The sequence below is a fragment of the Salminus brasiliensis genome, chromosome 14, assembly GCF_030463535.1.
Source record: "Salminus brasiliensis chromosome 14, fSalBra1.hap2, whole genome shotgun sequence".
Lineage (NCBI taxonomy): Eukaryota > Metazoa > Chordata > Actinopteri > Characiformes > Bryconidae > Salminus > Salminus brasiliensis.
Window position 1 is genome coordinate 23,135,702 of NC_132891.1, and position 72,089 is coordinate 23,207,790.

Consider the following 72,089-nt stretch of genomic DNA (forward strand, 5'->3'; position numbering starts at 1 on the left):
GACAAACAAAGAAAGTCAATACATGTATAGAAACTGAATGATGACCTACCTGTTACACACTTGCAGACAGATTAATAGCGAGCCACACACAGTTGCAGATGCACAGACCCTTGAAGGACAGATCCTCCATCAGGAAGGGAGGGAGGCGGTCATGCTGTCCGTAAAACCTGTAAGACAAACAAAGAAAGTCAATACATGTATAGAAACTGAATGATGACCTACCTGTTACACACTTGCAGAAAGATTAATAGCGAGCCACAAACAGTTGCAATGGACAGACCGTTGTTGTCTGTGTACAACATCAGGAAGGTTGGAGCCGTTGGTTCTAAAAGCCACTAAGACAACAAAAAGGCAATACATGTATAGACACTGAATGATCACTTACCTGTTACAGAGTTGCAGAATGATGGTCAGCGAACCACAGACAGTTACAGATGAGAATATTTGTTAGAAGGATACACCTTCAGGGAGAACAAGAGGTTGATGAACTTCTTAAAAACCTGTAACACAAAAAATAAAGTCAATACATGTATAGAAAGTGAATGATAACCTACCTGTTACACACTTGCAGACAGACAGTAGCGACTCACACACAGTTGCAGATGCACAGACCCTTGAAGGACAGATCCACCAATAGGAAGGGAGGGAGGCGGTCATGCTGTCCGAAAAACCTGTAAGGCAAACAAAGAAAGTCAATACATGTATAGAAACTGAATGATGACCTACCTGTTACACACTTGCAGACAGATCAATAGCGAGCCACACACAGTTGCAATGGACAGCCCTTGTTGACTGTATGGACCATCAGGAAGGGGAGGGCCACTGGTCCTGAAAGTCTGAAAGACAACAAAAAGGCAATACATGTATAGAAACTGAATGATCACCTACCTGTTACACACTTGCAGACAGATTGATAGCGAGCCACACACAGTTGCAATGGACAGACACTTGTTGGCTGAATGCACCATCAGGAAGGGGGGAGCCTTTGGTCTTAAAAGCCTGAAAGACAACAAAAAGGCAATACATGTATAGAAACTGAATGATCACCTACCTGTTACACACTTGCAGACAGATTGATAGCGAGCCACACACAGTTGCAATGGACAGACACTTTTTGACTGTATGCACCATCAGGAAGGTGGGAGCCATTGGTCCTGAAAGCCTGTAAGACAACAAAAAGGCAATACATGTATAGACACTGAATGATCACTTACCTGTTACAGAGTTGCAGAATGATGGACAGCGAATGCACCATCAGGAAGGGGGGAGCCTTTGGTCTTAAAAGTCTGAAAGACAACAAAAAGGCAATACATGTATAGAAACTGAATGATCACCTACCTGTTACACACTTGCAGACAGATTAATAGCGAACCACAAACAGTTGCAGATGCATAGACCCTCGAAGGACAGATCCTCCATCAGGAAGGGAGGGAGGCGGTCATGCTGTCCGTAAAACTTGTAAGACAAACAAAGAAAGTCAATACATGTATAGAAACTGAATGATGACCTACCTGTTACACAATTGCAAACAGATTAATAGCGAGCAACACACAGCTGCAGATGCACAGACCCTTGAAGGACAAATCCTCCATCAGGAAGGGAGGGAGGCGGTCATGCTGTCCGTAAAACCTGTAAGACAAACAAAGAAAGTCAATACATGTATAGAAACTGAATGATGACCTACCTGTTACACACTTGCAGACAGATTAATAGCAAGCCACAAATAGTTGCAATGGACAGACCGTTGTTGTCTGTGTGCAACATGAGGAAGGTGGGAGCCGTTGGTTCTGAAAGCCTGTAAGACAACAAAAAGGCAATACATGTATAGACACTGAATGATCACTTACCTGTTACAGAGTTGCAGAATGATGGTTAGCGAACCACAGACAGTTACAGATGAGAATATTTGTTAGAAGGATACACCTTCAGGGAGAAGAAGAGGTTAATGGAGTTCTTGAGAACCTGTAACACAAAAAAGAAAGTCAATACATGTATAGAAACTGAATGCTCACCAATCTGTTACACACTTGCAGACAGATAGTAGCGACTCATACATAGATGAAGATGCACAGAACCTTGAAGGACAGATCCAACATCAGGAACGGAGGGAGGCAGTCATGCTGTCTGAAAAACCTGTAAGACAAACAAAGAAAGTCAATACATGCATAGAAACTGAATGATGACCTACCTGTTACACACTTGCAGACAGATTAATAGCAAGCCACAAACAGTTGCAATGGACAGACCGTTGTTGTCTGTGTGCATCATCAGGAAGGTGGGAGCCGTTGGTTCTGAAAGCCTGTAAGACAACAAAAAGGCAATACATGTATAGACACTGAACGATCACTTACCTGTTACAGAGTTGCAGAATGATGAACATCAAACCTCACACAGATACAGATTAAAATATTTGGAGGATACACCTTCAGGGAGAAGAAGAGGTTGATGAACTTCTTGAGAATCTGTAACACAAAAAAGAAAGTCAAGACATGTATAGAAACTTATTGATCACCAACCTGTTACACACTTGCAGACAGATTAATAGCGAGCCACACACAGTTGCAGATGCACAGACCTTTGAAGGACAGATCCTCCATCAGGAAGGGAGGGAGGCGATCATGCTGTCCATAAAACCTGTAAGACAAACAAAGAAAGTCAATACATGTATAGAAACTGAATGATGACCTACCTGTTACACACTTGCAGACAGATTAATAGCGAGCCACACACAGTTGCAATGGACAGTCCCTTGTTGGCTGTATGCAACATCAGGAAGTGGGGAGCCATTGGTCCTGAAAGCCTGTAAAACAACAAAAAGGCAATACATGTATAGACACTGAATGATCACTTACCTGTTACAGAGATGCAGAATGATGGACAGCGAACCACACACAGTTACAGATGAAAATATCTGCAAGAAGGACACAACTTCAGGGAGAACAAGAGGTTGATGAACTTCTTGAGAATCTGTAACACAAAAAAGAAAGTCAATACATGTTTAGAAACTTAATGATCCCCTACCTGTTACACACTTGCAGACAGATAGTAGCGACTCACACACAATTGCAGATGCACAGACCCTAGAAGGACAGATCCACCATCAGGAAGGGAGGGAGGCGGTCATGCTTTCCGAAAAACCTGTAAGACAAACAAAGAAAGTCAATACATGTATAGAAACTGAATAATGACCTACCTGTTACACACTTGCAGACAGATTAATAGCGAGCCACACACAGTTGCAATGGACAGACCCTTGTTGACTGTATGGACCATCAGGAAGGGGAGGGCCATTGGTCCTGAAAGCCTGTAAGACATCAAAAAGGCAATATATGTATAGACACTGAATGATCACTTACCTGTTACAGAGTTGCAGAATGATGGACAGCGAACCACACACAGTTACAGATAAAAATATTTGTTAGAAGGATACAACTTCAGGGAGAACAAGAGGTTGATGAACTTCTTGAGAACGTGTAACAAAAAAAAAGTCAATACATGTATAGAAACTGAATGATGACCTACCTGTTACACACTTGCAGACAGATTAATAGCGAGCCACACACAGTTGCAGATGCACAGACCCTTGAAGGACAGATCCTCCATCAGAAAGGGAGGGAGGCGGTCATGCTGTCCGTAAAACCTGTAAGACAAACAAAGAAAGTCAATACATGTATAGGAACTGAATGATGACCTACCTGTTACACACTTGCAGACAGATTAATAGCGAGCAACACACAGTTGCAGATGCACAGACCCTTGAAGGACAAATCCTCCATCAGGAAGGGAGGGAGGCGGTCATGCTGTCCGTAAAACCTGTAAGACAAACAAAGAAAGTCAATACATGTATAGAAACTGAATGATGACCTACCTGTTACACACTTGCAGACAGATTAATAGCAAGCCACAAACAGTTGCAATGGACAGACCGTTGTCTTCTGTGTGCAACATGAGGAAGGTGGGAGCCGTTGGTTCTGAAAGCCTGTAAGACAACAAAAAGGCAATACATGTATAGACACTGAATGATCACTTACCTGTTACAGAGTTGCAGAATGATGGTTAGCGAACCACAGACAGTTACAGATGAGAATATTTGTTAGAAGGATACACCTTCAGGGAGAAGAAGGTTGATGGACTTCTTGAGAACCTGTAACAGAAAAAAGAAAGTCAATACATGTATAGAAACTGAATGATCACCAACCTGTTACACACTTGCAGACAGATAGTAGCAACTCACACACAGTTGCAGATGCACAGACTCTTGAAGGACAGATCCTCCATCAGGAAGGGAGGGAGGCGGTCATGCTGTCCGTAAAACCTGTAAGACAAACAAAGAAAGTCAATACATGTATAGAAACTGAATGATGACCTACCTGTTACACACTTGCAGACAGATTAATAGCGAACCACAAACAGTTGCAGATGCACAGACCCTCGAAGGACAGATCCTCCATCAGGAAGGGAGGGAGGCGGTCATGCTGTCCAAAAAACCTGTAAGACAAACAAAGAAAGTCAATACATGTATAGAAACTGAATGATGACCTACCTGTTACACACTTGCAGACAGATTAATAGCAAGCCACAAACAGTTGCAATGGACAGACCGTTGTTGTCTGTGTGCAACATCAGGAAGGTGGGAGCCGTTGGTTCTGAAAGCCTGTAAGACAACAAAAAGGCAATACATGTATAGACACTGAACGATCACTTACCTGTTACAGAGTTGCAGAATGATGAACATCAAACCTCACACAGTTACAGATTAAAATATTTGGAGGATACACCTTCAGGGAGAAGAAGAGGTTGATGAACTTCTTGAGAATCTGTAACACAAAAAAGAAAGTCAATACATGTATAGAAACTGAATGATGACCTACCTGTTACACACTTGCAGACAGATTAATAGCAAGCCACAAATAGTTGCAATGGACAGACCGTTGTTGTCTGTGTGCAACATGAGGAAGGTGGGAGCCGTTGGTTCTGAAAGCCTGTAAGACAACAAAAAGGCAATACATGTATAGACACTGAATGATCACTTACCTGTTACAGAGTTGCAGAATGATGGTTAGCGAACCACAGACAGTTACAGATGAGGATATTTGTTAGAAGGATACACCTTCAGGGAGAAGAAGAGGTTAATGGAGTTCTTGAGAACCTGTAACACAAAAAAGAAAGTCAATACATGTATAGAAACTGAATGCTCACCAATCTGTTACACACTTGCAGACAGATAGTAGCGACTCATACATAGATGAAGATGCACAGAACCTTGAAGGACAGATCCAACATCAGGAACGGAGGGAGGCAGTCATGCTGTCTGACAAACCTGTAAGACAAACAAAGAAAGTCAATACATGCATAGAAACTGAATGATGACCTACCTGTTACACACTTGCAGACAGATTAATAGCAAGCCACAAACAGTTGCAATGGACAGACCGTTGTTGTCTGTGTGCATCATCAGGAAGGTGGGAGCCGTTGGTTCTGAAAGCCTGTAAGACAACAAAAAGGCAATACATGTATAGACACTGAACGATCACTTACCTGTTACAGAGTTGCAGAATGTTGAACATCAAACCTCACACAGATACAGATTAAAATATTTGGAGGATACACCTTCAGGGAGAAGAAGAGGTTGATGAACTTCTTGAGAATCTGTAACACAAAAAAGAAAGTCAAGACATGTATAGAAACTTATTGATCACCAACCTGTTACACACTTACAGACAGATTAATAGCGAGCCACACACAGTTGCAGATGCACAGACCCTTGAAGGACAGATCCTCCATCAGGAAGGGAGGGAGGCGATCATGCTGTCCATAAAACCTGTAAGACAAACAAAGAAAGTCAATACATGTATAGAAACTGAATGATGACCTACCTGTTACACACTTGCAGACAGATTAATAGCGAGCCACACACAGTTGCAGATGCACAGACCCTTGAAGGACAGATCCTCCATCAGGAAGGGAGGGAGGCGGTAATGCTGTCCGTACAACCTGTAAAACAAACAAAGAAAGTCAATACATGTATAGAAACTGAATGATGACCTACCTGTTACACACTTGCAGACAGATTAATAGCGAGCCACACACAGTTGCAATGGACAGTCCCTTGTTGGCTGTATGCAACATCAGGAAGTGGGGAGCCATTGGTCCTGAAAGCCTGTAAAACAACAAAAAGGCAATACATGTATAGACACTGAATGATCACTTACCTGTTACAGAGATGCAGAATGATGGACAGCGAACCACACACAGTTACAGATGAAAATATCTGCAAGAAGGACACAACTTCAGGGAGAACAAGAGGTTGATGAACTTCTTGAGAATCTGTAACACAAAAAAGAAAGTCAATACATGTTTAGAAACTTAATGATCCCCTACCTGTTACACACTTGCAGACAGATAGTAGCGACTCACACACAATTGCAGATGCACAGACCCTAGAAGGACAGATCCACCATCAGGAAGGGAGGGAGGCGGTCATGCTGTCTGAAAAACCTGTAAGACAAACAAAGAAAGTCAATACATGTATAGAAACTGAATAATGACCTACCTGTTACACACTTGCAGACAGATTAATAGCGAGCCACATACAGTTGCAATGGACAGACCCTTGTTGACTGTATGGACCATCAGGAAGGGGAGGGCCACTGGTCCTGAAAGCCTGTAAGACATCAAAAAGGCAATATATGTATAGACACTGAATGATCACTTACCTGTTACAGAGTTGCAGAATGATGGACAGCGAACCACACACAGTTACAGATAAAAATATTTGTTAGAAGGATACAACTTCAGGGAGAACAAGAGGTTGATGAACTTCTTGAGAACGTGTAACAAAAAAAAAGTCAATACATGTATAGAAACTGAATGATGACCTACCTGTTACACACTTGCAGACAGATTAATAGCGAGCCACACACAGTTGCAGATGCACAGACCCTTGAAGGACAGATCCTCCATCAGGAAGGGAGGGAGGCAGTCATGCTGTCCGTAAAACCTGTAAGACAAACAAAGAAAGTCAATACATGTATAGAAACTGAATGATGACCTACCTGTTACACACTTGCAGACAGATTAATAGCGAGCAACACACAGTTGCAGATGCACAGACCCTTGAAGGACAAATCCTCCATCAGGAAGGGAGGGAGGCGGTCATGCTGTCCGTAAAACCTGTAAGACAAACAAAGAAAGTCAATACATGTATAGAAACTGAATGATGACCTACCTGTTACACACTTGCAGACAGATTAATAGCAAGCCACAAACAGTTGCAATGGACAGACCGTTGTCTTCTGTGTGCAACATGAGGAAGGTGGGAGCCGTTGGTTCTGAAAGCCTGTAAGACAACAAAAAGGCAATACATGTATAGACACTGAATGATCACTTACCTGTTACAGAGTTGCAGAATGATGGTTAGCGAACCACAGACAGTTACAGATGAGAATATTTGTTAGAAGGATACACCTTCAGGGAGAAGAAGGTTGATGGACTTCTTGAGAACCTGTAACAGAAAAAAGAAAGTCAATACATGTATAGAAACTGAATGATCACCAACCTGTTACACACTTGCAGACAGATTAATAGCGAGCCACACACAGTTGCAATGGACAGAACCTTGTTGACTGTATGGACCATCAGGAAGGGGGGAGCCATTGGTCCTGAAAGTCTGTAAGACATCAAAAAGGCAATATATGTATAGACACTGAATGATCACTTACCTGTTGCAGAGTTGCAGAATGATGGACAGCGAACCACACACAGTTGCAGATGAAAATATTTGTTAGAAGGATACACCTTCAGGGAGAAGAAGACGTTAATGGACTTCTTGAGAACCTGTAACACAAAAAAGAAAGTCAATACATGTATAGAAACTGAATGCTCACCAACCTGTTACACACTTGCAGACAGATAGTAGCGACTCACACATAGTTGAAGATGCACAGACCCTTGAAGGACAGATCCAACATCAGGAACGGAGGGAGGCAGTCATGCTGTCTGAAAAACCTGTAAGACAAACAAAGAATGTCAATACATGTACAGAAACTGAATGATGACTTATGTTACACACTTGCAGACAGATAGTAGCGAGTCACACACAGTTGAAATGGACAGTCCCTTGTTGGCTGTATGCAACATCAGGAAGTGGGGAGCCATTGGTCCTGAAAGCCTGTAAGACAACAAAAAGGCAATACATGTATAGACACTGAATGATCACTTACCTGTTAAAGAGTTGCAGAATGATGGACAGCGAACCACACACAGTTACAGATGAAAATATCTGTAAGAAGGACACAACTTCAGGGAGAACAAGAGGTTGATAAACTTCTTGAGAATGTGTAACATAAAAAAGAAAGTCAATACATGTATAGAAACTGAATGATGACCTACCTGTTACACACTTGCAGACAGATTAATAGCGAGCCACACACAGTTGCAGCTGCACAGACCCTTGAAGGACAGATCCTCCATCAGGAAGGGAGGGAGGCGGTCATGCTGTCCGTAAAACCTGTAAGACAAACAAAGAAAGTCAATACATGTATAGAAACTGAATGATGACCTACCTGTTACACACTTGCAGACAGATTAATAGCGAACCACAAACAGTTGCAGATGCAGAGACCCTCGAAAAACAGATCCTCCATCAGGAAGGGAGGGAGGCGGTCATGCTGTCCGAAAAACCTGTAAGACAAACAAAGAAAGTCAATACATGCATAGAAACTGAATGATGACCTACCTGTTACACACTTGCAGACAGATTAATAGCAAGCCACAAACAGTTGCAATGGACAGACCGTTGTTGTCTGTGTGCATCATCAGGAAGGTGGGAGCCGTTGGTTCTGAAAGCCTGTAAGACAACAAAAAGGCAATACATGTATAGACACTGAACGATCACTTACCTGTTACAGAGTTGCAGAATGATGAACATCAAACCTCACACAGATACAGATTAAAATATTTGGAGGATACACCTTCAGGGAGAAGAAGAGGTTGATGAACTTCTTGAGAATCTGTAACACAAAAAAGAAAGTCAAGACATGTATAGAAACTTAATGATCACCAACCTGTTACACACTTGCAGACAGATTAATAGCGAGCCACACACAGTTGCAGATGCACAGACCCTTGAAGGACAGATCCTCCATCAGGAAGGGAGGGAGGCGATCATGCTGTCCATAAAACCTGTAAGACAAACAAAGAAAGTCAATACATGTATAGAAACTGAATGATGACCTACCTGTTACACACTTGCAGACAGATTAATAGCGAGCCACACACAGTTGCAGATGCACAGACCCTTGAAGGACAGATCCTCCATCAGGAAGGGAGGGAGGCGGTAATGCTGTCCGTACAACCTGTAAGACAAACAAAGAAAGTCAATACATGTATAGAAACTGAATGATGACCTACCTGTTACACACTTGCAGACAGATTAATAGCGAGCCACACACAGTTGCAATGGACAGTCCCTTGTTGGCTGTATGCAACATCAGGAAGTGGGGAGCCATTGGTCCTGAAAGCCTGTAAGACAACAAAAAGGCAATACATGTATAGACACTGAATGATCACTTACCTGTTACAGAGATGCAGAATGATGGACAGCGAACCACACACAGTTACAGATGAAAATATCTGCAAGAAGGACACAACTTCAGGGAGAACAAGAGGTTGATGAACTTCTTGAGAATCTGTAACACAAAAAAGAAAGTCAATACATGTTTAGAAACTTCATGATCCCCTACCTGTTACACACTTGCAGACAGATAGTAGCGACTCACACACAATTGCAGATGCACAGACCCTAGAAGGACAGATCCACCATCAGGAAGGGAGGGAGGCGGTCATGCTGTCTGAAAAACCTGTAAGACAAACAAAGAAAGTCAATACATGTATAGAAACTGAATAATGACCTACCTGTTACACACTTGCAGACAGATTAATAGCGAGCCACACACAGTTGCAATGGACAGACCCTTGTTGACTGTATGGACCATCAGGAAGGGGAGGGCCACTGGTCCTGAAAGTCTGTAAGACAACAAAAAGGCAATACATGTATAGACACTGAACAATCACTTACCTGTTACAGAGTTGCAGAATGATGAACATCAAACCTCACACAGTTACAGATTAAAATATTTGTAGGATACACCTTCAGGGAGAAGAAGAGGTTAATGAACTTCTTGAGAATCTGTAACACAAAAAAGAAAGTCAATACATGTATAGAAACTGAATGATGACCTACCTGTTACACACTTGCAGACAGATTAATAGCGAGCCACACACAGTTGCAGATGCACAGACCCTTGAAGGACAGATCCTCCATCAGGAAGGGAGGGAGGCGATCATGCTGTCCGTAAAACCTGTAAGACAAACAAAGAAAGTCAATACATGTATAGAAACTGAATGATGACCTACCTGTTACACACTTGCAGACAGATTAATATCGAGCCACACACAGTTGCAGATGCACTGACCCTTGAAGGACAGATCCTCCATCAGGAAGGGAGGGAGGCGGTCATGCTGTCCGTAAAACCTGTAAGACAAACAAAGAAAGTCAATACATGTATAGAAACTGAATGATGACTTACCTGTTACACACTTGCAGACAGATTAATAGCGAACCACAAAAAGTTGCAATGGACAGAACCTTGTTGACTGTATGGACCATCAGGAAGGGGGGAGCCATTGGTCCTGAAAGCCTTTAAGACAACAAAAAGGCAATACATGTATAGACACTGAACAATCACTTACGTGTTAAAGAGTTGCAGAATGATGGACAGCAAACCACACACAGTTGCAGATGAAAATATTTGGAGGATACACCTTCAGGGAGAAGAAGAGGTTGATGAACTTCTTGAGAATCTGTAACACAAAAAAGAAAGTCAATACATGTATAGAAACTGAATGATGACCTACCTGTTACACACTTGCAGACAGATTAATAGCAAGCCACAAATAGTTGCAATGGACAGACCGTTGTTGTCTGTGTGCAACATGAGGAAGGTGGGAGCCGTTGGTTCTGAAAGCCTGTAAGACAACAAAAAGGCAATACATGTATAGACACTGAATGATCACTTACCTGTTACAGAGTTGCAGAATGATGGTTAGCGAACCACAGACAGTTACAGATGAGGATATTTGTTAGAAGGATACACCTTCAGGGAGAAGAAGAGGTTAATGGAGTTCTTGAGAACCTGTAACACAAAAAAGAAAGTCAATACATGTATAGAAACTGAATGCTCACCAATCTGTTACACACTTGCAGACAGATAGTAGCGACTCATACATAGATGAAGATGCACAGAACCTTGAAGGACAGATCCAACATCAGGAACGGAGGGAGGCAGTCATGCTGTCTGACAAACCTGTAAGACAAACAAAGAAAGTCAATACATGCATAGAAACTGAATGATGACCTACCTGTTACACACTTGCAGACAGATTAATAGCAAGCCACAAACAGTTGCAATGGACAGACCGTTGTTGTCTGTGTGCATCATCAGGAAGGTGGGAGCCGTTGGTTCTGAAAGCCTGTAAGACAACAAAAAGGCAATACATGTATAGACACTGAACGATCACTTACCTGTTACAGAGTTGCAGAATGAGGAACATCAAACCTCACACAGATACAGATTAAAATATTTGGAGGATACACCTTCAGGGAGAAGAAGAGGTTGATGAACTTCTTGAGAATCTGTAACACAAAAAAGAAAGTCAAGACATGTATAGAAACTTATTGATCACCAACCTGTTACACACTTGCAGACAGATTAATAGCGAGCCACACACAGTTGCAGATGCACAGACCCTTGAAGGACAGATCCTCCATCAGGAAGGGAGGGAGGCGATCATGCTGTCCATAAAACCTGTAAGACAAACAAAGAAAGTCAATACATGTATAGAAACTGAATGATGACCTACCTGTTACACACTTGCAGACAGATTAATAGGAAGCCACAAACAGTTGCAATGGACAGACCGTTGTTGTCTGTGTGCAACATCAGGAAGGTGGGAGCCGTTGGTTCTGAAAGCCTGTAAGACAACAAAAAGGCAATACATGTATAGAATTGAATGATCACTTACCTGTTACAGAGTTGCAGAATGATGGTTAGCGAACCACAGACAGTTACAGATGAGAATATTTGTTAGAAGGATACACCTTCAGGGAGAAGAAGAGGTTGATGGACTTCGTGAGAACCTGTAACAGAAAAAAGAAAGTCAATACATGTATAGAAACTGAATGATCACCAACCTGTTACACACTTGCAAACAGATAGTAGCAACTCACACACAGTTGCAAATGCACAGACTCTTGAAAGACAGATCCTCCATCGGGAAGGGAGGGAGGCGGTCATGCTTTCCGAAAAACCTGTAAGACAAACAAAGAAAGTCAATAAATGTATAGAAACTGAATGATGACCTACCTGTTACACACTTGCAGACAGATTAATAGTGAGCCACACACAGTTGCAATGGACAGAACTTTGTTGACTGTATGGACCATCAGGAAGTGGGGAGCCATTGGTCCTGAAAGCCTGTAAGACATCAAAAAGGCAATATATGTATAGACACTGAATGATCACTTACTTGTTACAGAGTTGCAGAATGATGGACAGCGAACCACACACAGTTACAGATGAAAATATCTGAAAGAAGGACACAACTTCAGGGAGAACAAGAGGTTGTTGAACTTCTTGAGAATGTGTAACACAAAAAAGAAAGTCAATACATGTATAGAAACTGAATGATCACTTACGTGTTACAGAGTTGTAGAATGATGAACATCAAACCTCACACAGTTACAGATTAAAATATTTGGAGGATACACCTTCAGGGAGAAGAAGAGGTTGATGAACTTCTTGAGAATCTGTAACACAAAAAAGAAAGTCAATACATGTATAGAAACTGAATGATCACCAACCTGTTACACACTTGCAGACAGATAGTAGCGACTCACACATAGTTGAAGATGCACAGACCCTTGAAGGACAGATCCAACATCAGGAACGGAGGGAGGCAGTCATGCTGTCTGAAAAACCTGTAAGACAAACAAAGAATGTCAATACATGTACAGAAACTGAATGATGACTTATCTGTTACACACTTGCAGACAGATAGTAGCGAGACACACACAGTTGCAATGGACAAACCCTTGTTGACTGTATGGACCATCAGGAAGGGGAGGGCCACTGGTCCTGAAAGTCTGTAAGACAACAAAAAGGCAATACATGTATAGAAACTGAATGATGACCAACCTGTTACACACTTGCAGACAGATAGTAGCGACTCACACATAGTTGAAGATGCACAGACCCTTGAAGGACAGATCCAACATCAGGAAGGGAGGGAGGCGGTCATGCTGTCCGTAAAACCTGTAAGACAAACAAAGAAAGTCAATACATGTATAGAAACTGAATGATGACCTACCTGTTACACACTTGCAGACAGATTAATAGCGAGCAACACACAGTTGCAGATGCACAGACCCTTGAAGGACAAATCCTCCATCAGGAAGGGAGGGAGGCGGTCATGCTGTCCGTAAAACCTGTAAGACAAACAAAGAAAGTCAATACATGTATAGAAACTGAATGATGACCTACCTGTTACACACTTGCAGACAGATTAATAGCAAGCCACAAACAGTTGCAATGGACAGACCGTTGTCTTCTGTGTGCAACATGAGGAAGGTGGGAGCCGTTGGTTCTGAAAGCCTGTAAGACAACAAAAAGGCAATACATGTATAGACACTGAATGATCACTTACCTGTTACAGAGTTGCAGAATGATGGTTAGCGAACCACAGACAGTTACAGATGAGAATATTTGTTAGAAGGATACACCTTCAGGGAGAAGAAGGTTGATGGACTTCTTGAGAATCTGTAACACAAAAAAGAAAGTCAAGACATGTATAGAAACTTATTGATCACCAACCTGTTACACACTTGCAGACAGATTAATAGCGAGCCACACACAGTTGCAGATGCACAGACCCTTGAAGGACAGATCCTCCATCAGGAAGGGAGGGAGGCGGTAATGCTGTCCGTACAACCTGTAAGACAAACAAAGAAAGTCAATACATGTATAGAAACTGAATGATGACCTACCTGTTACACACTTGCAGACAGATTAATAGCGAGCCACACACAGTTGCAGATGCACAGACCCTTGAAGGACAGATCCTCCATCAGGAAGGGAGGGAGGCGGTAATGCTGTCCGTACAACCTGTAAAACAAACAAAGAAAGTCAATACATGTATAGAAACTGAATGATGACCTACCTGTTACACACTTGCAGACAGATTAATAGCGAGCCACACACAGTTGCAATGGACAGTCCCTTGTTGGCTGTATGCAACATCAGGAAGTGGGGAGCCATTGGTCCTGAAAGCCTGTAAAACAACAAAAAGGCAATACATGTATAGACACTGAATGATCACTTACCTGTTACAGAGATGCAGAATGATGGACAGCGAACCACACACAGTTACAGATGAAAATATCTGTAAGAAGGACACAACTTCAGGGAGAACAAGAGGTTGATAAACTTCTTGAGAATGTGTAACTTAAAAAAGAAAGTCAATACATGTATAGAAACTGAATGATGACCTACCTGTTACACACTTGCAGACAGATTAATAGCGAGCCACACACAGTTGCAGCTGCACAGACCCTTGAAGGACAGATCCTCCATCAGGAAGGGAGGGAGGCGGTCATGCTGTCCGTAAAACCTGTAAGACAAACAAAGAAAGTCAATACATGTATAGAAACTGAATGATGACCTACCTGTTACACACTTGCAGACAGATTAATAGCGAACCACAAACAGTTGCAGAAGCACAGACCCTCGAAAAACAGATCCTCCATCAGGAAGGGAGGGAGGCGGTCATGCTGTCCGAAAAACCTGTAAGACAAACAAAGAAAGTCAATACATGCATAGAAACTGAATGATGACCTACCTGTTACACACTTGCAGACAGATTAATAGCAAGCCACAAACAGTTGCAATGGACAGACCGTTGTTGTCTGTGTGCATCATCAGGAAGGTGGGAGCCGTTGGTTCTGAAAGCCTGTAAGACAACAAAAAGGCAATACATGTATAGACACTGAACGATCACTTACCTGTTACAGAGTTGCAGAATGATGAACATCAAACTTCACACAGATACAGATTAAAATATTTGGAGGATACACCTTCAGGGAGAAGAAGAGGTTGATGAACTTCTTGAGAATCTGTAACACAAAAAAGAAACTCAAGACATGTATAGAAACTTAATGATCACCAACCTGTTACACACTTGCAGACAGATTAATAGCAAGCCACACACAGTTGCAGATGCACAGACCCTTGAAGGACAGATCCTCCATCAGGAAGGGAGGGAGGCGGTCATGCTGTCCGTAAAACCTTTAAGACAAACAAAGAAAGTCAATACATGTATAGAAACTGAATGATGACTTACCTGTTACACACTTGCAGACAGATTAATAGCGAACCACAAACAGTTGCAATGGACAGAACCTTGTTGACTGTATGGACCATCAGGAAGGGGGGAGCCATTGGTCCTGAAAGCCTGTAAGACATCAAAAAGGCAATATATGTATAGACACTGAATGATCACTTACCTGTTACAGAGTTGCAGAATGATGGACAGCGAAGCACACACAGTTACAGATAAAAATATTTGTTAGAAGGATACAACTTCAGGGAGAACAAGTGGTTGATGAACTTCTTGAGAACGTGTAACAAAAAAAAAGTCAATACATGTATAGAAACTGAATGATGACCTACCTGTTACACACTTGCAGACAGATTAATAGCGAGCCACACACATTTGCAGATGCACAGACCCGTGAAGGACAGATCCTCCATCAGGAAGGGAGGGAGGCGGTCATGCTGTCCGTAAAACCTGTAAGACAAACAAAGAAAGTCAATACATGTATAGAAACTGAATGATGACCTACCTGTTACACACTTGCAGACAGATTAATAGTGAGCAACACACAGTTGCAGATGCACAGACCCTTGAAGGACAAATCCTCCATCAGGAAGGGAGGGAGGCGGTCATGCTGTCCGTAAAACCTGTAAGACAAACAAAGAAAGTCAATACATGTATAGAAATTGAATGATGACCTACCTGTTACACACTTGCAGACAGATTAATAGCAAGCCACAAACAGTTGCAATGGACAGACCGTTGTTGTCTGTGTGCAACATGAGGAAGGTGGGAGCCGTTGGTTCTGAAAGCCTGTAAGACAACAAAAAGGCAATACATGTATAGACACTGAATGATCACTTACCTGTTACAGATTTGCAGAATGATGGTTAGCGAACCACAGACAGTTACAGATGAGAATATTTGTTAGAAGGATATACCTTCAGGGAGAAGAAGAGGTTGATGGACTTCTTGAGAACCTGTAACAGAAAAAAGAGAGTCAATACATGTATAGAAACTGAATGATGACCTACCTGTTACACAGTTGCAGACAGATTAATAGTGAGCAACACACAGTTGCAGATGCACAGACCCTTGAAGGACAAATCCTCCATCAGGAAGGGAGGGAGGCGGTCATGATGTCCGTAAAACCTGTAAGACAAACAAAGAAAGTCAATACATGTATAGAAACTGAATGATGACCTACCTGTTACACACTTGCAGACAGATTAATAGCAAGCCACAAACAGTTGCAATGGACAGACCGTTGTTGTCTGTGTGCAACATGAGGAAGGTGGGAGCCGTTGGTTCTGAAAGCCTGTAAGACAACAAAAAGGCAATACATGTATAGACACTGAATGATCACTTACCTGTTACAGATTTGCAGAATGATGGTTAGCGAACCACAGACAGTTACAGATGAGAATATTTGTTAGAAGGATATACCTTCAGGGAGAAGAAGAGGTTGATGGACTTCTTGAGAACCTGTAACAGAAAAAAGAGAGTCAATACATGTATAGAAACTGAATGATCACCAACCTGTTACACACTTGCAGACAGATAGTAGCAACTCACACACAGTTGCAGATGCACAGACTCTTGAAGGACAGATCCTCCATCAGGAAGGGAGGGAGGCGGTCATGCTTTCCGAAAAACCTGTAAGACAAACAAAGAAAGTCAATAAATGTATAGAAACTGAATGCTCACCAACCTGTTACACACTTGCAGACAGATAGTAGCGACTCACACATAGTTGAAGATGCACAGACCCTTGAAGGACAGATCCAACATCAGGAACGGAGGGAGGCAGTCATGCTGTCTGAAAAACCTGTAAGACAAACAAAGAATGTCAACACATGTACAGAAACTGAATGATGACTTATCTGTTACACACTTGCAGACAGATAGTAGCGAGTCACACACAGTTGCAATGGACAGTCCCTTGTTGGCTGTATGCAACATCAGGAAGTGGGGAGCCATTGGTCCTGAAAGCCTGTAAGACAACAAAAAGGCAATACATGTATAGACACTGAATGATCACTTACCTGTTACAGAGTTGCAGAATGATGGACAGCGAACCACACACAGTTACAGATGAAAATATCTGTAAGAAGGACACAACTTCAGGGAGAACAAGAGGTTGATGAACTTCTTGAGAATGTGTATCACAAAAAAGAAAGTCAATATATGTATAGAAACTGAATGATGACCTACCATTTACACACTTGCAGACAGATTAATAGCAAGCCACAAACAGTTGCAATGGACAGACCGTTGTTGTCTGTGTGCAACATCAGGAAGGTGGGAGCCGTTGGTTCTGAAAGCCTGTAAGACAACAAAAAGGCAATACATGTATAGACACTGAATGATCACTTACCTGTTACAGAGTTGCAGATTGATGGACAGCGAACCACACACAGTTACAGATGAAAATATTTGTTAGAAGGATACAACTTCAGGGAGAACAAGAGGTTGATGAACTTCTTGAGAACGTGTAACAAAAAAAAAAGTCAATACATGTATAGAAACTGAATGATGACCTACCTGTTACACACTTGCAGACAGATTAATAGCGAACCACACACAGTTGCAGATGCACAGACCCTTGAAGGACAGATCCTCCATCAGGAAGGGAGGGAGGCGGTCATGCTGTCCGTAAAACCTGTAAGACAAACAAAGAAAGTCAATACATGTATAGAAACTGAATGATGACCTACCTGTTACACAGTTGCAGACAGATTAATAGCGAGCAACACACAGTTGCAGATGCACAGACCATTGAAGGACAAATCCTCCATCAGGAAGGGAGGGAGGCGGTCATGCTGTCCGTAAAACCTGTAAGACAAACAAAGAAAGTCAATACATGTATAGAAACTGAATGATGACCTACCTGTTACACACTTGCAGACAGATTAATAGCAAGCCACAAACAGTTGCAATGGACAGACTGTTGTCTTCTGTGTGCAACATGAGGAAGGTGGGAGACGTTGGTTCTGAAAGCCACTAAGACAACAAAAAGGCAATACATGTATAGACACTGAATGATCACTTACCTGTTACAGAGTTGCAGAATGATGGTTAGCGAACCACAGACAGTTACAGATGAGAATATTTGTTAGAAGGATACACCTTCAGGGAGAAGAAGGTTGATGGACTTCTTGAGAACCTGTAACAGAAAAAAGAAAGTCAATACATGTATAGAAACTGAATGATGACCTACCTGTTACACACTTGCAGACAGATTAATAGCGAGCAACACACAGTTGCAGATGCACAGACCCTTGAAGGACAAATCCTCCATCAGGAAGGGAGGGAGGCGGTCATGCTGTCCGTAAAACCTGTAAGACAAACAAAGAAAGTCAATAAATGTATAGAAACTGAATGATGACCTACCTGTTACACACTTGCAGACAGATTAATAGCGAGCCACACACAGTTGCAATGGACAGAACCTTGTTGACTGTATGGACCATCAGAAAGGGGGGAGCCATTGGTCCTGAAAGCCTGTAAGACATCAAAAAGGCAATATTTGTATAGACACTGAATGATCACTTACCTGTTACAGAGTTGCAGAATGATGGTTAGCGAACCACAGACAGTTACAGATGAGAATATTTGTTAGAAGGATACAACTTCAGGGAGAAGAAGAGGTTGATGGACTTCTTGAGAACCTGTAACAGAAAAAAGAGAGTCAATACATGTATAGAAACTGAATGATCACCAACCTGTTACACACTTGCAGACAGATAGTAGCAACTCACACACAGTTGCAGATGCACAGACTCTTGAAGGACAGATCCTCCATCAGGAAGGGAGGGAGGCCGTCATACTTTCCAAAAAACCTGTAAGACAAACAAAGAAAGTCAATAAATGTATAGAAACTGAATGCTCAGCAACCTGTTACACACTTGCAGACAGATAGTAGCGACTCACACATAGTTGAAGATGCACAGACCCTTGAAGGACAGATCCAACATCAGGAACGGAGGGAGGCAGTCATGCTGTCTGAAAAACCTGTAAGACAAACAAAGAATGTCAACACATGTACAGAAACTGAATGATGACTTATCTGTTACACACTTGCAGACAGATAGTAGCGAGTCACACACAGTTGCAATGGACAGTCCCTTGTTGGCTGTATGCAACATCAGGAAGTGGGGAGCCATTGGTCCTGAAAGCCTGTAAGACAACAAAAAGGCAATACATGTATAGACACTGAATGATCACTTACCTGTTACAGAGTTGCAGAATGATGGACAGCGAACCACACACAGTTACAGATGAAAATATCTGTAAGAAGGACACAACTTCAGGGAGAACAAGAGGTTGATGAACTTCTTGAGAATGTGTATCACAAAAAAGAAAGTCAATATATGTATAGAAACTGAATGATGACCTACCTGTTACACACTTGCAGAAAGATTAATAGCGAACCACAAACAGTTGCAGATGCACAGACCCTCGAAGGACAGATCCTCCATCAGGAAGGGAGGGAGGCGGTCATGCTGTCCGAAAAACCTGTAAGACAAACAAAGAAAGTCAATACATGTATAGAAACTGAATGATGACCTACCTGTTACACACTTGCAGACAGATTAATAGCAAGCCACAAACAGTTGCAATGGACAGACCGTTGTTGTCTGTGTGCAACATCAGGAAGGTGGGAGCCGTTGGTTCTGAAAGCCTGTAAGACAACAAAAAGGCAATACATGTATAGACACTGAATGATCACTTACCTGTTACAGAGTTGCAGATTGATGGACAGCGAACCACACACAGTTACAGATGAAAATATTTGTTAGAAGGATACAACTTCAGGGAGAACAAGAGGTTGATGAACTTCTTGAGAACGTGTAACAAAAAAAAAAGTCAATACATGTATAGAAACTGAATGATGACCTACCTGTTACACACTTGCAGACAGATTAATAGCAAGCCACAAACAGTTGCAATGGACAGACTGTTGTCTTCTGTGTGCAACATGAGGAAGGTGGGAGACGTTGGTTCTGAAGGCCTGTAAGACAACAAAAAGGCAATACATGTATAGACACTGAATGATCACTTACCTGTTACAGAGTTGCAGAATGATGGTTAGCGAACCACAGACAGTTACAGATGAGAATATTTGTTAGAAGGATACACCTTCAGGGAGAAGAAGGTTGATGGACTTCTTGAGAACCTGTAACAGAAAAAAGAAAGTCAATACATGTATAGAAACTGAATGATCACCAACCTGTTACACACTTGCAGACAGATAGTAGCAACTCACACACAGTTGCAGATGCACAGACTCTTGAAGGACAGATCCTCCATCAGGAAGGGAGGGAGGCGGTCATGCTTTCCGAAAAACCTGTAAGACAAACAAAGAAAGTCAATAAATGTATAGAAACTGAATGATGACCTACCTGTTACACACTTGCAGACAGATAGTAGCAACTCACACACAGTTGCAATGGACAGAACCTTGTTGACTGTATGGACCATCAGGAAGGGGGGAGCCATTTTTCCTGAAAGCCTGTAAGACATCAAAAAGTCAATATATGTATAGACACTGAACAATCACTTACCTGTTACAGAGTTGCAGAATGATGAACATCAAACCTCACACAGTTACAGATTAAAATATTTGTAGCATACACCTTCACGGAGAAGAAGAGGTTAATGAACTTCTTGAGAATCTGTAACACAAAAAAGAAAGTCAATACATGTATAGAAACTGAATGATGACCTACCTGTTACACACTTGCAGACAGATTAATAGCGAACCACACACAGTTGCAGATGCACAGACCCTTGAAGGACAGATCCTCCATCAGGAAGGGAGGGAGGCGGTCATGCTGTCCGTAAAACCTGTAAGACAAACAAAGAAAGTCAATACATGTATAGAAACTGAATGATGACCTACCTGTTACACAGTTGCAGACAGATTAATAGCGAGCAACACACAGTTGCAGATGCACAGACCATTGAAGGACAAATCCTCCATCAGGAAGGGAGGGAGGCGGTCATGCTGTCCGTAAAACCTGTAAGACAAACAAAGAAAGTCAATACATGTATAGAAACTGAATGATGACCTACCTGTTACACACTTGCAGACAGATTAATAGCAAGCCACAAACAGTTGCAATGGACAGACTGTTGTCTTCTGTGTGCAACATGAGGAAGGTGGGAGACGTTGGTTCTGAAAGCCACTAAGACAACAAAAAGGCAATACATGTATAGACACTGAATGATCACTTACCTGTTACAGAGTTGCAGAATGATGGTTAGCGAACCACAGACAGTTACAGATGAGAATATTTGTTAGAAGGATACACCTTCAGGGAGAAGAAGGTTGATGGACTTCTTGAGAACCTGTAACAGAAAAAAGAAAGTCAATACATGTATAGAAACTGAATGATGACCTACCTGTTACACACTTGCAGACAGATTAATAGCGAGCAACACACAGTTGCAGATGCACAGACCCTTGAAGGACAAATCCTCCATCAGGAAGGGAGGGAGGCGGTCATGCTGTCCGTAAAACCTGTAAGACAAACAAAGAAAGTCAATAAATGTATAGAAACTGAATGATGACCTACCTGTTACACACTTGCAGACAGATTAATAGCGAGCCACACACAGTTGCAATGGACAGAACCTTGTTGACTGTATGGACCATCAGAAAGGGGGGAGCCATTGGTCCTGAAAGCCTGTAAGACATCAAAAAGGCAATATTTGTATAGACACTGAATGATCACTTACCTGTTACAGAGTTGCAGAATGATGGTTAGCGAACCACAGACAGTTACAGATGAGAATATTTGTTAGAAGGATACAACTTCAGGGAGAAGAAGAGGTTGATGGACTTCTTGAGAACCTGTAACAGAAAAAAGAGAGTCAATACATGTATAGAAACTGAATGATCACCAACCTGTTACACACTTGCAGACAGATAGTAGCAACTCACACACAGTTGCAGATGCACAGACTCTTGAAGGACAGATCCTCCATCAGGAAGGGAGGGAGGCCGTCATGCTTTCCAAAAAACCTGTAAGACAAACAAAGAAAGTCAATAAATGTATAGAAACTGAATGCTCAGCAACCTGTTACACACTTGCAGACAGATAGTAGCGACTCACACATAGTTGAAGATGCACAGACCCTTGAAGGACAGATCCAACATCAGGAACGGAGGGAGGCAGTCATGCTGTCTGAAAAACCTGTAAGACAAACAAAGAATGTCAACACATGTACAGAAACTGAATGATGACTTATCTGTTACACACTTGCAGACAGATAGTAGCGTGTCACACACAGTTGCAATGGACAGTCCCTTGTTGGCTGTATGCAACATCAGGAAGTGGGGAGCCATTGGTCCTGAAAGCCTGTAAGACAACAAAAAGGCAATACATGTATAGACACTGAATGATCACTTACCTGTTACAGAGTTGCAGAATGATGGACAGCGAACCACACACAGTTACAGATGAAAATATCTGTAAGAAGGACACAACTTCAGGGAGAACAAGAGGTTGATGAACTTCTTGAGAATGTGTATCACAAAAAAGAAAGTCAATATATGTATAGAAACTGAATGATGACCTACCTGTTACACACTTGCAGAAAGATTAATAGCGAACCACAAACAGTTGCAGATGCACAGACCCTCGAAGGACAGATCCTCCATCAGGAAGGGAGGGAGGCGGTCATGCTGTCCGAAAAACCTGTAAGACAAACAAAGAAAGTCAATACATGTATAGAAACTGAATGATGACCTACCTGTTACACACTTGCAGACAGATTAATAGCAAGCCACAAACAGTTGCAATGGACAGACCGTTGTTGTCTGTGTGCAACATCAGGAAGGTGGGAGCCGTTGGTTCTGAAAGCCTGTAAGACAACAAAAAGGCAATACATGTATAGACACTGAATGATCACTTACCTGTTACAGAGTTGCAGATTGATGGACAGCGAACCACACACAGTTACAGATGAAAATATTTGTTAGAAGGATACAACTTCAGGGAGAACAAGAGGTTGATGAACTTCTTGAGAACGTGTAACAAAAAAAAAAGTCAATACATGTATAGAAACTGAATGATCACCAACCTGTTACACACTTGCAGACAGATAGTAGCAACTCACACACAGTTGCAGATGCACAGACTCTTGAAGGACAGATCCTCCATCAGGAAGGGAGGGAGGCGGTCATGCTTTCCGAAAAACCTGTAAGACAAACAAAGAAAGTCAATAAATGTATAGAAACTGAATGATGACCTACCTGTTACACACTTGCAGACAGATTAATAGCGAGCCACACACAGTTGCAATGGACAGAACCTTGTTGACTGTATGGACCATCAGGAAGGGGGGAGCCATTGGTCCTGAAAGCCTGTAAGACATCAAAAAGGCAATATGTGTATAGACACTGAATGATCACTTACCTGTTACAGATTTGCAGAATGATGGTTAGCGAACCACAGACAGTTACAGATGAGAATATTTGTTAGAAGGATACACCTTCAGGGAGAAGAAGAGGTTGATGGACTTCTTGAGAACCTGTAACAGAAAAAAGAAAGTCAATACATGTATAGAAACTGAATGATCACCAACCTGTTACACACTTGCAGACAGATAGTAGCAACTCACACACAGTTGCAATGGACAGAACCTTGTTGACTGTATGGACCATCAGGAAGGGGGGAGCCATTTTTCCTGAAAGCCTGTAAGACATCAAAAAGTCAATATATGTATAGACACTGAACAATCACTTACCTGTTACAGAGTTGCAGAATGATGAACATCAAACCTCACACAGTTACAGATTAAAATATTTGTAGCATACACCTTCACGGAGAAGAAGAGGTTAATGAACTTCTTGAGAATCTGTAACACAAAAAAGAAAGTCAATACATGTATAGAAACTGAATGATCACCAACCTGTTACACACTTGCAGACAGATTAATAGCGAGCCACACACAGTTGCAGATGCACAGACCCTTGAAGGACAGATCCTCCATCAGGAAGGGAGGGAGGCGATCATGCTGTCTGTAAAACCTGTAAGACAAACAAAGAAAGTCAATACATGTATAGAAACTGAATGATGACCTACCTGTTACACACTTGCAGACAGATTAATAGCGAGCCACACACAGTTGCAGATGCACAGACCCTTGAAGGACAGATCCTCGATCAGGAAGGGAGGGAGGCGGTCATGCTGTCCGTAAAACCTGTAAGACAAACAAAGAAAGTCAATACATGTATAGAAACTGAATGATGACCTACCTGTTACACATTTGCAGACAGATTAATAACGAACCACAAACAGTTGCAGATGCATAGACCCTCGAAGGACAGATCCTCCATCAAGAAGGGAGGGAGGCGGTCATGCTGTCCGTAAAACCTGTAAGACAAACAAAGAAAGTCAATACATGTATAGAAGCTGAATGATGACCTACCTGTTACACAGTTGCAGACAGATTAATAGTGAGCAACACACAGTTGCAGATGCACAGACCCTTGAAGGACAAATCCTCCATCAGGAAGGGAGGGAGGCGATCATGCTGTCCGTAAAACCTGTAAGACAAACAAAGAAAGTCAATACATGTACACAAACTGAATGATGACCTACCTGTTACAGACTTGCAGACAGATTGATAGCGAGCCACACACAGTTGCAATGGATAGACCCTTGTTGACTGTATGGACCATCAGGAAGGGGGGAGCCACTGGTCCTGAAAGCCTGTAAGACAACAAAAAGGCAATACATGTATAGACACTGAATGATCACTTACCTGTTACAGAGTTGCAGAATGATGGTTAGCGAACCACAGACAGTTACAGATGAGAATATTTGTTAGAAGGATACACCTTCAGGGAGAAGAAGGTTGATGGACTTCTTGAGAACCTGTAACAGAAAAAAGAAAGTCAATACATGTATAGAAACTGAATGATGACCTACCTGTTACACACTTGCAGACAGATTAATAGCGAGCCACACACAGTTGCAGATGCACAGACCCTTGAAGGACAGATCCTCGATCAGGAAGGGAGGGAGGCGGTCATGCTGTCCGTAAAACCTGTAAGACAAACAAAGAAAGTCAATACATGTATAGAAACTGAATGATGACCTACCTGTTACACATTTGCAGACAGATTAATAACGAACCACAAACAGTTGCAGATGCATAGACCCTCGAAGGACAGATCCTCCATCAAGAAGGGAGGGAGGCGGTCATGCTGTCCGTAAAACCTGTAAGACAAACAAAGAAAGTCAATACATGTATAGAAGCTGAATGATGACCTACCTGTTACACAGTTGCAGACAGATTAATAGTGAGCAACACACAGTTGCAGATGCACAGACCCTTGAAGGACAAATCCTCCATCAGGAAGGGAGGGAGGCGATCATGCTGTCCGTAAAACCTGTAAGACAAACAAAGAAAGTCAATACATGTACACAAACTGAATGATGACCTACCTGTTACAGACTTGCAGACAGATTGATAGCGAGCCACACACAGTTGCAATGGATAGACCCTTGTTGACTGTATGGACCATCAGGAAGGGGGGAGCCACTGGTCCTGAAAGCCTGTAAGACAACAAAAAGGCAATACATGTATAGACACTGAATGATCACTTACCTGTTACAGAGTTGCAGAATAATGAACATCAAACCACACACAGTTACAGATTAAAATATTTGTCAGAAGGGATACACCTTCAGGGAGAAGAAGAGGTTGATGAACTTCTTGAGAATCTGTAACACAAAAAAGAAAGTCAATACATGTATAGACACTGAATGATCACTTACCTGTTACAGAGTTGCAGAATGATGGACAGCGAACCACACACAGTTGCATATGAAAATGTATTTGTTAGAAGGATACTCCTTCAGGGAGAAGAAGAGGTTGATGGACTTCTTCAGAACCTGTAACACAAAAAAGATAGTCAATACATGTATAGAAACTGAATGATCACCAACCTGTTACACACTTGCAGACAGATTGCTAGCGAGTCACACACAGTTGCAGATGCACAGACCCTTGTTGGCTGTATGCACCATCAGGAAGGGGGGAGCCATTGGTCCTGAATGCCTGTAAGACAACAAAAAGGCAATACATGTTTAGAAACTGAATGATCCCCTACCTGTTATACACTTGCAGACAGACTGATAGCGAGTCACACACAGTTGCAATGGACCATCAGGAAGGGGGGAGCCATTGGTCTTGAAAGCCTGTAAGACAACAAAAAGGCAATACATGTATAGACACTGAATGATCACTTACCTGTTACAGAGTTGCAGAATGATGGACAGCGAACCACACACAGTTACAGATGAAAACATTTGTTAGAAGGATACACCTTCAGGGAGAAGAAGAGGTTGATGGACTTCTTCAGAACCTGTAACACAAAAAAGAAAGTCAATACATGTATAGAAACTGAATGATCACCAACCTGTTACACACTTGCAGACATATAGAAAGCGAGCCACACACACAGTTGCAATGGGCAGACCCTTGTTGGCTGTATGCACCATCAGGGAGGGGGGGAGCCATTAGTCCTGAAAGCCTGTAAGACAACAAAAAGGCAATACATGTATAGAAACTGAATGATCACTTACCTGTTACAGAGTTGCAGAATGATGGACAGCGAACCACACACAGTTGCAAATATATTTGTTAGAAGGATACACCTTCAGGGAAAAGAAGAGGTTGATGGACTTCTTCAGAACTTGTAACACAAAAAAGAAAGTTAATACATGTAGAGAAACTGAATGATCACCAACCTGTTACACACTTGCAGACAGATAGTAGTGAGTCACACACAGTTGCAGATGCACAGACCCTTGGTTCATGCGGCTTGAAAAACCTGTAAGACAAAAAAAAGAAAGTCAATACATGTAGAGAAACTGAATGATCACCTACCTGTTACACACTTGCAGACAGATAGATATCACGTCACACACAGTTGCAGATGCACAGACCCATGTTGGCGGTATGCACCATCAGGAAGGGGGGAGCCATTAGTCCTGAAAGCCTGTAAGACAACAAAAAGTCAATACATGTATAGAAACTGAATGATCACTTACCTGTTACAGAGTTGCAGAATGATGGACAGCGAACCACACACAGTTGCAAATATATTTGTTAGAAGGATACACCTTCAGGGAGAAGAAGAGGTTGATGGACTTCTTGAGAACCTGCAACACAAAAAAGAAAGTCAGTACATGTATAGAAACTGAATGATGACTTACTTGTTACAGAGTTGCAGAATGATGGACAGCGAACCACACACAGTTGCAAATATATTTGTTAGAAGGATACACCTTCAGGGAGAAGAAGAGGTTGATGGACTTCTTGAGAACCTGTAAAACAAAAAAGAAAGTCAATACATGTATAGTAACTGAATGATCACCTACCCGTTACACACTCGCAGAGAGATAGTAGCGAGTCACACACAGTTGCAATGGACAGACCCTTGTTGGCGGCATGCACCATCAGGAAGTGGGGAGCCATTGGTCCTGAAAGCCTGTAAGATAACAAAAAAGTCAATACATGTATAGAAACTAAATAATCACTTACCTGTTACAGAGTTGCAGAATGATGGACAGCGAACCACACACAGTTGCAAATATATTTGTTAGAAGGATACAGTTTCAGGAAGAAGAAGCGGTTGATGGACTTCTTCAGAACCTGTAACAAAAAATAGAAAGTTAATACATGTAGAGAAACTGAATGATCACCAACCTGTTACACACATGCAGACAGATAGATAGCGAGCCACACACAAAGTAGCAAGGGACAGACCCTTGTTGGCTGTATGCACCATCAGGAAGGGGGGGAGCCATTAGTCCTGAAAGCCTGTAAGACAACAAAAAGGCAAAACATGTATAGAAACTGAATGATCACCAACCTTTTACACACTCGCAGAGAGATAGTAGCGAGTCACACACAGTTGCAGATGCACAGACCCTTGGTTCATGCGGTCCGAAAAACCTGTAAGACAAAAAAAAAGAAAGTCAATACATGTAGAGAAACTGAATGAACACTTACCTGTTACACACTTGCAGACAGATAGATAGCGAGTCACACACGGTGCATACCGCCAACATGGGTCTGTGCATCTGCAACTAACAGGAAGGGGGGAGCCATTGGTCCTGAAAGCCTGTAAGACAACAAAAAGGCAATACATGTATAGAAAGTGAAAGATCACCAACCTTTTACACATTAGCAGACAGATAGTAGCGAGTCACACACAGTTGCAGATGCACAGACCCTTGGTTCATGCGGCTTGAAAAACCTGTAAGACAAAAAAAAGAAAGTCAATACATGTAGAGAAACTGAATGATGACTTACCTGTTACAGAGTTGCAGAATGATGGACAGCGAACCACACAGTTGCAAATATATTTGTTAGAAGGATACATCTTCAGGGAAAAGAAGAGGTTAATGGACTTCTTCAGAACCTGCAACACAAAAAAGAAAGTCAGTACATGTAGAGAAACTGAATGATGACCAACCTGTTACACACTTGCAGACAGAAAGATAGCTGGCCACACACATAGTTGCAATGGAAAGACCCTTGGTTCATGCGGTCCGAAAAACCTGTAAGACAAAAAAAAAAGAAAGTCAATACATGTAAAGAAACTGAATGATCACCAACCTGTTACACACTTGCAGACAGACAGATAGCAAGCCACACACACAGTTGCAATGGACAGACCCTTGTTGGCTGTATGCACCATCATGAAGGGGGGAGCCATTGGTCCTGAAAGCCTGTAAGATAACAAAAAGTCAATACATGTATAGAAACTGAATGATCACTTACCTGTTACAGAGTTGCAGACAGATAGCGAGTCACACACAGTTGCAGATACATAGACCCTTCTTGGCTGGATCCACCATTAGGATGGAGGAGGGGGGTGTGGTCATGGGCTCCAGAAAGCCTGTAAGACAAAGAAAGTCAATACATCTATGGAAACTGATGGATCACTTACATGTTACAGAGTTGCAGAACACACAGTTCAGACATTGAGCCACACAGTTGCCGATGAAAATACAATTGTTGGGTTGATGGGGTTCCTGAGATCCTGTAACACAAAAAAGAAAGTCAATACATGTATAGAAACTGAATATAGTGAGGCCCATGGGGTAGACTTGGAAAGGAGAGTGGGAATGTGAGGAATGTGAGAAACTGTACATGAACTGAACAAACATAACGTAAAAGAGATGTTAAGGGGTCCAGCTGTGTCTGCAGCACGTAGACCATGTAAGTAATGGTGGGGGCTAATGATGATTCATTTAGTTTCTTAATTAAAGGTTTTACAACTGCAAAATAAAGGTACATTTGGGTACATGGCCTTAGGTAAGGGATGAATTTACTATTGTTAAAAGAGGTCTGATTATAATTGGGAGTAATTCTGTCAGTATTTGAAAGGGAATCGGGTCGAGTGTACAGGTTGTAACATTTACTGAGGAAATAGTTTTTTGTTAGTTCTGGCTGTGGAAGTGAGTAGAAGACTTCCAGCCTTTGTTCTACAACTAATATTTTAACTCATGTTCTAAATCAGCTACACCAGGTGACAGCATTGTTTGCTTTAATAAGGAGTGTTGGATTTGTTGTCAAATGTTTTTTTTATTTTATTATTAAAATTTTATTATAAAAATATTACTGGTTAAGGTAGTAGGGATCTGGGGTTGAGAATCTGCCCGGCATACCTGACTTAGGTTGTATATTTAACAGTCTAAATTTAAATTTATTTGTGGAAGTTACTAGTACTGGTAAGAATTGATACGTAGGTTTCCTTTTTTTTCCCCTAAGATTGTTAAAACCAATTTTCTGTTCTCAGTATATGCTCGATACTGCAAGGTTTGTTTGAAATGTAAGCAAGTGATACTAATATTACTTTTTTAATACAAGCAGAGAAAGGGAAGAACAAATGGTTTGAATATAGTAAATCATCACTTACCTGACAGATCTCAGGCAGCACAGGTGTAGCCTTTCTCGGTGGTAGAGGACAGAACGTCAAACCTGCAGTCAGCAGTGGAGCGCGAAGAGTCAGCTGAATGACTTGCTTCCTCGATCCTGGCGTCTGTTTTCTTCCAAACGGTGTCTGGAATTTAGTGTACTAGAGGTCTTCCAGGCCACAGGTACCACAGCATTACTCTTTGAGCCCGATATTTAATAGGGTCTTACAATAAAATCTCCAACAATGAGAAACACCGTCTGGAGTAGTTGCCCTCTCTGCTGGAGCATGCAGAGCCATAGACAAAGTTGATAAAGACCCAGTTGCTTCAGCATTGAACAATATCTCTCTCAGCAAATCGCTCAAAGAAAAAAATAAATAAACATCAGCTCCCACCTTAGGCCTTCAACTTTCTCCCTGGGCCAGAAAAAAGAAAAACAAAAAGAAAGGGAATTGCGCAATATGCAGAGATGGTCAGAGTTAGGGGACCTGTCAATAATAGGTGCCTTTCTCACACTTTTCTACATCTGTTGAAGAAAAAATTAACTTGTTTACTGTAAATGCAGTGACTTGTCTGCTAATGTTACTGAACATGTATACATCACTCTGTATTTAAAGTGAAAATTATTTAGAACATTTTTGTGTACGATGTAAGCTAATTACAAATAATGCTAATGGGTACGATACACACACAATGATGAAGCATCTGGTGCTAAGGTAGTGGTATGGGGGCTCCAAATGAAAATCTGCTTAGGGCCCCATAAAGTCTTGGGCTGGCCCTGGTCACGCTGATGCTCCCAGTGCCTCTCCATGGCCACCATATTCCTCAAAAGTAAACACAGAAGTTAGTTACTAAAGCAAATTAATGTAAAGTAAGACACATAGCAGACAGCACAAGGATTAAAACTATGATAAACAAGCCAAAGCTAATATTAAAGAATATAAAAGAAATGACTAGGAGGGAGTTAGACATTGTCCTAAGCCCCATTAACTTAAATCCCAACTAATCTGCATATTTCTCCTTTTCAGCTATTTGTCTGTTACGTATTTCATTATCAAACTTTCTACCGTTCGAAACCGTTCATCCATAAGAACATGTCTTCATCTTCAAAATATTTTAAGCCTTCATGAGGGAAGGGGCAGCTGCTACCAAACCAGGTGATGCTAGCCCGAAACGGGACAGAATGCTAATTTGGAACACATCCTTGCCGAAGTGAGTGGAATGAGCTTGACGCTGCAAACAGTTGCTTATGATGTGTCAATGATTAAGGAGACTACAGAAGAACTGAAAAACGGCATGCAGGGGCGACTAGCAGAGGAGGAAGGGCAATCTCCAGCTTGGAAGACGCCACTCAACAAATGGTGAATGGCCATGAGCTGCATGGCAAGCGCATAGATACTCTGGAGAGCCGTGTGGAAGATCTGGAAAATAGGAGCCGCCACAATAATGTCAGATCGTTGGGCTTAAAAGAGGGCATTGAAGGGGAGAACTTGATTGTATGCATTGAAAAGATACTGTCAGAGGGCCTGCACATGCACATTAACAACAAATTCGAAATTAAAAGAGCACACTGCTCTCCCTGATCTCGTCCACATGAAGACAGCCTCAGAGATTGATCCTCTCTGCGTTCAACCGCGAGAGATAATGTCTTAAAAGCTGCGAGAGAGAAAGGAGGTGTAGTGTGGAGTGGAAGCAACATTTCCTTGTTTCCTTACATGTCAAAGAAGCTGTTTGAGAGGAGGAAAACTTTCTGATTGGTGAAACAGCTGCTGCGTGAAATAAAAAAGGTGAGGTTTCCTTTAGTCTTTCCTGCAGCGCTCCAGTTTGCATGGAAGAGGAGAAACAAAGTTTGACGTCACAACAGAAGCTGTCAAGTTCATCGAGAAGCAAGTTACTGATGGAGAATAAACTATAAAACATCCACTAGCACAAGGAGACTGAGAGGTATGATTGATCTGGATAGCTTTGTGGAGCTGTTTAGGCTATAACCTAGTAGACGTCTCAGACATTCCACTGACCTAAGTGAAGTTCTCTTTTTTTTTTTCTTCCTTTTTTCTCTTTGTTGTTAGTTTTGTGGACATGAATTTAACAAGAAGAGAATCCTCAGCTGGCTACTGGAGACATTTTTCTGTTCATGTTCTCTCCTCTGCTGTGGAGAAAAGATTCTTGTTGGCCTGTTTGGCTATGTTGGTTCTATTTAGAATTATGCACCTAGAATGCACCTGTTGAGCTTTGTGTGAATATACATTCAGACAGGCTTAGAAGAGGTAGATTGAGAATGAACACATCTCTACTACAGGATGAGTTATTTTCGAAAGAGCTTACAGAGGACCCATCATTGTTTTAATTTGGGTAGCACAGACAGCGTAGCAATGGTTTTGGAGGCATCTGAAGCGTACATTTGGGTAAAAGGATTGCACAGAAAAGGGAAAAATAGCTCAATTAGAGAATTAAAACATTGACAGCAGAACTAAATAGCATGGAAAAAGAGTTGGCCAGACATTACTCTGAAAGCTTATTTAAAAACATTTGTAAATGTAAGTTTCGAATTTAGGACATTTTCAATAAAAAAAACAAAAAAAACGTTCAGACAAAATTTTATGAGTCAGGAGAAAAAACTGGTAGACTTTTGGCCAGACAGTTAAAAGAACAATGCTCTGTCCACATCATTTCTAAAGGTAATAATGATGTCTTTAAAGAATTCTATGAGAACCTGTTTAGATCAAGCATCTATTCTTGATGCACCAAAAACCCAAGAAGAGGTTAAAACTGGCATGAAAACAGGGAAATCATCAGGAACGAATGGGTTTCCGGTGGAGTACTATAAAGAATATTTTCACTTCCAACATCTCTTAAAAAACACTCTGATACTTAATAAAGGAACAGATCATATGGATCCGGCTAACTTTAGACCAATCAGCCTCATCATTGTATATAGTAAGGTACTGACCTTCAGATTGGAAACAATCTTACCACACATTATACATTCAGACCAAGTAGGCTTTATAAAGGGTAGGTCTTCCACTGATAATTTGAGAAGGCTCATGCACCTAATGTGGTTAAATGCCTCCTAGTCAATGCGAAATGCCAGTGGCCACTGTATCGCTTGATGCTCAGAAGGCCTTCGACAGGGTCGAGTGGGACTCCTTACACTCGGACCTGTTGAGGTTTGGTTTTGGTTCTGGTTTTGCTAAAGGGAAAAAAATAATATGTCAAAACTGATGCTTTAGGGTTGCTGTATGCCACTGCTCTTATTTATAATTGCGCTGGAACCCCTAGCGGTGGCCATAAGAGCGAATCCTGCCATCAAAGGAGTAAACCCAGTCACTACGCACTCTCAAGAGGTCTGGGCAAAGGTTCATAAATTGCACAGGATTTCCCACTACAAACAACATTATGCATCATTCTGGTTCAACCCAGAGGTGAAGATTGGGAAGCAGAAAGTTTTTTGGAAAGGGTGTAGACAAGGGTATACACACTGTGAATGATCTCTATAAAGAGGGGACATTTATGTAATTTTGTAAACTTGTTCAACAGTAAATGCTAGACGAAAAAGGTGATTTCTGGAAATATTTAAAAATTAGACATTGCATAATTAGAAAGCCCTACTAGACCGCAGTGCAGCCTTTGATACAATAGTTCACACTATTCTACTAGAAAGATTAGAGAAAATGGTTGGAATCACAGGAACAGCCCCACCGTGGTTCAAATCATATCTAACTGAACACTATCAGTTTATAAAGATAAAAGATTTATCATCAAATTACACAAGTAAGATATGGAGTTCCACAATACTCTATTTTAGGACTGCTATTATTTACATTATACATGTTACCACTGGGCAGTTGTAATTTCCATTGCCATTGCAGATGACACACAGCTCTATATATCAGCTCAACATGTTGATAACTTTAGATTAAAGAAAATGGAGGACTGTGTAAAGGATATAAAACTCTGGATGTCACATAACTTCTTTCTTCTTAACAGTAACAAAACAGAAGTTCTCCTTTTAGGTCCAAAAGACACTAGAAATAAACTATTTTTATTTAGACTTAATGTTAGATCAGCTGATTTTTCCATTATTCCTGGTCCAGCAACTAAAAATTGTTTGACTGTATAAAGATTTGAATAAAGTAAATCATCACTTACCTGACTGGTGTGACTGGGTAAGGTCTTGGTGTAGCACCTTCTTGATGTTTCCGGAGAGCACAACAGATTCCAGGCAGCAGAGGTGAAGCCTTTCTCTGTGATAGAGGACCGGACGTCATACCCAATTTCATCACTTTAACTGGTGGTACTATTTCCACATATTTCTCAGACTAAGAGAAGCTACATTTGCAAACACTAGTAAATTAAACTTCACAGAAATGAATCGGGCTGTCTTACTAATGAACTAAAAAAAACACACAGTCACTTGTTTGTACATCCAAGCACATTTGAGTTTGAGAACCTTGAGTTTGGAAAGCTCAGTCAACTTAGTTTGATATTGGATCATTAGATATTCACTTTGCCCCTCCTCTCACTCACAAACAATGTCCTAAAACCTCAAACATGACTTAAAAAAAACAACAAAAAACCACGATGGAGAACAGAGAAACTACACTCACTAGATTTCCTCAACATTTCCAGTCTTTCCATTTTGACAAGGATATTTAATCAGAATAGCCAGAATTCCTGCAACAGATGCTGTTGATGGTAAAAGACAAAAATAAATGTGCAGAAACCAAAAACTCTCAGAGATAAAGAGCTGCTGGTGTTACTTATAAAGACAAACAAACCTACTAAAGAACAGAGAAGAAATGAAAATCACTTTAACACTTTAGAGGTTCTAAACATGCATGTAGTGCATTTTCATAATGAATAAATCACTACTGTGACACTGTCGTACAATATGCCTATTTTAACCATTTTTAATGTAATATTGTTCCAGTTAAACATCCATAAAGCATATAAATCCAAAATCAGCTGTAGTGTAGAGACACATCTGAAATATACTACTACCCTTAGAATAGCCAGATCACAATTTACAAAAAAAGTACTTACGAGAGCCTGCAGATTTCTTGTGGACTGCTCACTAGTGCTTGAAGGTGGGTGAAATTTTGTCTGTACTCACCCTCTTATTAACGGTACTTACTTGAAGTCCATAGAACCAATCCAAAACATAGGAGTTGGAAAGCTCTCACAAAGTGGTTTGTATTTCAGACATCCTTCTTTCTGATAACAGTTTATAATCCTGGATGTTTCCTTGTGAAAGGAATGTCTGAACCATGGAAATCCCTGGTTTGAGTTGCTGAGAGTCAATTCAGGGGTGATACATTTGTCTTCTGTGTGTAAAGTTTATCCCAATGTCCATAAGAAGAGCAAGTTAGTTGTAAGGACTGCAAATAGAGAAACAAACAAACAGAAAAGAAGACAAAAGTGAAGCTTTCTGCAAAAGCAGAACAGCACAAAACCTCATGAATAAAAACATACACAAAGCTTGACTGAATATAGAAAGAATTAAATGATAGCAAACTTGCAGTGAGTGTTAGAACCTATAGTTCCACCAGTAAGGATCTTCATTACAGTGAGACCTGAAGGGAGCCACATCTAAACCACCTTGCTGCTTCAGTTCCCTCCCTTTTGGCTTGTAACCTGGCCTACTTCCAATATACTGCCACATAGTGGATGGAGTAGGAATTACCATGAAAAAAAACAGTCACAACACTGGACTCACACGAGTGTCAGCTATGGCTTCAAGTAGGCCTAAGTTTTAGGATTTTTTATGCAAATATAGAAAATAGACAATAGGCAAGTGGCTTAAAGTTCCAACCACAACAGGCCCAATGAGACCTAAAGAACCAGCACAACAGGCCCAATGATAATGATAGTTACAAATCAATACACATAACCAATCATCAAAATTATTGCATTTTCAACTAAAAAAAAAAACATTCTGTTGACAGTCATATCTCATATGAAGACTTTTGTATAATTTGAAAAGAACTAAATCTGGCATGTGTGACTGTCTCCTATAAATACTTATAAATAAATGAATAAATTGTAAGGTGAATGCTGTGCCAGGCTCTCCCAAATTGGTTTGCATTTCAGACATCTTTCTCTCTGATAACAGTTTATAATCCTGGATGTTTCCTTGTGAAAAGAAAATCTGAACCATGGAAATCCCTGGTTTGAGTTGCTGAGAGTCAATTCAGGAGTGATACATTTGTCTTCTGTGTGTAAAGTTTATCCCAATGTCCATAAGAAGAGCAAGTTAGTTTTAAGAACTGCAAATAGAGAAACAAACAAATAGAAAACAAGACAAAAGTGAAGCTTTCTGCAAAAGCAGAACAGCACAAAACCTCATGAATAAAACATACAAAAAGCTTGACTGAATATAGAAAGGATTAAATGATAGCAAACTTACAGTGAGTGTTAGAACCTGTAGTTCCACCAGGAGGATCTTCATTACAGTGAGGCCTGAAGTGAGCCACATCTAAACCACCTTGCTGCTTCATAGTTCCCTCCCTTTTGGCTTGTAACCTGGTCTACTTCCAATATACTGCCACATAGTGGATGGAGTAGGAATTACCATGAAAAAAAACAGTCACAACACTGGAGTCACAGGAGTGTCAGCTATGGCTTCAAGTAGGCCTAAGTTTTAGGATTTTCTTTATGCCAATATAGAAAATAGACAATAGGCAAGTGGCTTAAAGTTCCAACCACGACAGGCCCAATGAGACCTAAAGAACCAGCACAACAGGCCCAATGATAATGATAGTTACAAATCAATACACATAACCAATCATCAAAATTATTGCAATTATTAACTAAAAAAAACATTCTGTTAATAGTCATATCTCATATGAAGACTTTTGTATCCTTTGAAAAGAACTAAATCTGACATGTGTGACTGTCTCCTATAAATACTTATAAATAAATGAACACATTGTAAGGTGAATGCTGTGCCTAGGTCCTGCACAATTGTTTCTTATTTTAGTGACAAATAAATAGCAATTTAATACATTTATAACTATTTTAGTTATTAAGTTAGTGAGATAATGTTTACATCAATCCTGATGCTTTAAATCTCTCCCACATGGTGAGGTATACGGTTTATTTATTTAACAATGGTATCGGATCGGTACTGTGTATCGATCAATACATTTATGTATTGGTATCGGAACTGAAAAAGGTTGGTGTGTCTGTAAATGTAACATATAGGAAACAGCATATGACAGCATTATTGTAAGGCATTTCTGGCAACTTCACTGGTTTACAGAATATGCCTACATTGATAAATCCCCATAAGTTGCACCCTGATTGGTGAATGTTTAGCATGTCAAATGTATGCTTGAATGTGATTGGCTAATACCAACCACAATAATTGACATATCAAGTCCTCTGGTCAGACTATTATAGAATAGGCTAAAGATGCAGCATGTAAAATTGTAGGTTGACTGGATGAATGGTTTCTAAGAGTTATGTACTATTGACCTCGCTTTCTTGTGACAAATGTCCACCAAACTTGACATACCCCCTCAAAATAATGTGCTGAAAAGATTTTGTTAAAATGGGCTTAAGTGTTCAAAAGGTACAAGTTGACATTATTCATTCTAATTATTATTAATTATAAATATTGCAGGTATTTTGCTACCAGATATGTGAGGATTGGTAAAAAAAATTCTTGAAGTAGGAAGGATCAAGAAATTACCAAAAAAAAAAGAATTTTGTGTGTAGGACACAGATGCTACAGACCAGATGCTATTGAATAAAAACGCTTAATGCTTTCCTGTAACGCCACCATCAGGCCAGTGAATGTCATTTTTCTTGAAGCTGCTGTAACTTGTTTGATGTTTCTGGGATTTACAGCTCTTTATGGCAGGAGTAAACAGACCCAAAGTGTCATTCACAGTGCTGAGGCAAGACTCCAGCTTCTTTCTGGAGAACAGCTCAATAGAACCCCAAAAGTAAAAACTAAAAAAAAAGTAAGCAACTCTGCTAAAGTGCCTTTTTTAACGTAGCGCATCTGTCTTTCATTGGCAGGTGCCATTCGTAATATGGTACGTGGCAGTGGATGGCATTTTCAGATGATGCAGTGGCCACTTCCTAGAGCCAGATGTTGATTAGGAACTGAACCTCCTTACAAAATGTGCCTCAGCTCTTTACGTATTGGATAGGCCTGACTCTGGGCTTAAATTTTCTCGCTAATCGGAGGAATCCTGCTTTGTGAAATGCCCCCCATTAGATGAACAGAATTACTGGATACATTTGATTCATTTTGTTGCTCTTGATGTGCAGCTATCCCACCAATGCAGAGTATGTCCAAGTTACCAAAGCTTTAATGGTGAAGAGCTCTTTCCTGAGGGATGTTGAGGAGAACAGTTATGTAAGTTTGTTTAAGAACGATTTTATTATGGTTGATCACAGAAGTGTAGTTGGTGTAATATTGGTGGAGAGATTTGAGTAATTCTCTTTTTATCGTTGGGACTGATATTTTGTGTCTTTGAAGAGGGAATCATGTGTTGTTGGAGAGGATACTATGTCTGAGGCCCACAATAAGGTGTTGCCTGAAAAACCTGATTTGATGATCGTGAAGGACCTTATGAAAGCCTTTGCATTGGCAGCATGGAGAACTAGCTGAGGGAATGACTATTAAAAAGCTCTTGGAAGATTCTTGGGGGTAAGTGGAATAATATAATGGGGATAAACAGCAGAGCCATCAAATGTGATGTGATGAACCAACTTCATATGAATAGTTGTGTCTTTTATAGTCTATTATAAGATATTTAGGACTGTTCTAGGTTCTTTACTCTCCACTACTGCCTTCATCACTACACTTTTTTGCAACATCATAATGAAGCTTATGTGTATTTTGAGGTTAATGCCATCCATCCTGTGATGGTGTACATTGTCACCGCTTCAGCTGAAACAGTGCTTGGAGTTTTCCTCTAAAGGACTCCTAGGTGATCTTCAGGAGATGCTCAACAAAAGTGTAAGCACACCACTTTCATTTCCACCAGCAGACCTACAGAAGACTCTTAAATTCAGTGCTGCTCTCAGAGGTGTACAGGGTCAAGGGGAGGTGCATCAGTGTGTATCTAATATTACACTAAATTATGTAAGTATTCCCTTGATGCTGTTGGTGTGTGGCAGATGGAGGCCCTGCAATAGGTGGTGAGAAATGCCCAGCACCTATTTCTCATTTCTATCCAATAGAAATTAGAAATTTATTTCAGTGGACTTTGTTTACCTACCAATTCATAAAGTAATGTGAAAAAAAGGACACTCTCCCTCTCTATGGAGTTCACGTTTTCTGTACTCAAGAGTCTAATACAATGTCTTTAATATTCAGCCTCTAGAAAAGTGCACTCCTATATAGAGAGAAGGAATCCGTTTAGATGAAACAGACATCTTCATCTCTGGCGTGTAAAGGAGTGATACAGGAGGTCATTCCTGCTGGTACTATTATATTTTTTAGTTCATCTGCTTTTACCAGGCCTGCTGGCAACTGAACTGTCAGTCAGTGTTCCCACTCATCCATTCATGAGTCTTTCTGCTCATTCATCTCAGCCGCTGTACCTGTTGACATTTATACATTAATGTATGTGGCTGCTATGATGATTTAAGTATAAATCAGTTTGCGAGTGCGGACCAAGCTAGCTGAGGCAAGGAGGCAACTCGAGAAATTTGGGCTGGAGTTCTGGGGGGCTTCGAGCAGATGGAAAGCCAGACCCCCCCTTGCCAGGTAGAGGTTGAGTAAAATTGGATCAGGAGGAGCAGGGGTGGTGGTGGGATGCAAGTTTCGTCACAAGAACGAAAAGGGAGAGGAGCGTTTTATAGCGCGAAGTAATGGAGGGGAAGATTTTGAGCGTGGTGCTTCTCCCAAACTTTCAGTTATTACATAACTCCATTTTGAGGATAAGGTGTAATTTCACTTCTCTGCAATTCTCTCCATAACAATGGGCAGGGGGGGGACTGGTCCTAAGCTCAAGGCATATGCCTTTTTCTGCAGACATGGAAGGCCTGGCTGCTCACAACCATTGTAATGCTAATAAACCTGGCACGAGACGATGGAGAGAATACAGAGATAGAAAATGTCATGACATGAATGTAATAATGGAAATAATGCCATGAAATAAATACCACTGAAATGCTTCACTCGGTAGGGGTCATATCAGTATCTGTAAAAAACATACAAAGCATGACATCCTGCCCTTCTATTACACAGAAATGAGGACAAATTTAGTTCAAGTGAGAGCTGTCTTATGTTCAAACTGGGGCCAGGTTCTGTGCAGTAACTGCATCCATACGTTTGCATCCATGAATTGAAAGTCCTTCGTAGTGCTCATGTCAGTCATTTTTATACAAATAACACGTATGTGACAGAAGAGATTCAAAATAATCTTATTAGTTTAAATTAAAACCTATGTCTAGCTTAGACAAGCCACTGACCATTGTAATAAATCGAATAAAATAGGACTATAATAAATGTAAAACAGAAGAGGCGAGCTAGATGATGGGGGCTGTTAATGTTTTAATAGAACTAATTACACTCATTTATCCAGACATTACATGCTGCAAAATGCATTTTACATGAGATACCCACACATTGCTGGACTCCCTGACAGATATCTCCATTATGCGCACATGCACTCAGTCTCTAATGTTGTTGAACTGTGCAGGTTTAGTGTGAAGTGGTGTAAGGGGATTGAGTTTGAGTAAAAAAGTCGAGTCTACTAGCCTCCAAGTGGGTTGTCCTCACAACTGCACAACTATATGCTTTGACTTTGGCTATGTTTTATACTTTAGTTGGAGAAGCGGGCAGGGAAGAGGAGGAGTACTCAGTACAGCTGGTTATTCTAGTGTTCTACAGCTTTGTCTGATGTTACCAAACCAAGGACTGGTACAGAGATATTCAGTTTCCCTGAATGGCTTTGTAGCATATTTCTGTTATAGAGGACCCTAACCCTCATATATAGGTATTGAAGTTACAGTTATTGCCACTGTCCTAGCCACAGTTACTGTCACAGTTAATCTTACTGTGTGATAGTAACAGTAATCCACGGATGAGGTCGTTTACAGTTGCAGTATTACTGCATAGTACTTAATGCAGAACTGCTGTAACACACAGTATTGTGCAAAAGATGACTAGAGCAGAACAGGCAGTGATGGGAATGCAGTGCAGGTGATATACAGATGTACAATGATGCTGAGTAACAGATTAATTTGATGGATTGGAGTGTAGATTTGTACAATCTGATGGCTGTAGAAAGAAATGACCTGTCAAAGTGTTTTTCCTGCAGCGAGGTCTGCTGCCCATTGTGTGCTCTCTGTCCCTGTAGTGTTTTGTGGACTGGGTTCTTCATGATCACGGACACCTTTGCCAACATCCCATTACCCTCTCCAGCACCATCTCCACTGTGTCCATTAGAAAAATGATACTTGGCACCACAGATTTGTAGAAAGTTCATAGCAGCTAGGTTGTCACACCAAAGAACTTCAGCCTTCAAAAAGTAGCGCTGGCTTTGGCCCTTCTTGTACAGCTTGTCCATGTTCACTTCCCATTCCAACTTGTCCCACAGATGAACACCCAAATATAGTCCAAGACTAAACTTAATCCCTGTGCAGGAAATCGGCCCCTGTAGTTTCATGGTTCTTTCATAAGAGTCTGGAATTTCATCTTCATGCTGGATTTATAATCACTGTATGATTTTAATCACCTACATTTGTTTGAAACTAATTCTAACTGAAAATGATTCTGATCTGCTTTTTTGGGGGTATTTTCATTTCACTTAGGTTCTCACTCTATGTGGCCAGGCCATCTGCTAGTACACCAGCCTGGTCCCTCAAAGCCCTGCAGGTTCTTGTAAGATGGTTCCACTGTTGTCTCATTTCTTCCACCAGTAGAGCCTCTTCCTCGATAAGTCTCTCCAGCTGCATCACCTTGTCAAAAACGTTCTTCTTCATGTCTAAGTGTTTCAGAGGATATAGGTATGGCTAGCTCGTATTGGGTTTCACAGTAAACAGGATGGTGCATCGGTAAGGACACAGGACTAAAGACGAGGGAACATAATTTCTTCTAATTAAACTGTATTGTAATCCAGTAGTACTTCACAGTACAACTTGACATTCAGCATTGCTCACAGTCTGAAATAACAAATAATAATAATAAAAAAAAAACATCAATTCATATTCAAACAAATATTCTAAACTGCTGAATCAGATAAGAAATGATCACTTAATAAATAATAAGTATTAACATTCAGTTCTAGCAGGAATAGTATTTAAGGGACATTACGTTCTAGAGAATATGCACATGGTTACATATAGAGCTTCCCTATATGTTTGGCGAACATGAGAACTGCACTACTACGTCCTCAGGCGGAAGCCATTTTCCACACAGAACAAGAACTTTACTGCAGCTCGAACGACTTTCTCTCTTTATTCTTTAACATGGAGTTAATTCTCACAAGGAACAAACTTGAACAGCCAACTAGCTGGCACTTACTTGTCGTCATCAACTCAATGCATGGATATCACCAGCTGAACTGAATTGGTTGGCAGGGGAGTGTAACTGAACTGAAAGGCGATGCACACAGCATCAGAGCTCCTGCTTCTCTCTCTCAGTCCACACATTATTTCCAGTTCTCCTGCAGTGTGAGTGTTAATAATTTGACATCTGATGTTAAGGCTGCAGCTTTCTGTCCTGACAACAAAGGCAATGCGTGACTGGTTTTACATTGTGGAGGAAGAAAAGCAGAAGCACTGTGACAGTTAATCAGAGGAGTCAGGCGTTCAGTCACTTCCTCCTGACTCTGGAACATGGTCACTCTGTGAGGTTGAAAGCACAGTTTAGTGCAAGTGGGCAAAAAAGGGGGTAAAAATGTCTAATGGTCTTCATGGTCAGAATCTGCACATTTCTATGGTCTGAAACAAATGAAAAGCACATAGACCTCTTTCCTTTGAAAGTCTGAGTTTAATGAGTTTAAATGAAGAGTCACGAAAATGGTTCATGTCAAAATTAACGTACCAGAATCCCAAGTCATAACGTCAGCGAATACAAAAGTAATCGAAGCATACATCAGAAACAGCAGTGCTGCTAGAGTTTTTAAACGTTGTGTCCACTCACTGTCTACTCGATTAGACACTCCTACCAAGTTGGTAGGTGTGTACAATTACAAGCAAACGTCTCCAAAGCAGAATGACAAGCTCGGTTTTTCTATAGAGTGAACAGTGAAAACTCCAACAGCACTTCTGTGTCTGATTCAGTCACACCAGTGCAATAAACTGGTACTATCTGGGTGGCGGATTATTCTCAGCACTGCAGTAACACTGACAGGGTGGTGGTGTGTTAGTGTGTGTTGCACCAGTGCGAGTGAGTCAGACACACAGCAGTGCTGCTGGAGTTTTTAAACAGCTCAGTGTCACTGAGAATAGTCCACCAATCACAAATATCCAGCCAACAGCCTCCTGTGACCAACTATCACTCTTGGCTTACATTACAAATCGGACTTGCTCATGCTAGTTTCTTCACTACAACATCTGGAAATGATAGTCTTGTGGAGGTCCTGAATACTAAAGAAAAAGGTAAAGGTGTGCTGGCAAAGTACACAGGGAAAAAGATGGATTACAGTATGTAACTGTACAACAAGACCTATATGGTCAGTGGAACTGATCAAATGGAAAACGTGCAGAAACAATGGGGTTCTTTTATTGAACTGTCATGCTGGCTAAGCTAGACATGGACGGGTGAACACTCGCAGGGACGGTGCGATGCATGATAACGTTTTATTCAAATTAACAAGGGGAAAACACAAGAGTGCAACAATAACAGAGGGATAAACAAGACAAACGTGACAAACTAATGCGGGCAAAACCTGAAGGCCACCTGAGGCTGGTAGGCAGCCAGGGAGCAAAGCGAGGCTGGGCCACCCTAACGGAGGGAGGAAGCCAAATACAGGAACCCAAACCGCGCTCGTCAGGCGCTGATAAACTTACGTGACTAGAGTGCAAAGGAACCGGACGCCGAATCTCACTGGCGACCAACCAGTGAACCAGACAGCGAACTCCCTCTGAACGTGAAACAGCTCCGATAGAGCATACACTACCGAAACCCGTAGACTCTCCTAGAAGTCTCATGAACGTGAGGCCAACATAATGCTTGGCGTCGCAAGAGTAATTCTCGGCCCAGACCTTAGCGTTTGCTCCCCTTTTGTACCCCAGCTCTCAGGTGACCCAAATCAGAACATGATAACAGGAATCGGGTGTCAACGTAAAAGTCCTTGAACATGAAGCCTGTGGTCTGCGGCTCGGGACCGCCCTCGGGATGGGTACGGCGACGCGGACCTGACATGAACATGCTCACTAGAGTATAAACACAGTATAAAGATTATGTAAGGGTTTAAGTGTACGATGTGGAAGGGGCACTTTGCTCCATGTAAAAATGTATTTGAACTGTATTTGAATTACCTAAATTACCTACAACTTAATGTTATTGTCACAGATTTCACATTTAAAAATTAATTCCACAAGTTCATGATGTCTGGGAGGCAACCTGAACATGGCTACTTACCAGTTACTCAATATAGATCCCCCCTTTTCTGTTGCATGCCCAAGAATAGGCCTTCAATCACATGTTGCAACCCCACTGGATCATCTGATCTGGGGTCATGTGGAGCTGTAAAGAATATTTGTCAGGTTAAGGTGGTTGACATTAAAAGTAAATCTAACATATTGAGATAAAGATAAAACAGTAAATGACTAAACAACGTGGGATGTAAAATTAAAAGACGACGCCCATAAATGTTTTGCCAAGAAAATCTGAGAATATATCTATAGTTTGCTCTTTTTTCGTTTTATGGTGACTAATAAGTATTCCAACATTTTGATAGAGAAAGTCACATCACTTATGCAATGAGAAAGCAATTATACAAATAATTTTGAAGTTTGTTTGCCATGGTCACTCTATCAGTTAAAAGGGCAGGTGTTAAGATATACTTGTAAAAAACAGCAAGATGATCCTCCTCCTGACATGCAATGTGATCATATCCACTCGAGCTGTAATTATGAAGGAACTGATAAATGTACTGTTTCACCAGGGCTTAGTCAACAAATATGATCAATGAAAAGTAGGGTAAAAAAGCACAATACATGAGCACTGTAAGTAAAGGTTCACTTCCCAGCCTTACTCATGTATTTTGTAGTTAGAGCCATTCGTGACAAAAAGCTGTTAAATATGGTAGTGCCTGCCCCTGTTTGGTTTTTGGCACCCCGCTGCACCTACAGCATTTATATCAGATGTCAAGAATACAAATTTGAAGTTTAAAAACACCACCAATATGGTAAAATACTTAACTGTGTGCTAGACAATACACAATTACCTCACATTTTGTAGAACGCCCCTTTGCATGCAGAAAAGTCTAAGTCAGGTTTTCTGCAGATAGGGCCAATATCCACACATTATATCAGTGCAGAAGAACTTTCCATTTGTTTTTGTGGCCAGTTCTTCTTGCAAAAATGGAGGATTGGCAAATATCTCCCCAATACATGTTCAGACCTTTAAGCAAACTGCCACCTCCAGGACCTCTTCATCACATATGATGTTTGTCTTTTTAGAGGTCTCTCTGGCTGCAGCCCATGTTGATGTCCCACAGATTCATTTTCCATGTACCTGTAACACAATGTCATTATCAAATATATACAAAAAGTAAATCCTGCTTCACTATGTACAGTCTAAAGTGTTTTGACAAATATCTTACTGGCTTGGCCTTCTTACGAATGCACTCAACAAATGTTGCTATATCTTTATCACTAGCCAAAAAAATGCCATCAAAAAATGTCTGTTCCTCTAAAGAAAACATTAAAGATAATAGAGATACTCCGTAGAGATTCTGACAGTTTACAGTTATCAATAATAACATAACTCTTTGTTTTGCTAAAATGATGTAGTGTTCGGTTTCCATCGACAGACACAGCAACTGTATCTAGGGTGCAAACTGGGCAAGAGAAGTGGTCAATGCTACAGAATTTTTCTTTTTCATGATGACAATATGTTCATTCAAGGAAAGCTTTTTGGAAGATATATTTGGAAGATACACAAATTGCCACAAATGTTCCCATTCTGGAATTAGGAAAATACTGAATAACAGTGGCATGCTAATTACAGACCTGCACAAATAAGGACAGGTGGCTTTTCAACAGCTTCACTCTTCCTAATTGTTGTGAACAACATTTTAGGTGTGAAAAATACATACCAATAACTTGGTGTGCATTTACATCTGCAAAGCATTGTTCACTAGCTGAAGCTTCAGATGTTCTTGCATTTTCTGGAATTATTTTTTTAAAAACATTTTCATACATACACAGAACATGCAAATCAACATGATGTTTCCTCATAGAGGATGGGAAGCTGAACCATTTTTGTTAATGTTCAGCGACTCATGAAAATGTATTTTACAAAATGACCTGTTAAGGAGGGACAAGGCACTGGTGACGACCCCTGTGTCCATCAAGGGGGTCAATGTGGACACTGTGGAGAACTACAAATATCTATGAGTTTAAATTGACAACTCACTAGACTGGGCTAAGAACACTGACGCCCTCTACAGGAAGGAGTCTCTATTTTCTAAGGTCCTTCAATAACTGCCAGACTATGCTCAGGATCTTCTATGAGTCTGTGGTGGCAAGTGCATGCTGGGACAGGCTGAGAGTGGCAGACACCAACAGACTGAACAAACTGATCCAAAAGGCCAGTGATGATGTGGGTGTGGAGGTGGACTCACTGAGGCAGTGTCAGAGGGGAGGATGCTGTATAAGCTGCATGCCATTACGGATAATGGCTCCAACCCACAGGAGCACATTCAGTGCAAGACTCATCATCAAAATGCACCACAGAGCACCACAGGTCATTCCTACCTGTGACCATCAAACTCCTCCCTCAATGTGTGACACTGTGGTTCATCAGAAAAATACTCAAATTATACTTTTCATATGTGCAATAATAACGGTAATGCAATTCATTGAAATATGTGCAATAAATCAGTGGTGCAATAATTTCAACACATTACACATTATTTCACACATGATGATTCAGATCAGAAAGGGCTGATTACCCAGACATGGATTGATCATAATCCCAGACACTAACTAGCTTTTTTCCAGTGGTGATCTTTACTGAAGTTCTCTTTTAGTCAAGGACTAGGTTTAACACAAGTCTGGGAAACCAGCTCAGATAGTTCTAACATTCAGATGATTAACCTCAAATAATCAAATTAGTCCATTTTTACAAAACCCATCATGTAAAATCCTGTAATTCTAAGGTCACATGGTGTGTTTCTGTACTGTGCTTACATTTGTTAACTGAGGGAGTATAAAAACTAACCAGAAAACCAGCTAATATAAACTCTAGCATTAACTCACCTGTCCACGTGTCGACCTGGTCCCTGCAAGGGGCAGAGAAAGATAATGAGAATCAATGATGAATAGATGTTCAAAGCTGTAAAAAAAAAAAAAGAGAAAGATCATAATTACACACAATTAGATCCAGTATGAAATCAGTTAGTACAGCATACGAGATCTCTAGCCAGCACATCGTGACAACCACAGAAAAACACCAGCTGCTTTATCTAGCAAGCGCTCCTCATTAGCCACCTAGCGCTAGCTAGCTAATGTACGAGCTCAGCTGACACCTCACTCTACGCTAATGAATGAGCAGACAGTATCTCCCGTTCCCTTATCTTCATATAAGCTTTTGGTAAAAGATATGTTAGAAGAACCTCTGATTTAACCACCAAACTATATGAGAATGGCCACAACTACAGCTCGCTATGTACCTGATGCTATGTTAGAGGCTGCATTAGCCTAGCCACCTAGCTAGCTGTTACCTACTAGCTAGATAAATCACCCTTAATCAGTAGAAAGGACCCAGTTCCCCTATATCCTTAACCTAAAAAGTGGTCAGAGGTACGTATATCCCATGAGACCAGGCTGATTATTTCACTGATCAATTAAAAACAATAAAGATAGATATATACAGGCAGATAGATATATAGATAGATATATTGGCATAACATATAAAATCATGAAATGTAATATATAGTAACAGTAAATTACTATTAGGCCCATATTTGAAGACAGATTTTGGATTACTGAAAGAACCCTGTTGATGACAGGAGTGATTTTAATGTGTTCAGGTGTTGGTGCAGGTGTGTATACATGAGTAAACTCAGGTGAGCACCAGTTCACAAATGCATCTTTCAAAAGTCAGAGAAACAGCTGCTGCTGGAACTTTAGAACTGTGTCTTTATGATGTAATAATGTTCTATTATCAATCATTCCATTTAACTCCCAGTCGCTCCTCTGATCCTCCAGCTGCAGACATGTAACCAGCACCCTCTCCACACATCAGGACAGCAAATGTAGGACAAACAGTCTTTTCATTATTCCTGCCCGCCGTGGCAGTGTGCTTTAGCCTTGAGGTTGCTAAACTGACTGGGTTTTTAAAGTCTGCTGCTGATGTGTGTTTTAATTTTAACTGGGTTAAAGTTGTAATGTTGAGAAGCTGATGATGTTCTTGGGATGGTGGACAGACTCAGTTATTAAAGTTTGCTAGTGGTGAAAAATTTAATCTATTGATCTATGTATGATTAGAAAGTTAGAAAAATTGATAAGTAAGAAACAGTTACAAAGAAAATAAAGATAGACAAAAGACAGACAGAAGAAATAGACAAACATACAGACTAAAATTTACATAGATAGATAAAAGAGAGAGAGAGAGAGAGAGACAGCTGACAGCTAAAGATACTTGAAATAAAAAAAGAGAAACATCCTGACTGTTCTACAATTCATTCAATACAGTCATTTATCTAACTGTCTTAAAAATTCTCCAAATGGATAAACAAAATGACGGGTTAACAGACACATAGCAAGATAGATAAACAGACAGATAAAGAGACAGGTGAATTGCTCAGAGTTTTCTGTTCAGTATAAGAGGTAGGTTGACATTTAATTAAAATAATTCTTTATATTTTTCTATTTACATGATAAACAGCATTAACTGATTCCCTCTTTTTTAATACAAGAACCTGTGTTTGAAATGAAACAAAAACAAACATCAGGTCCTACAATTTCTCCAACTGGATAGAAAAAATGAAGGGTTAATAGAAAAATGGCTAGCTATCTAGATAAATAGACAGATAAATAGTTAGATAGATGAATTTCTCCGAATTTTGTGCTCTCAGAATAAGAGGTAAGGGGTAATTCAATTTAAATAATCCTCAATATTTTTCTATTTACATGATAAACAGCATTATCTGATTTATTTATTTCATTACAGGAACCTGGGGTTGAAATGAAACAAAGACAAACACCCTAACTGTCCTACAATTTTACCAACTGGATAAAAAAATGAGAGGGTTAAAAGACACATAGCTAGCTAGCTAGACAAATAGACAGATAAACAGTAAGATAGATACATTTCTCTGAGTTTTCTGCTCTCAGTATAAAAGGTAAGGGCTAATTAAATTAAATAAATTCTCAATATTTTTGTATTTACATGATAAACAGCATTATCTGATTTTTTTTCCATTACAGGAACGTGTTTGAAATGAAACAAAGACAAACAACCTGACTGTCCTACAAATTCTCCAAATGGATAAATAAAAAAAATGATGGGTTTATAGACACATAACTAGCTAGCTAGATAAATTGACAGATAAATAGTTAGAATAATTAGATTAGTTGAATTTCTCCGAATTCTGTGCTCTCAGTATAAGAGGTGAAGGGGAAATTCACTTAAAATAATTCTTAATATTTTTCTATTTACATGATATACAGCATTAACTGATTTCTTTTTTTTTCATTACAGGAACCTGTGCTTGAAATGAAACAAAGACCAACAACCTGACTGTCCAATAATTTCACCAACTAGATAAAAACAATGACGGGTTAATTGACACATAGTTACCTAGATAAATAGACAGATAAATAGTTAGATAGATACATTTCTCTGAGTTTTGTGCTCTCAGTATAAGAGATAAGAGGTAATTTAAATAAAATAATTCTTAATATTTTTCTATTTACATGATAAACAGCATTAACTGATTTCTTTTTCCATTACAGGAACGTGTTTGAAATGAAACAAAGACAAACAACCTGACTGTCCTACAAATTCTCCAAATGGATAAATAAAAAAAATGATGGGTTTATAGACACATAACTAGCTAGCTAGATAAATTGACAGATAAATAGTTAGATAGATGAATTTCTCTGAGTTTTCTGCTCTCAGTATAAGAGGTAAGGGGTAATTTAATTAAAATAATTTCACTTAAAATAATTCTTAATATTTTTCTATTTACATGATAAACAGCATTAACTGATTTCTTTTTATCATTACAGGAACCTGTGCTTGAAATGAAACAAAGACAAACACCCTGACTGTCCAATAATTTCACCAACTAGATAAAAACAATGACGGGTTAATTGACACATAGCTAGCTAGCTAGATAAATTGACAGATAGTCAGATAGATGAATTTCTCTGAGTTTTCTGCATTCTGTATAAAAGGTAAGTGCTAATTAAATTAAATACATTCTCAATATTTTTCTATTTACATAATAAACAGCATTAAGTAATTCCCTCTTTTTTATTACAGGAACCTGTGTTTGAAATGAAACAAGGACAAACACCCTAACTGTCCTACAATTTTACCAACTGTAAAAAAAATTGAGAGGGTTAAAAGACACATAGCTAGCTAGCTAGATAAACAGACAAATAAATAGTTAGATAGATGAATTTAATATATAATTTTCTATTTACATAATAAACAGCATTAAACGATTTCTATTTTTCATTACAGGAACCTGTCCTTGAAATGAAACAAAGACAAACACCCTGACTGTCCTACCATTTCATCAACTGGATTAAAACAATGACGGGTTAATTGAGACATAGCTAGGAAGCTAGAAAATTAGACAGATAAATAGTTAGATAGATGAAATTCTCCGAATTCTGTGCTCTCAGTATAAGAGGTGAGGGGTAATTCACTTAAAATAATTCTTAATATTTTTCAATTTACAAGATAAACAGCATTAACTGATTTCTTTTTTTTCATTACAGGAACCTGTGTTTGAAATGAAACAAAGAAAAACACCCTAACTGTCCTACAATTTTACCAACTGGATACAAAAATTGGCAGGTTAAAAGACACGTAGCTAGCTATCTAGATAAATTGACAAATAAATAGTTAGATAGATGAATTTCTCAGAATTTTGTGCTCTCAGTATAAGTGGTAAGGGGTCATTTAATTATATTAATTCTTTATATTTTTACATTTGCATGATAAACAGCATTATCTGATTTATTTTTTTATATTACAGAAACCTGTGTTTGAAATGAAACAAAGACAAACACCCTGACTGTCCTAAAAATTCTCCAAATGGATAAAAAAAATTACGGGTTAATTGACACAAAGCTAGGTAGCTAGATAAATAGACAGATAAATAGTTAGATAAATGAATTTCTCAGAGTTTTGTGCCCTCAGTAAAAGAGGTAAAGGGTAATTTAATTAATCTTTAATTTAATCTTACAATTTCTGCAACTGGATAAAAACATTGACCGGTTAACAGACACATAGCTAGCTACCTAGATAAATAGAAAGATAGCTAGCTAGCTAGATTCCTTCGAGTTTTCCGCTCTCAGTATAAGAGGTATTCTTTTTTTCATTACAGGAACCTGTGTCTGAAATGGAATAAAGGGAAACACCCTGACTGTCCTTCAATTTTACCAACATAAGTAGCAATATGGCCTAAAAGCGATAATTCGGTAATACATGTAGTCCCGCTGCTAGAGGGAAAAGCTAGGGCTGCGTATGTTGCCATGGATAACTATCGTGAACTGTATAACAGACTGAAATCACTGTCTGAAAAGTGGACGACTCCTAGAGAAAAAAAAGAAAGAGGACATCGGGAACACCATCATTTTCAAACAGTACCTTAGAACTGTAAGTCCAGACCTCAGATGTTGGATAACTGTATGCAGCCCGGCGTCCATAACACAAGCAGTGGAAGCAGCTGAAGCTTTCGTGGCAGCAAGGCAAGCTGAGAAGGAGTTCCTGCTCTGTGATTCCAGCCTCAGAGTGTACCAATATGCGCAGACAAGTAAGTCTGGGGGCAGGGTCAGTTGTGGTCCTAAGCCGCTAGTGAATTTATCACCACACAGGGGCGCTGGAGTACTAGCAAAAGAAGCAAAGATAGTCAGGAAACAGATAATCGCCAAACTGTTTAAACACAGCTAGCTAAAATCAGGTTGGCCAAAAGATTTAAGATTGTTCTAAGCTTGTTACCAGGACAAATCCTCTTTGATATGTTCCAAGACCCGAAAAAAGCTTTCAGGAACAGGACAGTAGTGAGATAACCATACCTGTAAAAATAGGACACAAAACATTTAAAGCCCTTATTGACACTGGAGCTAGTCACATCATGATAACACCACAGTGTCTTCCAGAATCCTAGTTTGAGAGTACAGGTAAACTTGGGGTCAGGTGTATACATAGAACAGATGAACAGGTACACCCCACAACTAAACTCACAGTTCAATAACCAAAGCTACATACTAAAGGTAGACATAATGCAAAAATCTGCTCATGCTGTCGTTTTAGGTAGAAATATCCCGATTCTGGTATTCTTTTAAACACTGAGCAGAGAACTGCAGAGGTTATGGCTGTAACAAGGTTGTAGGCTAGAAAGATTTAAACTGCAAACAAAACAGTCGAGTTTTAAAAGAATTACCATATGCTGTCAAACCAAAATGCAAGAAAACAAAAAGGACAGGAAAAAATTAGAGGCACAAAAATAGTGGAACAATTGGATACACCCATAAGTGAAACATTTGCCTTACCTGGTGACATAGCAATGTTGCAAAGGCAGGATGAAACACTCAAACCCTTGTTTTTAGACTGTGCTAAGGAAAGATAATAAGCTCAGGGAAGTCAACTCATTCTGAAAGACAACAAGCTCTAGGTCAAAAATGGTGTTGAGCAATTAGTGGTTCCCAAATGTCTTAGAGATGAAGTTTTAAAGCTGGGTCATTCTGACCCGTGGCCAGGTCAATTGGGTCAGGCTAAAACACACAGCAGATTTGCAAGTCGATTTTACTGGCCAAGTCAGCTGCTAGATATAGCTGAATTTAGTAATGTCTGTCCAGAGTGTCAGTTTACAGCATCTGAGAAAAAATCAGACAGGGTGCCATTAATAAGTCTGACAGTTATTGACATGCCATTTTCACGGATTGCCATGGATATAATACGCCCTTTACCAAGAGGCCGGGGAGGAAATTGCCATATTTTAGTAATCTGGGTCTATGCTACCCGGAAGCATTTGCTCTGAGAAAGACTGAAAAGCTAAACATCCTGTCCTATGTTCTCAAGATGAGGGACAAGCTGAGGGAGCTGAAGGAAAGGATACCAGCTAGGCTGTTTAAAGAACAACCAGGACAGACAAGCCTTATGCAGCACATTATCTGGTACTGGTATCTGGTATCGGTCACTGGTAGCTGACTCATCACCAGCCCATACACAGTAGAGACTTGTGACTATGTGACATGTTAACTACCTGGTGATTCTGGGGGAATGAGGGCGCTGCAATTTCACCAACTGGATAAAAACAATGACGGGTGGATAGACACATAGCTAGCTAGATAAATATATAGATAGTTGGATAGATGAATTCCTCTGAATTTTCTGCTCTTAGTATAAGAGGCAAGGGGTCATTTAATTCAAATAATTCTTTACATTTTTCTATTTAAACAATAAACAGCATGCTTTCTGCTTTTCTCTTTCATTACAGAAACCTGTTTCTGAAATAAAACAAAGAGAGATGTCCTGACTGTCCTACAATTTCTTCAAATGGATCAAATCTGTCTAGTTAGGTAGATAGACAGATACGTAGCACGCGTAAATGTAACACAGGAGCTACGTCAGCTTACTCAGTGTCTACACCAGCCGTTACACCACAATAGGAATTTCTATTGAGGGACAGATCAACCATAGGTTGGGATTCTTCAGGGGTTTGGACCAGTGTTGATATCTCACTAGGTACTCTAAGGAGAGCTTGGACAGAGATGCGATGGACCAGTGAGTACAGGGTTAAAGATACAATCATATATTTATTCACAGAAATGATGTGACCTTCTTCTTATGTGTGTGTGTGAATAGTTGTGAGTGGCTAATAGGAAAGAAAAAAACATATAAAAATGGAGTAGGAGGTATAAATGAGTTATAAGAGGAAACTGTAGTTAATGAGGCTCTATAAAAAAATTAACAGTACTGGAAAAATGCACAAGTTCAGATTTAACAACAAAACCCAAAACACATAAGACCCTCAACAAAAGCTTAAATGGTAGTAAAATAATAAACTTCAGAGTCAAGAATTCATGAGATATTTTACTCAACTTTCAACAATATAACAGTCCTTTAAGTCTGAAATGTGAACCAACAGTTTTTTCCTTTTGTTATAATCAATGTTCCTTTCTGGAGTAATATCGTCTCAAAGTGTCAGAAAAGTGTGTTTAAATCTTCACTACCCGGATAGACTAAGGTTTTGTGTGTGTGTGTGTGTGTGTGTGTGTGTGTGTTCCCGCTACTGACGTCACTCGCGCAGTACTCTGGGAAGTGTAGTCTCGGGTTGGCTCGCCTTCTTGGACAAATTCGCTCGCTTTTCCCGTCAACAAAACAACCTGTACGATACAGCACTAAGTTCAGCAAGACTGTACGACAAGCATATTCATCTCAGCATGTCTCTGAGTCCGTAAACAGCAGGATTTAACACTTAACATCGTAGATTTACACTTAAACAAGATGCTAATCCCGCTAGCCTCTGCCTGTTAGCCTACAGCTTAGCAGCTGAAACGAACTAGCCGAGGTCTGTCTCCCACATTTATACTCCGGCTGTTTAATAATCTTTTAACTCCCTTATCAACACTTTCAACATCTTATCACTTGGAAATCTACACTTACTAACTCATAATCCCTCCTTAAACAGCACTGTCTGAACTCACCGGTGTTTCTCTTCACAACTGAACAGAAACTGATGAGAGTTTATCAAACTCAGGACTAAAGAACACTGAAAAAACGAGGAATGGGGGATTTTATATCCCCTTTGGACCCTTAATCAGCTTTTAACTTCAATAACTGCTCACAAAAAATAGCAACACAGCATCAGCTCTGGACACAACACACACTCACACTTGAAGAGAGCAAGAAGTGAAGAGGGGGAGAGAAGGTGGGGGGGGCAAATGAACAGCCTCTGTAGAAGAGCTCAGAAAGAGGCTCCTAATTTTAACAGGGTTACAGACAGACAGCGAGATAGACTGACAGATAGATAGACAGATAGACAGACAGATAGACAGACAGATAGAAAGATTTATTTTTTATCAGAGGTTTCTGCTCTCAGTATAAGAAGTAAGAGGTAATTTACTTATTTATATTTTTCTATTTACATGATAAACAGTAGTGTTGTCATGATACCAAACTTATGACTTTAGATACGATACCTGCCTAAATATCTCAATACCGATACTGAAACGATACCACAGCAAAAACTAAAACATTAGGAAAAGTAATGGAATAATAGATGATCAAAAATAGTTTTATTAATAAACAGAAAGGTCTCTGTGTGTGTGTGTGTGTGTGTGTGTGTGTGTGTGTGTGTGGTAGAGGGGAGAACAGAAAAGCTTGCCTGGTTAAAGGTCTTAAAAACACGCAAATAAACAAAGCTTCATTATCGATGTCCTCCAAAATGATGGAGGTAATCATTGATCATACGATCAGTTTGTAACGCAATTACTGCGACAGGTCTGCTTAGAACTGCTGCTGATCTACTGGTGAACGCCTGATATTTAGCAGCATGGAGGTTCAGGTGAACATAACGCTACCAGTTCTCCACATTGGTAGTTATCAATAAAGAAAAGCCAGTTAACTTCAACAGCTCTCACTGCCCTAAACTCCTCCTGAAAAAACTCCCCCTCCTCTGACTGGAGCTTGGTGTGATTGTTAGAGCTGTATCACTCTTCACTGATCTGACCTTCTCTGACCTCTTTAACCTCTGCAGGTCAGTCAGAAAGAGGCTGAGCTCAGTTGGAGGTGTTGCTCCTTTGGTCTGTACAGGTTTAAAGCATAGTCTGCAGACCGGGTTTGGTGTTTCTCGGGGTTGCTCTGACTGTCGGTTGTTTATGAAAAGCGAGTAAACTTTTCCCTCAAGTCGAGGACGGTGTGTAAACCGCTGGTATCAGCAGCCATGCTACCCGCTCTCTTCTGAGCAGGCCTGCACTGCAGAGAGACGAGGCAGAGCTGGAGTGCTGCGCGCGCACACTGCCCCCCTGTGGCCCTCGTTGGAAACACCGCTCTTATTTTAAAACGCGCTCGTTCACGTTCTTAATGAAGAAGTATCCAGATACTAAGATAAGATAAGATCCAGATAAGAATCGGTGAACCGAGCAACACTGATAAACTGCATGATCTGATTTACCCTTTCATTACAGGAACCTCTGTTTGAAATAGGAGTGTAAATGCAAGCTATATTAATGTGACGTATCTCTTAAACACAGCAATCTGGCAGCTGGAGTGCGGGAATCCATGTACCCTAAAAGACCAAGGTAAGCATCATACTAACCTATTAACGCCAATCAGGCAATTGGTCACAGATTTATTTTCTTATTTTTCTCTGGAGCCTTTCCTGAATCATCACAAGGCAAGAACACTCCCTGGAAAGGGTGCTACTGCACCTAGAGACACACACCTACGGGCAAGTAAGCACAGCCAATTCACCTACCATGTGGAGGTGGGAGGAAGCTCACTTGGACACAGGAAGAACACACCAAACTTCTCACAATGACCAGAGTCAGGGTTAAAGCCACAACCTGGAGCCCCTGGAGCTGTGCCACCCACACCCTGCGCCACTGCAATGCTGCACTAATGCTAAAGCACATTAGATTCAGATGAGTTAAACCAGACATCCACCCCAACCCGCTGACATGGTCACCTCCTCCTTTGTAGGGCACTGGGTCCTAGATTAAGTTATTAAAGCAGTCATTAAAAGGGAGAACACAACTTTAAAACCCCTCTTTGGAGGACAGAGGAGTGCTCATTCCAGAGCACTCTAACTGATGTTCACTCTTGCTGCAGAGATCATCACCCTGTTAGGAAAGACATCTGTTTCTTGACCAACGCTAACCTTTCAACAGACCCAGGTAACATATTCTATGTCCAAGACTGCCATTTCTGATCCAAGGAAAACTGCCTCTCACAAAGATGAGTCTATCCCAGAACTTTCCAGTCATCAGACACACTCTGATACTGCTCAACATTCTCTGCTCTCCATAAAATCCTCTCAGAACTAACTCTGTCTTTTTACCTTCTCCGAGTAAATGGCCACGCAGCCCAACCTGCTGGAAGATTCCCACTGAGGTCCCCTCTACCTGTGTCAGACCAGCTGCCACCTAACTCAGAACTCGGAATTTGGAATTTGGAACTCGGAATTCGGAACTCGGAATTTAGAACTCGGAATTTGCAACTCGGAATTTGCAACTCGAAATTTAGAACTCGGAAATTTGAACCCGGAATTAAGAATTTAGAACTCCGAATTCAGAACTCGGAACTCGGAATTTAGAACTCAGAATTTGGAACTCGGAATTCAGAATTTAGAACTCGGAATTTGGAATTTGGAACTCGGAATTTAGAACTCAGAACTGGGAACTCGGAACTTAGAACTCGGAACTTTGAACCCGGAATTAAGAATTTAGAATTCGGAATTCAGAACTCGGAACTTAGAACTCGGAACTCAGAATTTAGAACTCGTAATTCGGAATTTGGAATGTAGAACTTGGAATTCGGAACTCGGAATTTGGAACCCGGACTTCAGAATTTAGAACTTGGAATTCGGAACTCAGAATGAAGGACTCGGAATTTAGAACTCGGAATTCGGAACTCGGAATTCAGAAGTCGGAATTCAGAACTCGGAATTCGGAACTCGGAAGTTAAAACTCGGAATTCGGAACTCGGAATTTGGAACTCGGAATTTGGAAGTTAGAACTCGGAATTTAGAATTTGGAACTCGAAATTTAGAACTCGGAATTCGGAACTTGGAACTTAAAACTCGGAATTTGGGACACAGAATTTAGAACTCGGAACTTAGAACCCGGAATTCCGAACTCGGAACTCGGAATTTAGAGGTCGGAAGTCAGAACCCGGAATTAAGAACTCGGTATTCGGAACTCTGAACTAAGAACCCGGAATTCCGAACTCTGAACTTAGAACACGGGATTCAGAATTCTGAATTTAGAACTCGGAACTTAGAATTTGGAACTTGGAATTTGGAACTCTGAACTTGGAACTCGGAACTTGGAACTTGGAACTCGGAATTCGGAAGTTAGAACTCGGAATTCAGTACTCGGAACTCGAAATTTAGAACTCGGAATTCGGAACTTGGAACTTAAAACTCGGAATTTGGGACACAGAATTTAGAACTCGGAATTTGGAACTCTGAATTTAGAACTCGGAACTTGGAACTCGGAATTCCGAACTCGGAACTTGGAACCCGGAATTCCGAACTCGGAACTTGGAACTCGGAATTCCGAACTCGGAACTTGGAACTCGGAACTCAGAATTTAGAACTCGGAACTCGGAATTCAGAACTCGGAATTCGGAACTCGGAATTCAGAACTCGGAATTCGGAACTCAGAATGTAGAACTCAGAACTCAGAATGTAGAACTCGGAACTCGGAACTTAGAATTTGGAACTCTGAATTTAGAACTTGGAACCCGGAATTTGGAACCCGGAACTCTGAACTCGGAATTCCCAACTCAGAACTTGGAACCCGGAATTCCGAACTCGGAACTTGGAACTCGGAATTTGGAACTCGGAATTTGGAACCCGGAATTCTGAACTCGGAACTTGGAACCTGGAATTTGGAACTCGGAATTTGGAACCCGGAACTTAGAATTTGGAATTCGGAACTCGGAACCCAGAATTCCGAACTCTGAACTTGGAACCCGGAACTTGGAATTTGGAACTCGGATATCGGAATTTGGAATTTGGAACTCGGAACTTGAAACCCGGAATTCCGAACTCGGAACCCGGAATTCCGAACTCGGAACTTGGAACCCCGAATTCCGAAATCGGTATTTGGAACCCGGAACTTGGAATTTGGAACTTGGAATTTGGAACCCGGAATTCTGAACTTGGAACCCTGAATTCCGAACTCAGAACTTGGAACCCGGAATTCCGAACTCGGAACTTGGAACCCGGAATTCCAAACTCGGAACTTGAAACCCGGAATTCCAAACTCGGAACTCGGAATTCCGAACTCGGAACTTGGAACTCGGAATTCCGAACTCGGAACTTAGAACTCGGAACTCAAAATTTTGAACTCGGAATTCAGAACTCGGAATTCGGAACTCAGAATGTAGAACTCGGAACTCAGAATGTAGAACTCGGAACTCAGAATTTAGAACTCGGAATTCAGAACTCGGAACTCAGAATTTAGAACTCGGAATTCAGAACTCGGAATTCGGAACATGGAATGTAGAACTTGGAACTCAGAATGTAGAACTCGGTATATAATGGATGGTGTTATTTGCAGACTTTGGATCTCATCTCACTGCGCGGTGACTTGACATCTCCAGAAAGCTTCTGTTTGAATAAACTTGGTGTTTTGAGAAGAACTTCGACTCTGACTGATTTCCTCCACACATTCAACGAATGCGCGAAGTGACTGAAGAGCCATTTCAACAATAACTATCCTCGAATAGCTCCTGTTTGCTGCCGCTTAAGGTTGCCGCTAATGTCCGGTGCTCTGGCTCCCAGTAAACAGCTAACGGTCACTGCTGGAGCCCCTTAAGGACGAGCTCTCTTCACGTGTGGAGCAGTAGAGTCTCCTCTGACCAGAGGTCTCTGAACAGGCTCCTCAGCGGGTGTTTCGCTGAGCGGGGCAAACCTGTCTGACACACGAATTGGGGGGAGCACGGTGTTCCGGTGGGCTAGCTTCGGCCTATGATGCTCCACCTCTAACTGCTCCACTTTCTCCTCCACAGAGCTACGAGCTCACATTCAGTACAAACACTATCATCATCACTAGTGCAGGAAAAAGGGTCTAGACTAAACATGCCACACTTCTCACACTCAAAAAGTCCAGAAACAGCCTTAATAAAGTAGAAACTTCCCGCCTGCAGTTGATTTGGGCACTGAAATAAACGCTGTTGTAGGTAAAACTGCATCTCCGCTTTTTGTAGAGTTCTGATAAACCTGTGGACTGTAAACACGATCTAACAGCAGTTAGTAAACGTATGACGCAGTAGATCACTAAACAGATCTATTAAAAATAAGCGCTAGAAAGTGACAGAAAGAGGAAAACAAGCTGAACACGGAGACAGTGATTCCTCCAAGCTCCAGGTCAGGAGTCAGGATTTCACACAAGGGTTAGCGGCAAGCGGCGAGCTCCAGAGACCCGATTCAGATCTAGAGGAGAGACAGTTCCTCCAGAAAAGCAGACAAGTGGTTGCTATGGATACTAAATTATTTTATTTCTAACAAATAATGAATTAGTTTATTTATTTTAGTTCTTGTATTTTATTCATTTATTTTATTTCATTCTTATACTTTAAGTTTCTGTTGGTTGTTGCTTTGATCTACTTTATTTTTAAATGTTATTTTTTAAAAGTTGACTTGTACTGTCATATTTTATATTTTATCTCCATATTCTGGTTTTATTTGTGTCAGTTTTGTTTATTAATCTTTTTAAATATAGTTTTATAGTACTTAATATCTTAATATTAATTATTAATAATTAATATTTGTATACCTTAATAATTAAATAATGGTTTATTAATTGTATCATAACTTTTATTCTTAATCTTTTATTATATTTTTATTATCTATCTTTCTTTTTAATGTTTTTAATTTATTTATTTACCTTCATTCCTTTTAGATAAAATACATCAAATAAAATAGATTTTTCTCTTTCAATCCTCGTCTACTGTAAAAACTGTATTTTCTGAGTGGAAATAAAGGTTGATTGGTTGATTGATTAGTTGATTGTATTTTGTTTTAACGGCCACCCAGAATGTAATAGCTGAATCAAGAATGGCTAATCTTTAAATTACAGCAGACTTTTTGAGTTTGCACAATTGAAGTGTTCATCAAGTGAACAAGCACTTAGTGAACGTTGGCTCAGTTTGAGCTAGATCTCATTTTTCTTTCCTGTTAGAATTTCTGTTAAAGTTACTAAAGTTATCAGTTTTTCAGAAGTTATTAGTGGGGTCAGTTGGTTAAAACATACTAGCTTGTTCAGTAAAATAAGGTTTAGTCACTAGCAGAACTTATCAGTTACTTTTTTAATTGTGAAGGTAAATTAATTTTACAGAATTTTACAAGGCCTCACTCTTAGGAGCCCTTTATAATAGTCCTCTACAGTTTCCCAACTCATTCAACATTGCTCAGTTTCTGACAGGACTGCTGTCTGAACATAGATCATGCACATGAGTGTTTCTGCTGGTCTGTGTAGCTTTTGTTACCTGAACATCAGATTAGAAAAATATTGTCATGAAATGTTCATTTGTTCGTCCAACAAATATAAAGTGTAAAAAGTACCTGGTTAGAAAAAGTCAAATGTACAACTTGTCCAGGGACAGACTGGCCATCTGGCATACCAGGCGTTTTCCCTGTGAGCCGACGCGTTTGGGCCGACAGTCTCAACACTTTTTATTATTTATGTATTTGTCTGACCAGCCAATAAAACCAGTAGATCTGTGGCCCGATTGATACTGGGCTGGCCCAATCACTCCTTTCGCTTGGTCCTGCCTGCATTATACATTCAGCAAAAAAGAGTGGTTTTAATTGTTCTAATACAGCATTATTTCAGTGTTTTGTTATTTTGCAGTTTAATAGTACACTCATTTTAATGCATTCTAATAATATAGTGTTTTTACTGTATTTGTCTTTAAAGTTATTCTAATAGAGTGGCTTTTTTACTGTATTTGTGTTTATTTTGCATTCATATATTTTACACTGTTTTACTGTATTTGTGTTTATTTTGCATTCTAATAACATCCAATGTTTTTACTTTATTTGCTGTTATTCTAAAAGTTTTGCATTCTAATATCATACACAGTTTCTTTTACTTTATTTGTGTTTGCAAAAAATAACTGTTCTTATATAGTGTTTTTTTTTAATGTATTGCTGTTTATTTTGCATTCTAATAATATACAAAGTTTTATCAGAACAAGGGAAGGACGGTTTTGTTTGCCCTGGTTTGAATTTGAACCGGAGATGTTGTTTGGATTGTTTGGCTCAAGACAGAAGTAAGTATCGAAATGTCATAAATTATTTGATGTGAATATGACGTTGTGTTTTGTTAATTTAATATGAATTATTTTTACTGTAGTGGCCACAAGGGGCCAAGTAGCCAGCTAAATAACATAAGCTAGTGGTGGCCTGGCTTTGCTTTTATCACAGTTGCCACTTTATTCTGGGGTGTTATTTCAAATCGTATTGTTACTTGGTGTGAGTTGAGGTGAGTGATACGGGAGTCATTCTTACTAACAGGATTTATTGTGTCTCTCTTTCTGGTCTCCTTTTTTGTGTCTCTCTTTAGATATGCACTGAGTTTGAAAGGATAGCAGCAGTCAAGCTGAAGAGACAGTTTTATTGTCTATTGGACATGTATGCACCAAAACTGCCTAAACTGTACAGGGTGAGAAGGCAAGCATTTGCAGAGAATATGCTGTACCTGCTTGCTGTAAACAAGTAGTTCTTTGGGCTTTGATAGCAAGTGGCTGCCGTCATGCATATTAAGGTAATGTTAGAAATGTAGTAGAAATGTGTTCTTGTGTGTGTTTGTGGGGTTTTTTTGTTTGTTTTTTTTTGTGAAATTGTGACGCCTCCAAAACACTGCTGCACTGAAAGGTCTTCCACTATTCTTAAGAGAGGTGCATGCAAATACTCTCCTGAGGACCTGCTTGATAAATTTAAATATTTGACTTATTTTAATGATGCAGTCATTCATGTTCTTTATCACAGCTACTGATGAATGTCCAGCTGCTTCTTTGTCTTTTAAAACACTGTTCTGTTTTCTACTTCAGCTAAAATTACACGCTATTCCTCTATGAATTACCTTGGGTGTAATGAGGGATGTAATGAGGCATGAGTTCTTACATCTGTTATTGTGCAGTAGATAAAGAAAAATTTGCAGGTGTATGAAAGCGGATGGTCGTATGAGTCTACCAGCAGTGGTTAAATCCCAGTCAACAGGAAATTCTCACCATTGCTGAGCACAAGTGAGCAAAGGTCCCTTCAGAGTGTTCTTCCAGAAGTGGGTTTTAAAGGGCCTGCGTTGACTTTAAGAAGCAATTCTTGTCTGGAAGCAAAGTGATTTTCAGTCACGAGCTGTGATAAATGCTGGCGGTCCCTGTCAGAGAATTTCCTGGGACTGGGATTTTTACCACTGCTGGTAGACTATTCGCATTATAATTTTAGTTATTCTACCTCATTTACTTGATGTGCAGGTAGTCATGCCTGCCTGTTCTAAATAAAATGCAGGAATGCAGTATCACAATGCAGGAAGCAGTATCACAATCTTAATGTAGTGTTCAGTGTGGCTTCATGTACTTTTAATTTTGTAAAGTCCACATGATTGAGGATCTGCCACAATATACTTTAATCAATAGTGCAGAGGTTAATTTATTGGATTATTTTATATAGCGTGTGTGTGTGTGTGTGTGTGTGTGTGTGTTAAATATTTAGGATTAAAAACATGATTTGCTGCCACATAAGAATTAAATTTTTTAACTGGCCTGAGTTTGTATTATTGAAATAATAAGTAAAGTCAACTTCAATCAACAGATATTATAGTACAGTAAAATGTTTTCTGCTACACAATTAAATGAGTTCAGTGAACTTGAATTCTGAAGTCTGTGTGAGATTACAGTAGCTAGAAAAGTATGTGAACTCTGGAAAGTGCTCCAGCTGTTGAAGAAAGCTGCACTGCTGGCATGTTGGACTCAACCTTGTCTTCAACCTGCCTGAACATCTCTCTAATGTTCCTCTGATGTTCTTCCAATGTTATTATATTTACAAAGCAAAGACAATCTACCAGCATTGTAACTATTCCTGCAGGATTCCTCTCATTTCTCAAAGTGTAGAGCAGAGCTCAGTATCACAGCTACAGCAGGACTCTGCTTAACACGGTTCCACCAGTCTGTTCTACTGAACTCAGTCTAATGCATTTCTCATCTGCTGAGCTCTTCACTCTTAACATTCCCTTCACATTATGTTCACACAGTTTAACAACCTCCTCTCATTTACTAATTACTTAATTAGGAATTAGGAATGCAGTTATAAATGATAACCTATATATTTCTAACTATGTAAATAAATGATAAATATGTTAATTAGTGTGATTGTCACCATCACACTATTGTTCTTCATAAGTTTTATTATTTTAGTATTTTTTTGCATATGTGCAACAGGAGCATCCAAAGAAATGACTGTGACCAAAACCCTCCCATCGTAGAACTGATCCACTGACAGTTCTCCTAAAATGATCCTGCATTTTCTCCCCATAGGAATGAATGTTCAGAGATGATGTCACAATGGGCAGCTCTCCCACACACAGCTGAGAGAACGGGAGCGGTGCCCTTTATCTCCACTGCTCTCCAGTCCTGTCTGTGCATGGAGGAGCTTCTGGACCAAGCATCAATTGGACAAAAGTTTGTGGACACAGACCTATTAGCCAGACACTTTGAATGGGCTAATGTACTAACTATATGACATAGCAACACCTTAGCGACAAACACATATTACAGCAACATTACTGAACTACAATCACTCTCTAGTTAATGATGAATAAATGTACTGATGGTAAACACTGTATATTATAATTAGCTTAACGATGATCTTAATTACACATGTTGATCAGTAGTGTTGTGTTTATGAGCTCTGAGCTCCACTCACATCTTTCTCATTCTTCTCCTCCATTTCCAGTCTAACTAATGAGGTGACGTCTGTCTCTCACACTCTCCACACTGAAAAAAGTACTGGAACCTAGTGATGTCACAGTCGACCTGCCCCGCCTCTTAGTTACCATTGTTAACCAGCTCCATCAGAATTCTTTATTCGCCAAGGACCAGTACAAGGACTTTCAAGTAATGAATAAAGGACATCATTATTATTACTGTTGTTGTTCATTCTTAATTAACAATAAAGGCAATATAAATATATTCAAATATGTAAAACTGTAAACATAACCGTTATTATTACTAGTAAAATAAATGATATAAATGAATTGTGTAAATACAGTGTAATAAGTGTAACTGTCAGGCCCTCTGATTGCTGTACCCCCGGTTGTGCTTTGCTTTGTTGCTTCTGTTTACTTTTGCCCAGTTTACATTAAAGTCTTACATCGTCCATTCCTGCAAGTGTTTCCTTGTGTTCACTGCCATGTCTGACCAGGCATGACAGTAACTAATCAATTATTTATTATTATTATTATTATTATTATTATTATTGTTATATTATTTTTGAAAACAACTGTATCATGAAAACATCACATCTGTAATACATAAAGGAAATGATTATTGTGGTTGTCATTATTTATTAATAATAATAACAATGGTAATATTTACATATTTAAATGTGCTAAAATGCCTTAAGATGAGACAATTAGCCTCGTTAATAAGTGAGGAAATGATCGTTGGCTTCTTCTTCTCAGTCTATGACTGGAGCTGCTGCTGCAGATATGATATCTGACCTGTAGGTGGCGCTGCTGTGTCGCTCTTCATCCTGAATCTGTGTAATCTCTGTGAAACTGGACTGAATTGTCTACTTATGTCTCTTTACCCTGAACTGTCTCCGTTTTGTTGTGCAAATAACCACAGTATGAGGAGGCCTGGAGAAATGACCTTAACGTGGTTTCAGACTGACCTAAAGTGACCTTCACCTTTACAAGTTCCATAATGAGTGTAAACAGTCCTCAATTCCCAACGAGAATCCAGATCCAGATCAAAGGATAAGGAGTTAAAACACACTGACTTCCTAAAACATTATTAAAACATTAACATGAAGGAAAATACCAGAAAAAGACAGATGTGGACAACATGTGGAAAAAGACAAAAATATAGAATTTGATCTGAAATATGATAAATGACAAAAAAAAAAAAAAAAAATCTAGATTTTAGAAACTATGAACTGAAACTCCATTGCAGCATTTGAAGACCATTAATATTCAACATTATGGGCTGTTTAATTTAGACGTCTTATAGACTGTAGTGTCTAAACTATCAACTCCGGCATATATTAAATATAACGGCAGTTTTAAAATGCAGCTTATCTCCTGGTGTCCGGAACCCTCACCTCACTTGACCTTGGAGAGGCAAGCTGCCTGCACCCTCCCATGAGCCTTTGAAAGGTCTAGGCCACAGAGACCAGCTACAGTTTGTTTCTTTAGTTCCAGTGCATTTACACATACACGTAAATTCAAGTGAGGAGTCTACAGATTTATCAATTCTTCTGTTTACAGACATTCTCCCTTTTCATGACTGTCATGAACTGAACTACATCCAGTTTTTTCACATATTTTTTGTTTTGAGATCTGGTTCTTCTCATCCCACCTTTGACCTTGGAGTCGATTTCCAAGTATTTCATAGCTTACTTTAAGGTTTTCCAAAATCGGTTAATAGATGCTCTAAATTCAGTTCAGGATGAGAAGATTAGAGAGGATATAACAAACACGAGATAAGGGGTGAAGATAAATTTGCCATAGCAGTGTAAGTAAACGTGTGTTCCCCTTTCACTCCCACTCTGAATTAATTAACTAATATATGGTCAACTGAAGTAATTCATAATCAATATGCTGTGAAAAAAGCTCTGGCCCTTAGACCGAGTAAGATCTTCATGTTGTGAGTATTCTGTCAGACACCTCTATAAGCATAAGTTAACAGTTAGGGTTTAATATTTTTTATGACTTCTACATAGCCTGGCATACAAAGAGACTAAATCTAGAACCACTAGACTACTATAATAACACACAAAGAATGATTTAAAGTAAAGTAACAGCAAATGTTAAATGTATTATTATTAATATTATAAGTGGAAAATAAGGGGTTAAAGACTGCACACACTGCTTTCAGAATATAGAAGAGTTTATATGATATACAAGCTTTGACAGCCCCAGTTTCTCTAAAGCAGGAAGGTACAAGCAGTTGGCGTAATCACTCGGCTATATGTTCAAAGTGTCAACAAGTAATAAATAATAGGAAAAGAGAGTGATCTTGAAACAGGCAAAAACTAAATTGATAAAAGGAAAAAAAAGCCTTTAAAAATGTATTCAAGTTTATTTATGAAACACTTTTCACAACGAGTGTAGTCACAAAGCAGCTTTACAGAGATCTGGTTTATATACCTAGAATAAAACCAAGGAATAAAAACAGTAAATCAATACTGAATTAAGAGAATATGGAAATGTGCCGTCAAGCCATAAAAGATGAAAACGTGAGTGAAATGTTGAAGTTCAGACAGGTATGCATGGTCATGCAGTGAGGGGAGGATGAATCAACACGAGGCTCCAGATCAGGACAGTGGGCAGTAGGGTAGTAGAGAGCCAGGTCTGGTGGTACAAGGATGAAACAGCTGGAACTGGGCATCTTAATACATGGTAGGGAAAGAGAGCGAGAGAAAACAGAAAGGAGGGGAAAAAAAACAAGGGGTTAGGAGATCCAATACGCAAGCTGGAAAAAAGAAAAAAAAGAGAAACAACAACAACAACAACAAGGTTTCAAGCAAATTTAAAACATCTTAGATAAAACAAGGTCTTGGTTTACAGGGAAAGTCCTGACTACATAAACATACTCAAAGGATTGGAAACAATAAAAATGTCCTTCCCTAAGCTCAGACCTCTTTTGCCACAGGACTTACTGTACAAATGACACGGGTAGAATTCATCAAGGTCATTACAGTAGAGACAGAATTGTGGCCAAAACACATTTTTAAAGAAACAGATATCTACCACTCAGAGAATAAGGCCTCGAATGCACAGGATAATACAGCAGCCACCAAACACAAGCACTGCAATCCATATGATCAACACAGAGTCCATAAACATTTTCCATTTGCCAAACATGGATTTCTATCATCCCGTAAGACTGGTGTCCTCACCCCTTATTTCAGTCCTGAAGCACTGTGGCTGTAAAAGCTACACAGGACAACCACATGCGGTCATTTCCTAAAGTAGTGTTGGTAAGAGTCTTGAACATGAGAACAGCTCAGCCAGTTGAAATGAAACACTTGAAACACTTTGTTTTGAACACAGAAACTCACAAGAGACATCGGTATGATTGACTAACTAAACATTAGGTGGTGCATTGTCCTTGTGTGGAACCAGATTCCAGATTCCAGGGGGGCCTGAAAGGAGGTGAAGGGTGCACAATGTTCTGAGCCATTTTACTCAGAAAGTGTTCTAAATAGTCCAGAGTTCAATCCTGTTCTGGGTGCATTCCCAACCTACAAGTCCATTTCTGTTCCACCACAACTGAAACAAAGTGTCCTGGGTCAGATCTTGTAGATGGCGGGAAGCGAGCAGTACAATCAGTCCAATGTGGTTGTTCATAGGGTGCTGAGTCAGGAATTCTCCTGTCACAGTCTTTGCCCTTCAGAGCTCAAAGTTTCAAAGTGTGCCATATCAGCGTCATCGCAGGCAGTCAAGGCGGCGCTAGGCTCACACCTTAGGCTGTGTTGTCAACGTAGGATGGAGTCAGGATGACTGTTTACCAGCCGTTGCCATTGACTCTTCAGATGGTCATATCATCTGATCACATGCACCTTATAATCCTAACAATGACAGTGCCACTCAGGTCATTTGAAGAGAACTGTACAGAATACACTGATTATTGATTGTTAGACTTATTCTACAATAGACTGAGTTCTACACAACTCTACACAATGACAAAGTGAAAGCAGGGTTTTAGACATTTGTGGTAATTAAAAAAATATATATAAATAATCTCTATATATATGTACACAAGTTGAAGAGAAAAACCCTGAGACGAACCAAGACTCAAAAGGGTAACCCATCCTCCTCTGGTCAACACCGGATAGCACAACACGACAGACCAAGAATAAAAATCAACAAAAGAAACACTAGTGAATTTTAAGAGCTGCTCCAAATGTGACATCAATCCATAAATGGTGAAAATGTGAGGGCAATGTAAACGTGTGTAGGTAAACAGTCATGTGCACAGCTATGCAGTGAGGCGAGAATAACTCGATATGAAGACGCAGAGCAGGACAGCATATCAGTGGATAGAGAGAGGGAGAGAGGGGGATTAGGAGGAGCGCAGCCAAATAGGGGGGGTTTACAGTGGGAAAAGGCTGACCCAGAATGGACTCACGTCAGCACCAAACAGCTCAGCACATGAGGAGAGAGAAGAAAAAAGAAAATTAAGAAAGGGATTTAAGAGTACGAATAGACTGATGTACAACCTGTAAACGTAGAATAGAAAGACAATAATAATCAGAACCTGTAATCAGAGCAGTACAGAACAGTGTTAGTATGAAAACAGGCTACAGCAGCATGATTAGAATACTAAAAGTGTGTCCAGAACAGCAACAGGACGTTCATTCCAGAGTTGGAGGCTCCTCCCCCAGAGTTGCTTCTTCTGAAGTGGGAAACTGATATGTACGTTACCGGTTGTAGGGTATAAGAACTTCTCCAAGATGCTGTGGGGACAAACAATCAAGAGACTCAAGTCAGAAGGAGTATTTTATAATCAACATGGAATTTAACTGGAATCCAGTGCAGGGGTGAGAGAATAGACAGATGTGGTCACAATTTCAAGCTCAAGTGAGCAGCCAAGCTGCTGCATTCTGAACTTATTTAATGACCCTGAGCTCATTTAATGATTTGTATATAACTTCCTACCAGAGCAGCATTAGATTAATCCATTCTTGAGGTCATAAATTCTTACAAATGTAATACATATCCTTTAAATATTCTTTTAATTTTTTAAATACTTTAAAAATACTGTAATTGCGTGTCAGTGACACAGCAGCAGATGGACAGCTTTGTATATACACTTTCCTTTGACTTGTTTGGTAAATTCAATATCACTGGAACTTGCCTGGAAGTATTCAGCTGTGTCCTTGTGGTGAAGCGTCCTTCGCATCGGTTTGAAGCCACATTACCACATCACAGCCAGCCAGAGCTGCAAGTGGACAGACAGCGAGCTACAGACTTGTAGGTGGGTAAAATAGAACAAGTTGCAGATGGACAGAAAAACAACCACAGAGCTGCAGATTTAAAGACTAAGTTGCAGACAGTCAGAGTTGCAGAAAAACAGACAGCATTGCAGCCAGAGTCTAAACAGAATGAATTGCAGATTCATAGTCAAAGAGATATAGATTGACAAAGAGCAGAGCAGCCAGAGCAGCACACAGCCACAGAGATGCAGACGCATAGTCAGAAAGACATCCATCATTGCAGCCAGCAAAGCACAGCTGCAGATGGATACAGCCATACAGTTGCAGACGGATAGTAAGTTTAACATGTTTAACAGTTGGACTGGAGTCCAAACAGAATGAATTGCAGATTTATAGACAGCCAGAGAGAGGTGTAGATGGACAGGCATCCAGAGTGTGTTGTTGATGGACAGCGTTGCAGAGGGACATACACACAGTCAAACATGGTTGCAGATGCATAGTCAGAAAGACTGCCAGAGTTGCCATCGATAGACAGCCAGCCACTGAATTGCACACACATGGCCAAGCGGATAGCCAAACAGTTGTAAATGAAAAGGCAACCAGAGTTTTAAATGGAGATACAGCCAGAGATGCTATAGAGCAGGCAGCCAACCAGAGATACACATGAATAGACAGCCAGTGAGCATTGCACATGGACATGCAGATAGCCATGCACAGCTGCACATGGACTGACAGCCAGCCAACCAGAGTTGCAGACGGACAGTGTGATGCAGTCACTGGTAGCGGACCCCTCACCAGCCCATACATAGAGACAATTACTAAGCATGCTATTGACCTGCTGATCCTAAAGGAATGAGAGCGCTGGCAAGTGGGTCTTCTAGGAGCCGGCAGGATCCACAGTTAACCTATAAAGGGGAGAAAACACACCAATAACATTAGGATAAGGCAATTAATTACTTCGAGCTTAACTTACCAGTATACATCAGCATGGCCATGTAAACAAGACATGTAAATAATGCTGTATTGTCATTTTAGGATGTGACGACCACCCCTATAGTGGGCACTTGGTTCACTCCAGGCTAAGCAAAGTATGAGCACCTGGCTTAGAAGGACCGTGTAGAAAAAGAAAAAAAAAAATAGGGTGTCAGTTGGTGCAGATTAAGCTGAAATCATGGTAGAAGTGAGGCTTCGCAGCTCTCAGAGACAGCCAGCCAGAGTTGCAGATGGACAGACAGCAAGCGACAGTCTTGTAGACAGGTCAAACAGAATGAATTGCAGATGAACAGGCAGCCAGGGAAAGGTGTACAAAGTTGCAGAGAAACATACACACAGCCAAACATAGTTGCAGATGCATAGTCGGATAAACAGCACATGGAAGCACAGCCAGCCAGAGTTGCACATTGAAAGAAAGTTAGCCACTGAATTGTACACGCATATGGACGCATGTAGACAGCAACAAAGTTGCAGACAGATTGTCAGACACTGTTGCAGA